The 50962-nt window shown below is 39.6% G+C and overlaps 1 protein-coding gene across 1 annotated transcript; it reads left to right on the plus strand.

Moving 5' to 3' along the window:
* Nucleotides 1–6588: 6588 nt before the first annotated feature.
* On the plus strand, nucleotides 6589–39152 carry SMPD3 (sphingomyelin phosphodiesterase 3, neutral membrane (neutral sphingomyelinase II)). The gene is made up of 7 exons (XM_009886419.1): nucleotides 6589–7926; nucleotides 19972–20047; nucleotides 27195–27350; nucleotides 30716–30805; nucleotides 31674–31737; nucleotides 37088–37250; nucleotides 38342–39152. Exons 1-7 carry the CDS (start codon nucleotides 6589–6591, stop codon nucleotides 38441–38443), a joined length of 1989 nt encoding a protein of 662 aa, XP_009884721.1. The 3' UTR covers nucleotides 38444–39152.
* The last annotated feature ends 11810 nt before the right edge of the window (nucleotides 39153–50962 follow it).

The following is a 50962-nucleotide window of genomic DNA, read 5'->3' on the forward strand; positions in this document are numbered from 1 at the left end:
TTTTTCTGCAGACACGTACTTAACTGCTGACATCACTGGTATTCAATGAGACTTGTAAATTCACGCTTCTTAATATTTTATTTTTTACGGATTAGTTCAATTAAGCTAGACATCTTGTTTATAATGGCTTCTTGCCTGATGGCAGCCTATGGGCATAAAAGAGACAAGCTGCAGAATAGCTAGGCAATGTTTGATGATCTTCTTTAGAACGAAGGAAGAACGTTTAGGGAGAAACTGGTAAATGAACGTTGCAATGGGAAGCCTGCAAAAACACTCCCCTCCTTCCCTTCTCCTTCTGACCAATCCTTAGTTTGAATGGGTGCTGCTTTTTTGGTCACTATCAATAATACAGCTAATTCAACTTCTCATATCATAGTGAACCCACATTTTTACTAAGTTTTTACTAAGATTTTCATAAGCTGTAAATTGTTACTGACTTAAGTGGAAGTGAAAATGAGCCAATAAGTGCTGCTTGAATTCCCTCACCCTACATCTTGAACTGCTTCATGGAATAAGTCCTATACAGAATGACAGGATTTCAGTGAAAACATCAGGCTGTGAAGTGACTGATGACAAGGGAACAAGAAAGCATCTCCATTAGAGCCACTGACACCTTGAGATTGGCTGCACCTCTGTAATTACAGTCATGTAATCAAGCAGGGAAAACAGTTCACGTGTATTTTGCCTTTTGGAGTAGTTTTTTTCCAGAAGGGTAGTTAGATGTTGAACTAGACTCTTAATTAAAAGGATGTATAAGAATAACACGGGAAGGAGACTGAATGAAGAAAGGAGAAATTTACAAAGTGTGTGTGGGAGCAAAATCAGATGACACTATGGGGGAAAGCAGAGATTAAGTTGTGGATTGTCTAATAAGCAAGCATGAGAGCCTGAGAGAGAGTTCTCTCAGATCTTCATTTCACCTATTCTTAGTTTCAAACACTATTTTTTGCTGTTTTGCATGGTGTAGTGGTAGCATTGTTGTAAGCTGTATTTCACTGCTTCAAATTGCAATGACAATAATGAAATAAAGCTAACAAAAAGCCAACACAGTCTAAATAAACTGCTTTTCTAGAATCTGGTTTTAGATGCATATTGCTACGACTTTCACTAACGACCAAGCAATTGTCAGGATTCAAGTAAAACTAGTTTTAATGAATGTTACGTGATATGTGAAGATACACAGAGTAACACTGCAAATCAGTTAGTCATGCAGTTTTGTTCTGTAGCTGTTCTTGCAGTGATTTATATGTATTTTAAAAATACAGTTGAGACATTAATAGAACATTTGAAGAAATCTGAGTTGCCTGAATTCAAAAGTATATTTTAGTTTTCTAAGAAAAAAGAAGTTAAAAGTTTTCTGACCGTTTCTAGACTGTCCGTGTAAACTTATTATTGCAACATTTGTTGTTCTTCTGTTTTTCTATCATTTGTTGACTTGTATTGCCCTTTATTTAGTTTGCAAGCTATGTTGGAGCTAGGAACATCTCTTTTGATCTATGATGTCTCTAGCGTACTTCTGGGCATAATTATAATCATAAAAATCTTTGAACCCTTTCCACCTGATGTCTTGTTATCACTAAAGTTGAGATGTTCTATACTGGCGCCATAAAAAAAAATTAAATAAAATCTTTTTTTAGCCTTCAAACACTTAGAAAATAATAAAAACAACTAAACAAGATTGCAGTTTACATCTTCGTAGCGCACAAAAATATCTGTTTCATTGCAATATCTTAAATTCTCCCTTAATCTCTCAAACCCCTATGAATAAAGCATTGGATTACCAAGTAATACCCTTCATCACAAGGAATTAGGCACTTTAGCTTTAGGCTGCATCTAAACCGTTGCATTAGGAGAGATGTTGCTAACGTCATGGTTTCCAAGTTGCAGTTGACTCACGTGGTGCCTTCCCTCACCCTTTAAGATCTTGCAGAGATAAAATGTGTCTCTCATGACTCTCTTCTTTCTCCCTTTTGGGTGGCTTTGAGGCACTAGCATGCATATGGGTTTGTAGCTAAGAGACAAGAGTAGGAAACAGTTCCTGTTCGTCTGCGTGCCAGTGAGTCTGTAACAGAGCTTTGGCAAATTGTGTGATTTCCTTCATCTATAAGATTAATAAATTAGGGTAATATTTTACTTGCAAGAAGAGTATTTTTAATTAGGGCCTTGGTGTGCCGATGTCTTCTATCTGCAGTATGCAAAAATTTAAAGGACATCCAGCTCATGATTCCCTTCTCCCTTTTCTCCAGCTATCATTTTAAAACTTGCTGTGGTAGCAGAGTTTTGATACTTCGGTATCATTAGTTGTAAGAATTCCATTAGAATTAATAGACTAAAATGGATGGAATGTATCTCTGTACTCAAGTCTCTATTGCCTCCCCACTTCAGCTGGCTAGCAATGAGGAATGCAGCTGGCACATGGTCAAAAACTGTCTAGCAAAATCCTGATTTTCAAAGGTACTACCCTTGTTTAAGGCAGAGGAAGTGTAGGAGTCACCAGTGTAGCCTTGAACCCTCATTCAGTCCTTAGTGTTTACAAAGAATTACATTCTTGCTAAATGTTATTAAAACAGACTTCAGTCTGAGGCGATTTACTTTGACACTTGCTGTGTAATCTTACCCTGTGAAAGGATTTCTGATTGCATTCATTCTTCTTCCTTTTTTACTAATACACATGATAGTATGTTGTATCTCCGGTAAGCATGAATTCCTTAGAATCAGTATGTCCCCATATTCTGAATAATTGCTTTTGTGAAGGATTTTAGTTGAGCATTTTATGGTTTGCTGAACAGCTGTTTATCTTGTAGATTATTGATGCTGCGGTCCATAACAGAAGCGGCATGAGTTATGTTGGATTGATTTTTTTTACTTCATCACATCATCGAGCAGGCGTTGACTACTCTATTTACAAAATTGTCACTTGAATTCACGTTTCCCTAGGAGTTGTAACACTCTGTCATCATATGCTTAAGAAAACACTTCTCTATAGAAGGCCTAATGAGACAAATTACTATAGATCCATTGTGGTTCTGCATTTTATTTTGGTGTTATTTTAAAATAGTAGAAGTCAAATTGACCTTATAGTCTCTAACACAACTGCAGCTTTCACCAGAAAGGTCATTAGCCTGAAAGTTGGAATGAAGCGTTTGCACTCACTTCACATACCCCAAACAACAGTGTTCTGTTTACCCTTGGCACTGTTGTAAACAAGAATGTTTCCGGTCCACTGAGTGATTATGTAAAGAGACAGGGCTTTTATAAAACATTTTAAGCATCCAATAGAACAGAGTCACTTCTTTACAGTTTTTTATCTAATGGTAATTACATAATTGGACAGGTTTTAAGTTATTTTTTTCCATCTGATATGTAGGTGCCAGAGTCTCTGTTGAACATTCTTACTAAAGAGTCCTAAAAATCATTCAGGAAAACAAATCTGCTAGGCTTCCCGCTATTATCAACATCCCAAAATGCCTTTGGCAATGAGTAAATGCCAAGCATTTATTTGGCACTTGACAAGTCACTCATTTATTTAAACTCAAACATGTTGCATAAGATTGTGAAAGTTATGCTAAGCTAATAATTAAAACCAACAAAAAAATAACCTCCCTTGATCCAACCTTTCAAATTTCCATCTAAATAGTACCATCAGGGCAAAAATACACAGGAGCATATATCCCATTAAACGTAATTGACTGCCTGGTGTTGGCAAAAGGTGGTGGCTGTGAGCAATTGCAGGGTTGTTACCCTTGCAGCAGGAAGGCTAGGTGTGTGCTGCTGCAGTACAACAGCTCCTTTTTCTTCTATCCTTCCCCTCACTTTTTATCTTTAGTCAGGTTTTGGTGGTCTTTTCCTGATAACAGCAGTATGTGCATATTTATTAAGCATTATTTGCTGTCGTGAACATTCTACAGAAGATCTGAGATACAGCTTTCCTTGCACACCCAGGACACAGTAGTTAAAAGCAGTTTTCTGTTGTGCTACTGCCATCCTTTTTAATGCATGTGCTTCCGGACTCTTCCTTCTCTATAGTATTTGGGTACTAATTACTTGGTTTTGCTTTTGAAGGACTTTATAATCTTGTCCCCACCCAACCTGATTTTTCTCATTCTGTTTTAAAATTTGACTCGTATCTCCAGTCAGTTTTTGTTACGAGCCCTTGTCACCATCTTATTAGATTTTTCAGACTAACACTTAACTTGCTTGGCCCAGGGTTGCCTTTCACTTCTAGGAAGAAATACCTGCAAAACTATCTCATCTTCATCTGTTCCTTTATTAAAATTCTTCTTTGCCATGGTGCCTACCAAAAATGCGTGGCTACAAATCTGATGTGCTATGACTACTCTTAGTCCTGCTGATCAAGAATCTAGTCTGAGGGAAGAATTTTCTTATTGTTAAAAAAAAAAAAAAAAAAAAAAAGTACGGTAAAAAGAGAGCTAATTAAGCCATGTATTTTAATGCCTTACTTATCTCTTCTGACCTGTCCGGTATACTCTGTGTTGGCAGTCTGGTGTTGCATGTGTACCACAATTAAAAATATGCTGACAGTAGGAACATACATCAGTTGTAAGGGCTTGGTTTGAAAAAACAGAAATCTAAAAGGTGAGAGAAAATTGAAGAATTGCATTTTATTCTAACTCCAAGGCGGCATTGTGTTGTAAAACTATATTTCTCTCTTCTATGTCCCATATCATATTAAATAGAAATGCCATTCTGTCTCCAGGTGCCCTTCAGAATGTTTAAAATACACATCCAACTACTGTTCCCTTAATTTTGGCTCCCTGAGAGCTCCAAATTTTAATTGAACTTATACCAATAAATATTCATATGTGACTTTTGTCTTTCCCAAGATGTCAAAAGTAAAGATGGTTTTTGAAGCATGGTCCAGTGTACATCCTCTCTTTTGCTTATTTGGTGAATAGTTTTTATCCAGTGCTGCTTATTATTATTTACATTCTAGGTTTGAAAATTGAAACATTCTAAATGGGAATTCTGCCTTCATCAGTCATCTAGCTTTGAGTCTCTTACTGCGTAACGTCACAGTTTCAGTTTACGCAGAGTGACATTGCATTCACCGGTGATACCATTCTCAAGGTTGATAAAGTTTGATAAAATATGAGTACTTGGTTTTTAAAAAATAATGTATATTTCATATTAGCAAAACCTGTGTTAACAACTTGCAGTAAGCTGAGGTTTTAAGATGACTTAAATTACTTAACAACAACAACAAAAAAGGAGTATGTAGGCTGTATGAATACTGCCAAGCTTTTTTGATGTGATCAGCCCTCTAACAATTTGATGTCTTTGGTTAATCAGGACATTTTCTAAATACCTCGGGTCAGAGTTCCTCAACTGGTAACAACACAACTTTTGAAAGACATCGTCTGTCTTCAGAGGAAAGACATGAAACTGTTTTTCTTATTTGATATATTCAATTAGTATTTTTTCCTTCAAAGCTGAAAACTGGATTTTTAAAATGTTAATTATGACTAATTTATATTTTGCTTAAGTATTCACTATATATAAAAAACCTTTAATAGCATATTGTATCAAGAGTTTTTCTGGGCTTTAGCTGAACGAAAGTGAACTGCAGCTTGAAATAAATAATAAGTATTAAATACCTAAATATTAAAGCAAAGTAGTTTGACTTAGTAGTTTTAATAAACTGAAAATTAAAAATTTGAAACCAGAGGCAACCATATGAAGAGTATTTTAATTGATTTAAATCAACCCATTTTGTTTTCAAGGGCAGCAAAGCAAATAATATTTTATAGCAAACAAACGTTTTCCACTCTTAAATACAAGGTGCCTTTGCCATTGTACCTCCATCACATCACTTTTTTTTTTTTTAAGGACTTTGGCAATTCAAGCAAATATAACTTCACTGATAAAATCCTAGATGTTATAGTCTTTTAGAGCAGCCTAGAGATAACTGCTAAACACCATTTGCAAGGTTCTGAAAACAGCTAATATGAATAAATATAAATATTAGCATGAATGGATTATAAAAGAAAAGAAACTCCAAACTATATTTTTCAATATAAGGCCTAAAATTCATAATGGAAATGTGTTTCATGATAACACTAGTCATGTGCATTAATTGGTCAATGTACTGGTTTCATTTGCAGAAATACCAGTCCCTTCTTGTTGGTGTTGCCCTGGATCCATAGTCTTTAACAGACTGTCAAAAATGCTAAATTAAACAAAAAGAGGGAAATAACGTAGACTGTAAGGCAAAATGGGTATGAGAAAATCCGCTTTAAACTTTTAATAACTGTTATATGTTCTGTGTCTTTTCTTTTTGCAGATTTCCTTTTTGCCTCCGGAGTGTTTCGTTATGGCAGCCTCCAGTGAACAATGACATCCTTTGACAAATACAGATGCCAAAAAGCCAGACAAAAACAGTGGCCTTGTTTCACTTTTACTCCAACACAGTGAAATGGTGCTCTTAAAGTTTTGTTACTGACTCTCACTGGAAAAAACCGAACTCCTGACTGGACCTTTTTTCCCCCGCCCTCTCCCAGTGTTCTTATGGATGCTTGACACAGTGACATCATGTAGTAGGCCCTGAGGTGTTGTCATAATTAAGTTGCAATGGTTTTATACACTTCCCCATTTCCCAACAGCTTTCTGTCAGTTCTGCATTCCTTTTCCTGGGGCCTCATTTTCCCATGTTACTGGTTAGCAGATAGGCTTGTGGCCTCTTTTGTCCCAACCACCTATGAAAAACGTCAAAGAGCAGATGATCCATGCTATTTTCATGCGCTCTGCATCATTATTACCACTCCCATCTACTTGGCACTGCTGGTAGCCTCTCTTCCTTTTGCTCTGATCGGCTTCTTGTTATGGTCCCCGCTCCAGTCAGCCAGAAGGCCGTATATCTACTCCAGACTAGAAGACAAGAACCACGCCAATGGAGCCACGCTGCTCACTGAATGGAAGGCTGCAGGGAATGGGAAAAGCTTCTGCTTTGGCAGTGCCAATGTTTGCCTGCTGCCAGATTCTCTGGCAAGATTTAATAATGTTTTCAATACACAGGCTAGGGCTAAAGAGATTGGCCGGAGGATCCGAAATGGGGCAAGCAGACCACAGATCAAAATATACATAGATTCTCCTACCAACACATCCATCAGTGCAGCAAGTTTTAGCAGCCTGGTCTCCCCCCAGGGTGGAGACAACACTAATCGTACTGTTAATGCTGGCATCAAAAGGACAACGTCAATGGAGTATAAAGGAGACAATTCTGGCTCAAACAACAGCGAGGAGTGTAGAGAAGATAAAGGTGTGGCTGGAGAGCCAAATGAGGGAGAAGAAAACACTTGCATTGTCCGCATAAATGGAGAGGACAATGGCCACATGTCAGACACAGAAACAGATGCCGTCAATGGCCAGGCTCATGCCAGTGGCCCAGCAGAGCCCTCACTGGAAGGTGACGCAGAGATCTCAAAAACACCTAACCATAAACAGAAAGAAGGAGATTCTGGGAGTTTAGACAGCTATTCTGCTTCACGAGAGTCCTTAGTCAAAGTCCGCGTTGGAGATGGTACAGTGGACCAAAGCACTGTCAACAACAAGCTCCTCTACAAAGCTTCAATCATGAAGAAGACTTCAGTGCGGAAAAAGAAACATACAGATGAGACCTTTGATCATGAGATCTCTGCTTTCTTCCCTGCCAACTTGGACTTTCTGTGTTTGCAGGAAGTGTTTGACAAAAGAGCTGCGGAGAAATTGAAAGAGCAGCTTCATCACTATTTTGAATACATTGTCTATGATGTTGGGGTCTATAGTTGCCATGGCTGCTGTAGCTTTAAGTTTGTGAACAGTGGTCTACTTTTTGCCAGCCGCTATCCTGTTATGGATGCTGCCTATCACTGTTACCCCAATGGAAGAGGAATGGACTCCTTGGCTTCCAAGGGAGCCTTGTTTCTCAAGGTAAGAGCCTTTTTGAAGCCATAAATATTGACTCTATATATGTACACAAGTTATAAAGTTACATTATTTTCTCTCAGTCATTTCTGTTAGAGTTCAAAGAGGCAATATTGAGATCTAGATTACCTGAGATAACCTATATATAGGTTTTGTGGCCTACATACTGCGTTAAAGTGATGGATGTGCGTGAAATAATGAGGGACTTCTGGAGGTAGAACTTGAGTATATTTTCAAGTGTCAAAATCTGAAGTTTTCATGTAATTTTAGTTTCTTTTTTACAGAAATCTCTTTAGTAAAATGCACAAATGCTAAGCTTCACAACACGAGTATAGTACAATGGGCATTACTGTTGGAAGCCATCTTATGCATGTTGTGTGTTTATGTGAGAATCAAAAGTCTAAATGCCAGCAGAATAAAACTGAAAGAATTGCAATGAAATGTATGGCTATCCCTCTCTCGGTTGCAAAAGAGTTGTTAAGGAGAGATACAAAGTAGAGTAAACAAAAAAAAATGCCTGGGACCCTGGGGAGCACAGAGGTTTTTCACATTATTAACACAGTTTACTTAAATTAAGTAATGCTGGTGAGAACAGGAAGCCTGGGGTTATACTTCTGTAAATCATGAAAAGCAGAAATAAAAGTCTGCGTGTAATGATTTGCTTTTCCAAGACTAGTGACTGTTCATGTGTAATTCTTGGGAGAATCTGGCTGTGCTCTTCATAAACTGGAAAGCGAGCTCTTCTAATTTGTGATTAATCAAGAACCAAAACTTTGAGCAGAGATCCAAATCTGTAGACCCAAACCTAGACAGATCTGAAGATCTCCTAGGATACTGGATTTCAGCTTTTGTCATTTAGGCACAGTTTGGAATGGGTTTCACTAACTAAAACCTGAACTTTTTTCTTCATGCGACCAAGACATTAGGTGCTCAAATTATATGTACTTTCTAGTGCATATGCTCACAACAAAAAATTTCATTTAAAAAAAATAATCATTTGCTCTCAACAAAAGCCATTAATAGCCATTAAAAAGATGGATTAATAAGGATCAGTGGGGTTTTTTGTACCTGCTGTTTGTAAACAAAGCAAAAATTTCCGGTATTGTGGCTTGTATGAAAATCCCAAATATTAATAATTTGCAGTCTGATAGTAGGCCAGTATTTCATATACATTTGACATAAACAAAAGACTATCTATATCTGAATACAGGTTTCCAAAAATTGGGTTTAAGCTTTCTATACTGTAGTTGTATGTTTATAAACAGCAAAAGTTTATTTTTTCACCATGAAGTGCTGCATGCAAAAAATGAACATACATGTTGTGCAGTATAAATATTACAAGGGTCACAAAGACTACCCTTCAACGTATGCATGTGTTAGGGATTAAGAGATTAAAATGAATCTGCTTTCAACTGCCCATTGCTGAGTCATTGATTTGCTACTCTGCCAGGCGCGCAATGTCTCCATTTCTCTTGCAGAAAATTAAGCCTCTCTTCAGAATTCCACTGGGATGATGAACTTAATTATGGATTTGAGCTGTTAAATAATGTTGAGCAGGGAATAGGGACCAATTATTATGAAGATTTGAAGACGACTACTTTCTTTTAAATATGACAGAATTCTGGCCCAGCTAAAATACCGTTTTTCCTCATGTCTGTGTCATTCTGACATACCTTATACCATTATACCTAAAATATTTTTCATTCTGAGTTAAGCCTGTCCTGATAGGAAATAACTTTCTGTCTTAATTGTACATTAAGTGATCACTGGTCATTTCTTTCTTTGACAAAAAAACAGTAGGAATGATCTATTTAATTTCAGCCTTGAAAGAAAGTTGGTTTGAAGGTTGTTTTTCTTGATGTATTGTTTAATCAGCAACTGAGTGCATGCAGACTCTGGAGACAAAAGCTACAGTAAGTAAAAGCCTGGCTTGTTTTTGAAGAATCAATCCATTAACATCAGAAGTCTTGACATCTTACGCTTTGCTACCTTGCTGCTATCCCAGTGTATCGGAATGGTGGTTGGAAGGTGGCATTCTAGCCAGTAGTCTGCCATTCAAAATGGACAGATTATACTTATTTTACATTTTTTTTAATACTTTTAAATAGCTATTTCACTTTTTTTTATAGATATTTCTTTTATTTTCTTTTGGGTCTTACAATATTTTGTATGTATCTGATCCTGCATCAGAGTTTATCTCAGTGTGGTTCCAAATATAGTAGGAGCGCCTGGCAGAACAAGTCTCCTAACTGCTTTCCATTCAGTAGTGGCAGGGAGTTAAGTGTCTCTGTCCTGCGCAGACTCTGTGGTTTTAAGTTCCTGACCCCTGTGGAAAGCACGGTGTGCCCATTTGTGAAGTAGAAAACACATCAGTCGAGTTTTGTTTTGGAAGTATACTTAGAAAGATTGTTCCCCTTGCATAGCTTCTGTCCCTGAAAAAAGGAGCAATTGCTCTGTATGTTGTTTAAAAAAAAAAAAAAAAAAAAGTTGTGAAAAGCGAGTGAGGGGAGAAGATTTGCATATTTTGAAGATATGGATAAAATCACTAAAAGTTTCCCCTCATTGGGAGGATGAAGCCTTTATTCAAATCTTTTCTGAGCCTCAGGAAAGACCCCACATCCAAAATCCGAAGAATGTTCAGAGACGGAAACTGATTCTCATTTAATGAGTATGGTTTGTCTCCTTACTATAAATATAACTCTTAAGGAGATAAATTAAAAGTCTCAGAACTAAACATTTAATGAAAGTTGCATTATTTTGAAAAAGGCAAAACTGTTTTGGGGGGAGTTGTGTTACAAAACAGATCCCTACTGCCAAGGTACAGTAAGCGTTTCACACGTTTTTTCCTTTCAGAATAGGTTCTGTGTCCAGTGAAGAGGAAATGATTTTCCACTGCCCGCCTCTTCCTGCCCTGCCTTCACCATCTAGATTGTAAAGTTCAGGTGGAGATTTGGAAGGATTTGAGAGATTTGCTTAGTCATACAGAATTATTTTACCTGAGAGACTTACACAGCTCAAGAGTTATTATTAGTAGCTAAATAACAATCAGCTCTTACGTACTGCTTTTCATTCATATGTCTCAATGCATAATAAAGAAAGGTCAGTATCTGCTTAATAGAAGGAGAAACTAAAGCACAGAAAGATAAAATGATTTTGATTGTGGCTTAACACCTGGGGTGTCACAACCAAGGAAAGAAGTTGGAAGTAAATCATGGCGGCTTTTAACACTCTTTTCATGCTACTGACTTCACGCTGCCTAACAGCTATTTGGAGACCTGTGCAAAGGAATTTTGCTAGCCTTGGGCTATTCTCTTCCTAAAGATGCCCCACACACACGATGCTGCTGCTGGTGTTTTCCGCACACATTACAGACTGTTTTTTCTATCAGTATAGGCTGATGCTTTCCAGGTCAGCCTCCATGAAGGCATGAGGATGACGTAGTGTGGGCAGCTATTGTGTAAAGCCCACTTTCAGCATAACTGGAGGACTAATTTATGTTCAGCACTTTGATCTTTTCAGACTCTAGCAGTGTTTCTGTCTCCAGTCTGGGGGTCTCATTGGGACATAAGAGGGACACAGTCACCGAAAAAATATCATATAAGAAGGGGGGAAATGTCACCTGCATCTAAGTGACAGTTTCATGTCTGAAGTGTTAAACCACTGTTCCTAGTTGCCACTAAAGACTCAGAGGAGAAGTTAGGAAATATATAAATCAGCCAACCCATTTTTGTACTTTGACAGTCTGGGCCCTTGGGAGACGCTGCAGTGACTCTCTGTTCTAGCACTGCATTTCACGTTAATTTAAAATGCCAAAAAAAAAGAACCCTTCAGTCTGCTTCATGGGTTTTATAACTCCAGTTGTCTCTTGCTGCTGCTCTGCTACGGATAGAGGAGGGAAATGGGACTGACACAGATGCCATCCTGTGCTGGTGATTCTAACTAAAGAGGTAGCTTGTCTGTGTCTGTGTATAACACAAAGCAGATTGCGGTGTTCTCAGTTACTCTGCAGCTGTTGGTTTGACACATACAAAATTCTGATTCACAGTGGTTTCGATGAATTTAAAGGAGAGTTTAAAAATACATGTCCCTTTCAGAAACTGGATTATGATTTTGCAGTCAAATCAAGTTCAAAAGGTATCAATGAGTGCTGAGCAGAAACTGCGTAATGCATCACCTGTTTCTAATTTACTAGAAAGTTTCAAAACATCAACATTCATCTTTAGATAGAAGGATTAGTATGTAGCCTTAGTTAAACTGTCTTTCAGGGATGCTGTGTTAAGTTTTGGACAGTAGTGTAATAAAACCAGAAAACAACCTTAATTTGACCTGATGAGTTACTGAATTTGAGAGCTTGTCCGTATTTTTTCAGATGTATCAATCTAATAAAAACTCTCACTTCTGCTGACAAATTTTGCCTCTCTCTTATCCTTAAATTAAAATAGCTGTAACTGTTACATAAATCTAAGCTGTACAAGAGATGTAAATGCATACTTGGGGTAGGGAAGTGAATGAAAGAGGTATTATTCTCAAAATGGCTGTTAACTGAGGAGAGGTCTTGGAGCGGTTTTCCTCCCACTGAGACTGGGAGATACGGCAGTAGATTGCATAGAAGGCTCTTCTCCCTATCGGTCTTAGTAGAAAATTATTCTGGGTTTTGGCATGTGCCAAAAGAGAGAATTTTAGCAAAAATAAGAATGCTTAAAACACAGTATGTGAACATAGAGCAAAAGCAAAACCGCAGTCTGCTGTGAGTAGTTTGAACAGCTAACAGTATTCTTAACAAAATCAAAAGGAAAAAATGTCTTGTGGTTTTAGCTAAATTTCTGAAAGAAGTTGTGTTTAATTAATATTATTTCCTAAGCTTATTAACAGATTTACTTTTCAAATTCTCTGAAAATTAATGCTGTTCTGAGGAAGTACAGTAATTGTGCCGAGAACATGTTATTATTCATTGCTTAAAGGAAACCTAGCAACCCTTGCTGTATGTGCAAAGCTGAACTTGTTTTCAAAAGAGCTGATATGGTGGTAACAGATGGTGGAAGGAGCAGCAGCTCTGACTGCAGAACTGCTTTGAAGCAGAGTTTGTACTCTTTGCTACTCTCGAGGTGCCTGCTTTGTCTGATAAAATCGGGGTTCCCTGAATTAACCTCTGTGATTCTCCTTTTTGATATTACTGATGCAGATATATCTTGCTTGGGTAATTTAAGCTGTCCTTACTGTCCTGTGCCAACTTGTGTGTGTTGTGGCTGAGAATGAGGGGAAACTTCTGCTACGCAGCTGCACAAGGTCCTAAGGGGAAGCTTTTTTACCTAAGGATTGCTCAGAACAGGGGAATGGCTGTTTTCTGACCCCAGTAAAAGATCATGTTGAGATTTCAGAGGTTAGATTTTCTTGTCCTTGATCAGCTGTCCAGTGTCAACAGTTATCCCAAGATGTATAGAAGAAACGTCTAGTGCTGCTCATGAATTTATTTAGATAACTAAAGCTGTGCCATTCAAGTCAGAAGGGTAACCTAAACATTTTCCACATGTTCAGTTTCTGCTATAAAATGTTAATGCAGGAATTGGATAGAGTCCAATAAACTGCTTGAGACTTTTTTTAAAAAAGAAAAGACCCTACCATAGCACTGTACCATGTTCCTTCACTTTGATGTAATGAGTGTTATTAATCATAGTCTTTTTCTCCTTCATTAATAGGGATAAATTAAAACTGTTGTGCACAATGAAATACAGGTTTGAGAGAATGAGTTATGGGCTTTATCCTCTTCAGAAGAGGCAGAGCCCTTCATGACACCAATTTACAGCCACTTTCCCTCACAGACAAGCTTAGTGAAGCTTTGCCAAATAACTAATTCTCTGAGTTCATGGAACAGTAATCATCACATGGTAGGTGGGGAAAAATGCGGCTAGAAAGAATTGCAGAGCACCAAACAGAACTTTGAGCTGACCTCTATAACATTTTAAACATCTTTAACGTATTTAATATGCTTTAATAATATATTTATTATACTAATTTTGTAATGTAACTAATGCATCTTCTGTAGGCTTCCACATATCCCTGAAGGCAGAGCTATCAAAGTACTAAAAATAAGATACATCTTTTTACACTATGTCTAAACTAACCAATAAACTACTACAAAGAACAAAAAGTACAGAAATAAAATACATTTTTCTTGGAAGTTGCCAGTAATGTACGTCATCTCTGTGGGACAGGAATGTTTGAATTGTCAATGTGAGTAGTTGCAAGTTTTCCTTGGCATCTGAGCAGTAACAGGAATGAGGGCTTGGGCACAGTCTGACTGGCTATCCCACTTAGTTCCTTGGTGCCGACCCTCTTGTTTGTCTTGGAAAATTGCTGAAATGGAAAAAAAATGTCCAGGAAGGGTTGATACAGTTTGGGAAATGATGGAAGTTGTACTTTTTTCCCATTTCTTTCATTTGTCTTCCTCAGTGTATTGTTTGCTCGTTATAGTTCCGCAGGATGTCCCAGTAGCTGCAGTAGGGTGGTACAAACAGTGCACTGTCACCAGCACATCTCGGAGCATCAAACCCGGGAGGTCTGAACCACACGTGTGTGTGGAGATATCACTACTTGTGCATATACAGTTACTTTATCTGCAGTAATTCACTTTGATCTCATGCTCCTGTATTTTTAATGACGCTTCCATTGAACTTAAACAATATTGGCCACATATGGTAAGATGAATGTTTCTGTGGGAGTAAGTCACTGTCGCATCTACTGTAAAATCTGTTTCTGTGCCCTGCTCTTATTCTCTGTCTGGGGTGTTTTATTTCTAAGATAAATAGTAACTCGAGGCCCCGATGACATTCTGTACAAATGCAGCGTCCATGCTTTTGTTTCTAAGGAGAGAGGGTTTTTTCCACAGAGCATGCAGGTGTGCTTTCCAGCCTGGCTAGTTTGTCTTCATAATATGAACATCATTAGCTTGGTTCTTGTCGTGACTGTAAATTTGTTTGCTGTAGAGCTACGTACTTTGGAGACGTACCCTCCTCAAAAGAATAACGTAGGAATCAGTACTACAGTTTACATGTATTCCAACAGCAAAATTGACACCTTCACGGTCAACTAAGGTGATGAAATGAATCTGTGGAGCTCTTTTCCCAGAAGTATGCCAAAATTTGAGCTCTCTTCTGGTTTGCACACCTGGATTTGCTTCCCATGAAGGAAGAGGTAATTGCATATGCTTGGACATGCATGGACACAAACCCTTCCTATTGGAGGGTATGCATTTAAGAACCTGTCTATTTATTTAGAAATTTTTTAATGGCTACCTCCTGGCAATGTGAAGCTTCTAGAAAATGTCACTAAAGGTTAAGTTCCCCTCTTAACAAACCTTTTGTTTTTGTCTACACATTATTGGTCAGTGTGTGAGAACCTAGTATGATTCTTTAATCGAGTCAGATTTCTCATGTAATTTTTAAGCATTAAAGCACTGAAATTTTTAAGCATTAAAGAACATTTCCTTCCAAGTAGCTGATGATTTATTAACACAGAGATGACATGTTTGAAGCTGTTTTTTAAGCTGGTATTGAAATCTCCCTGGTATTTAGGTAGCATTTCCCTGTTTTTTTGTTTAAGTATCTGTTGATGCTTTTCTTGACATCCAGATGTAACAGAACTGTTTTGCACTGCTGAGACAGACGTGTGTAAATATAATCTGTTAAAGACAAGATATTTGACATGTTTGCAGCTTTGTATACTTATTATACTGGAGTATGGTAAACATGATATGTACAAGATTTTCCAGTTATCTCAGAAAATTCCCGTGATAGCAAGTAATGTGATTGAATTTGAAGTTATTTCCTTCACTCTAGCTCTAAATTTTCAACTATTGCTACTCATTATGGTTTTTTCCTTGTCAACAAGAATCTTTCTGCTGTAGCCTTGTTAGCTTGATTTCTTTCATGAGCACTGTTTATTACCTGATACCAGTCTAACTGGAGAACATACTACTCCTCAGTCCATATAGGACAAGTTTTTGATACACAATTATGGGAATATACACAGTTTTGCATAGCACAGCACAGTATCAGCGTGGTCTCTCCAGCAAATTGTACTAATGCGCTATGGCATAGAGATGAAATCTTTCAATAAAAAGTACTTGATGTCAAGTACTTTTGTGTACTTGACACAAGTCAGTACTCTGACTGAAAATAAAAATTCAGAGCTGTCAGTTTTGTACTTACGGATTTAATTTACAGGCAGGGGACAAATGTAAATATGGAGCAGTAGAGGCTGGCATTTTGAATTCCAAACACAACCTTGGTAGGCCTTCTCCTCTATGGAAAAAAAGCCTCTTTCTCATCTTTCTTATCTTTCTCATCTGTAATGAGCTTTTTATGCTCCCCCTCCCCCCCAACAGCTAACAAAATGTAATGCTCAGTGGTGTAACAGGATCAGAAACTGCTCCTAACTTCCAAAGGTTTGACTAGTTTGATTACTTAACCTTTGCAGGTGTACTGAGAATTGGAATATATTTTGCATATTTCAGCGTAATATTGAAAAATATACTCTTTTTCTGACAAAATTATATAATTGGGACACTTTCTTAAACCACAGATATCTCTATGTAATATCAGAGTTTAACAGGGTATCACATAAACTTTTTCCTCTTGTAATAATTATCCTATTTTAAAACATTGGGATCTTATAAGTATATTTAGGTATTACCTTCTGTAGATTTCCATAGAAATAGAAGAGTGGTCCATGACACAACGAAGACTATACAATGATTTTTAGAAAGCAGTATCTGAAGTAGTTCCCTATAGAAGGGTAATTCAATGAGTGTGTTATTGATACAGAGCTACTAATATAGAACAGTTGAGGTAAATGTAAGTCGGGGTTATGGTGAAGGACCCACTCTGCTTATTTGCTTACATATATTTTTTTGTAAATGTGAATTTAGAAGATTATTCTGTATTAAGCAGCAAAAATTATGTTATATTTGTGAAGTGCTGACTTGGTTTGGTGGAAGTGGAACCTTTCTGCCAAGATCCACGTTGCAGGCTGAAATGAACGCTCCATGTTGCCTTCCTGCAGGACTGCCACGTAGCTGCTCAGCCCGAGTCACCACAATATAATAATATACCATTGAAAATGGAACAGTCTAAAAGTAGCTACGGCATTTGGCCACACAAATGAATGTTTTTATGCAGAATTACAAGGCTGGTAATATTCCAGAGGTCAAGTAGTTTTCCTGTCTGTACATCCCATAGTCCTTGTCCATCTGTCAAATACCAAATTAGACTGAATAATCAGATTTTCCTTACTATTTTCTTTCAGACCATATTTAATATACTAGTGCTTCTGATGTTTCAGGGAATTGACTAGGAAGCTGCAAGGATATTTATTTTCTTTTCTAGTAGTTGTCACAAATGTTTACCTCCGTTATGATTATACTCAAAGTGACTCTACTTGGTGGCGGTTTACATCAATACTGCCACTTCAAAAAAAAACCAAACAAAAAACCCAAAAGTCAAAAAAGTTGGAGGAAATGTGAACTCTGGGAGATGAGCTGCTTTGGATGTAGTTCCATGCTGGCACTTTCCAAAGAAATTTTTATTATGTTCATGTCTTCGGCTCTTGCTTTTGAGCTTTTTTAAAATTAGCAGAGCATTTACGAAAGCCCCTTTCCTTTTCCCCTCAGGGGTGTGTGCAGAGCAGCCCCTGTTCCTAGCAAGGGCAGAGCGCTGGGGCGCTGTCCCCGTGGGGTGGCATCCCTGAGGGCTGCGCTCACCCACCTGCCTTTAGCAGCAGTCAGTCTTTCTTCTAGGCTGTGGCTTGTCATTCTTTGAGAGCGAAAGATCCCAAGTCCATTTCAGTATAGATCTGTGCACACAGGGACACCATATGATAAGTATTTATTTATGACTAATGGAAATGACTGTGATCCTGTGCATAAATTGGTTGATGAGTACGAGGCCTTGTCAGGCACTCCATTAAGGCTGCACAGGAAATTCTAAAGCCAATTTCAGTTGACTTCTTTTTCTCAACTGGCTATAACTTATGTTTGGGTGTTCAGCTTTTAGACTTAAATCTTTTATGCTTTTTGGATAGAGACACTGAAAATTATTCCATCTGCTTTAGTCAATAAGAGGATTATAAGCAGCACATTCTTGCTGTAAGGCAGAAAACCTTACGTGCAGTATTTTGTTTTCGTTGTGGTTACAGTAGATGGCATTGAAAGATGTACGACATGCACTCTTTTTCTCTGCAGCAGGAGAGACTCCAAATTTGTAAACTAGTAGAGACTTTACAATATATACTTTTCAGTGTTGAGGAGAAAATCTGGTTTTGAGTTATTAAGTTTGGGAAATATAATTCATACACCGGCCTGCCCTAGATAGCAGAGGATATAAACTAATGGTTTCCCAGTCTTCTATTGGAATGGCAGATGTTGCAGAAAAAATTAGAATGCTCCTTTTAATTCACGTGTGACACTGTGATCTGTTCAGACCAAGGCAACCTGTGGGAGGAGAGAGGTCTGCATAGCGAAGCTTCTGCAGTAGTCACTGACAACCTTCCTGCAGACCAGCGTATCCTTTGAGACCCTGCTACAATCTTGTGAGTTTAGGAGAAGCCTCTGGCTTAGGGATAGATCCACCAGTGATTGCGTGTATTTGCCTTGTCTTCCTCTGCCTTCACCTTCCCTGAAGCAGGTTAACTGTATGGCAATAGCAGTAAGAACACCATCAATATCCGTTTGGAAAGCTTAATGGAGGACTGAACAGACTGAGGACAGAATAATGCCAGTTGTTTATTACGTACTCTTCTAGCTGGAACAAAAACTGAAAGTTAACAAGGCATTGTTGGGTACAAATGACTTCTAAATTCACTTACTGAAAAGCTGACTTTCCAGTTATAAAATGAATCAGATGGTTCTTGGATAGCTGAAGAACAAGAAAACCAACCAAGCTGACAAAATTGTGTCTGTATGAAATGGAGCTCTGCTTGTTATTTAGAGGTGTCAGATGAAATCCGAGTCTAGCCTTACGAAGCAGTCATCTGTGGGTTTGGTTTCTGAGCCCTGGGTACAACTTTCCTCTGTGGGCATTTTCTTTAGTATTCCATGCAATGTTGCCACATTGACTGTCAATAGGAAAACCACGTGCTCAAACTGGTTTCTTGCCTCAATCCAAATCTTGATCCTCATGTCACTGGGAATTTCGATTTGCAGCTGTGTAAGTCCTGAACTCCCAAAACCTTCAGTAGAGTTGAAAACCTAAACCAGAACTTGATTTTAATTTGGTTGTGTGTCCACCAGCAAATATATTTTTAAAAGATCATCATGTATGATATAGATGAGGAATTACACTACGTTCCAGCTTCCCTGGAAGCCCTACCTCTTCTATGTGTAAGAGCAGGGGCGCACGTTGTGTTTTCATCTGGTTGACAGACATGGGGGCTGCTGCTGTGAGCTGAAGAATGTAAACGCTTTGCTGAGACATAGCAAAAATCCTCAGCACCTTTGTAGAAGAATGTAAGAAATCCATCAAAATCCAAAACTTGCTGTGGAACGGAGAAAACATGGTCAAAACCAGTATTTATTTCACGTTTCATCCTTTCCCCCAGACTCCTCTGGCATTTTTTCCTTCTGCATTCTCGTCTTACACAGACAGCAAGCATGAGACTGCTGAGAGTATTATATGGCACTTCAGTGGTGGGCCTCAATTTTGCCTAGCAACAAGAGCTGGGATGCAAAAAGGTGGCAACACAGCTGGGACAGGGAACCAGTGGGACTGCAAAGAGCAGGACAAATTCAAATTTTTGCGTGTGTTGCAGATCAAAATTGAAACACTGAAGTAGTGGTAATCAGGAAGGAGTCAGTGTGCTAGCAGCGAGCGGGACCCCAGTAAGCCTCAGTGTGTCTCTTGTGGTTTTTGTATGTGGGTGCGTGTTTTAAAAATGGAGCTAGATGGAAAGAGTGGTGAAAAAGGCCAATACCATGTACAAAGGCTGCACAGCCGGGTTTGGAAGTGGAGTTATGAGCTCTTCCATTAATCATCTTTTTATTTCTTCCTTCCCTTCCAGGTGCAAGTGGGAAGTACACCTCAGGACCAAAGAATTGTGGGATACATTTCCTGCACTCACTTGCAAGCTATTGCAGGTACTGTCCTAATTTTCACTATTTTGAGGCTTGTGGTGGTATTCTTGTGCAGAAGTAGCAAGCACTGCTCCTCTGGTATTTCTGACAAAGTGCAGTATGCACTGCAAATAGCAGTGAAATAGCGAAGAAAGAAAGGTAGACAAGCATATCCCCAAACCTTGACATTTTCAGTCTCAGAGTAATTAAGTGTTATAGGACACAGACAAAAAATATCCCTTGAGAGCTTTTCTTCTCTTTGCTCCCTCTTAACTAAATACTGTTATTTTAGCAAATACATTACTATCATCATTACTCAACAGCAGTTAACAACCCATACCGTAAATATCAGCATATAAGCTAAAAATTCTTTGTACGTAACTAGGGTATTACCAGAAAAAACAAGTTGGGACAGTTTTTCCATCAGAAATCAGCAGGTGCAGTAAGTCCAAAATATCTGCATTTTGACCTGCAAATTTCATACATAAATGGCTAGAAAGTTAATACATTCATTGAAAAATTCTCTTGGCCATGTTTAAAAGCAGTTCCAGTGCTACATTTGCTACAGCATGGCACAGCATGCTCTGTGCCCTTTGTTTCATGAAACAGTGTTTTCTAAGGTTGTTAACAATAAATCAAATGCAAAAACTCTTAGCAGGGTGTGGAAGGTTTTTTTTTTTTTTTGAGTTTTCACTGAATTATCTTAAAAAAGAATGAGATGTTCTTTAATAGCAGATTTCTGTGTCCGTGAGAGGTGTGGACTCCACTGCTTCCCATAAGCAGACTGCAATTTCATGTAGCGCTGTCAGGCTGTGGTGGAGCCTGTTCCTCCTCAACCAACTTATGACCTTTTATGATTATTTTTTTTTAATGACAGTATCTCAACACTTAGCTCTCCTTTTAATATTAATATTCAGAACAAGACTGAGGTAGATGGGTGACCTTATCTCCATGTTACAACCCAAGTACAGAAAGCAAGGGAAAGAAAAGTTAGTAACTTCAGGTGGGTTTATTCCCCTTTAAGTGTTCTGACGCATACATTTTGGAATCAAGATGCTTCTCCATTTTAGCTGTTTGCCTGAACACTCACCAATTAAAATTGACAAATACTTGAAATTCTTGCAGATGTCTGTGGAAAATTTTCTATGAATCTCTCCTATCTTTTGCATCAAAACTATCAGTTCTATACTTACAGTAGGTGTAGTGATATAATAAAAGCCAAATCTACAAACCTTTACTTTGTGTAAGATCAGAATTTCATTTAGTCAGAGGGGCGGATATCCTTCCTTAGTTTTACTTGATGCAGCTTGTGCCCCCGAGAGCTGGAGAGCACCCATAGCCCTCCTAGCCTGCCTGAAGAGAGCATGTACGCTGCAGAGGTGAGACAGTAATGTATTACAAATGGCAGAACTTTGAACCTGTGCGCTACAGCATGTGTAGGTTAACCCAGTGAGGCAGCTGGCGTTCATTCCACTTTGTCAGTGCTGCAGTTGCAGAGAGACAGACTTGGGAACAAAACTGCCAGTCCCTGAAGTATATTAAAGAGGCTGGATAGTTCTAAAGAAGATTCATGAATTTTTCAGATACATTTTAACAATGTAACCTCCTTCTCTGGTTTTCTATTTTTAATTCTGGAATCATGGTAATGTGCTGTGAGATTGCTGTTGTGGAGCTGAGATTTGCTGCTCTTCTAGTTTAGGTTCTAAACCTCCATTTTTAGTCCTGTTCCTTTTTACTACCTAGGCATGTATTCTCAGTTGGTCTTTGATAACCACATTGTGAAATCCCTAAAATATTAAAGAGGAAGAGGGGGAAGGGAAGAAGAATGGGGAAATAATATTCTATTTTCAAAGTCAGCCTAAAGCTCCTTCAAGGGTAAAACACAACCTTTCATTTTCCTACTTACGTTCTTGCATCATATTTTTAGGCTTATCTGGTTCAAACTACATTCAAATAGAGCAGTCGATGATTTAAGAGTCTAACTGTCCTTTGATATATCATATTAGTTTATGTAATGCAATGGAAAACGAAAGTTTCTTAGTTTGGCAGAGCTGTGCTTTCTGATTTGTATCATCTGATTCATAACATTTCACACATTAAAAAAATTATCCAAAAACTACTTCAACGATGTAAAGATGTGGTATCTATAAAAACAAGCACTGTTTAAAAGGTTAGCCATTTAAATCATCTTGTCATACATGGCTGAGTGCAATTTGGCTTCCCTTCGAGGATACGTAAAGTTACATTTAACAGTCCTGATACTGACAAGAGTATAAAATTAAGGGATCCAACTGCTTACGGTCAGGGACAAACTACTAATGCTTTTTTCAAGAAATGGGCTGGCTCAACTCTGTTCTGAGCAATTACTGTTTTTTCAGACCTGACAGTCACCTCTTCCAATAAAACTTTAGAATTAGATGTAGCTTATCTTCTCAGTTCTCTACCTATTACTGAATGGTGCTATGAAGCAGCTCTTCATTCCCACTGTGGAAATAGCTGCATTTCAGTGACAAATGAAGGGATCCTTTAATGAGACTTGAATGTATTATTTTCCAAGGGGCTGTTAAGTTTACATGCTTCTTTTATATCTTTCAATTAGTCAGTGATTAATATTCTGCACAGGTTTTGCTGCCTAGAATCCACCCACCTTCCAAGTCCCTTTGAGTCACGCCTTTCAGACACCCGGCCAAGCCATCAAAACATAGTAAGCCTCAAGCTATTCCAGCCCAGGTCCAGATGATGTAGCGTGCTGAATGCTATCTCATAACCCCGTCAGCATCCCTGTTTGCCATTTAGTGTGAATCTAGTCATTACCAGTAGAGGTACTGGCAACTCACGCTTCTCTAGCACCAGTTTTAGGGTCCCCAAGCCTACACACAGCTTAAGCAGAACTTGCCTCAGGACTGAGAGACATCCCTCAGTGTCTGAAACTCTGACTCTGCAATCAGTAATAACATCAGTGCGAAGCATCCTGAGGCAGTGATTCCACACAGGTTTCTGAAATAGCAAAGCTGGCGTATCCACAGCGTGGCAGCCTTCCCTTCCCCCTGCCTCCTCTCAGGTGTGCCAACACAGCTCTGTGTTGCACTTATGTGGGGACCTGACCTGGCTGAAAAGTAACCCAGGAGAATACACGGGGATTTTTGTTGTATTGGTTTTTTGAGAGATTTGGTTTTACTTTGTTTTCCCAGCCTATCCTGGATTGTGTTATAAATGTAGGGGTCTGCTTAATCTGTCACACAGTCAGGTGTGACACAGCCTGTCTTGTGGCTAAACTGAAGTCTTTGGTTGTGACTTGGAAACATCTTTTCATTTCGATTAGGCTTTTGCTCATCTTCCCCAGATTCCCTGCCAATATATCCCACAGTGCTTAGCAGTGCTGGTTTTAAAAACCTCCACTGGATCTTTTAATTTCCTCTAGGAAATTGACTAGGCCTGTCAGCTGCTTTGTTGACCCACAACAGTGCTCCTTCTAGCATCTTTCAGAGTAAAACAAAGCAGTCTTCCTCAGTGTATAGTACCTAACTGAAGCCAGGATTTCACTTAAGCGTTTCCAAAGTGAATGGAAAGTGCAAGTATGATCATCCTATAATGAACAAAGGTGAAGTATTTATTTATGCTGGCTGAGATTTCCCACACTACCCTTTGATCCTTCCACAAAATTTGAAGCTGAAGGGAACTTGCAAAGAAGTTGGAAAAGCTGACGGCAGGAACCAGTCACAACACAATTATTTGCATTTTTCCAGGCCAGTTACTGAGGAAAAGAGTGTAGAGCTATTAGTACAAATCTCTATTCTCTGGTTAATCGCTGGTGGCAGTCAATCAGATCAGTGATTCCATCTGAACATTTAATTAGAGCTGAAGGCTGGAAGAAGTTGTTGAATGTTAGTGTTGGGAGTTACTACCTAGCTCACTTCTGTTAATATTTACTGATGCTATTTCACTTCAGCAGCAGTTTCAGCAATGTCTGCTCCCCTGATTGTGCTGGATGCAGGTTCGGCTTCTCCTCTACTCAGGTGTCTGAATACTTCAGTTATCTTCGCTCTTCATCTCCAAAGCTATTGATCATTGGGAGCTGGTCAGACTGAGTCTCTTTAGTCACTTTTGCATACAGATACATGCAGTACCTGCTGCGTAGCAGCCGTAAGCTGGATACCGTTAGTTTAATATTAATCTCTGAAAACAGTTATATTCAAGTCGCATTAGAGGATTCCATCTTTTGTCATGGAAATGTAGCTCACTTCATTGCTCAGCTCCAGGTAGTGTACTAAAGTGCAATTACTTCCATGACCTCTAGTGGGGATAATCAGAGATGCCACACTATCACAAGTTACACATTTTTTCTACTAAGAAATGAAAGTCACCTGTTTCTAGACTTCCAAGGCTATTTTTCTGTAGAGCCCTGAGGTGATCTGGTGTGTAGTGCTGCTACAAAGGCTCAGCATTCTTACCAAGGGAGATGTATGTCACTATGTAGTTAATGCTTTTTTAAAAATAGCAATGCATGTTACCAGACACCTTTCACAATATCCTCCTAAAATATTTTTGCCTGTCTTTTATTTTTCTCAAGAGTTTTCTGTTTTGGAGAATTTTGCCTTTGCACATTTCAGTTAAGTGGGTTTGCTACATTCTTCACGCTGGCCTGTGACAGGTTGCTGCCTGAGTTTTATGCCTGTATGGCAATAGCTGCATTATTTTACCACTCATCCTAGTGAAGCCATGCTAGATGGATAATTCACAGAAAACACAAAAAAAACCCCTGACAGTTCAGGGATGTAAAAGCTGGTGGCAGACAGTTAAGCTATTTAATCAGGACTTTGTGAGGAGCAAGATGTTACCACGTTCTTATCCACAAACACCATGCTTAAAAATTATGTGAGGAGGAAACAAAGGCCAGAAGAAAGGGAAGTGAGTAAATCCCTGATGGGGTCAGACTCGCCTCAGTGGAGCCCAGTGACAGGGCAAGAGGCAAACTGAAATGCAAGAAATGCCATTTAAACAAATGAAAATACTTTATTGCAAGGGTGACTTAAGCACTGGAACAGGTTACCCAGAGGTTATGGAGTCTCCAACCCTGGAGATAGTCAAAGCCTGACTGGACATGGTTCTGAGCACCCTGCTGTAGGTGTGACAGTGCTTGAGCAGGGGGGTTGGACTAGATGATCCCCAGACTCCCTTTCAAGCTCATGCTTTCTGTGAAACTGTAATTTCATCTGTATCTTTAGTTAAGCAGAATGCATATGTTAGTCACGCACACCTTTTGTGTTAGTGTCACCTGCTCCAGGCTGTGTTTATTCCACGTGACCTATTTCTTGTGCTTTTGTCTAGCTACGTCTTCACTGTAGGGCTTTCTTGTGCTGTTGTAGCAAGAGGTTTTCCCAAGAATACAGTGGTCTGGATTTGCATCCAGTCGTGTGATGAGGGTACTATGTGAACTTGAGGTACAAGTAACTAGAAGCTGTAGGTCAGGGAATAGATGCAGGAAGTACTTGTACCTGCTTTTATATTACAGCCCAACTGGTAAAGATTTGTTGGAAATAACATGAGTGGAAGAAAAAAATCAGACTATTTGCTGTTGGAATTACCAGTCTGAAGAGATGAGTCAGCATCAGAACCTACTTAAAGCTCGCTCTCGCTTTCCCTGGTCATGTTCTTTTTAATATTTAATTATTTAGGATCGTATCAAATCATGCCTGGTTGAACATTTCTGATTCAGTTTGTATTTAATTGTTTTTCTACCATACCACCCTCCTTGATGTTCTTGAAAATCCAACCCTTCACAGGTTAATAGTGGTAGGAAAGTGAAGTCTCGAGGCCTAAAGTTTGTCTGTATGCTAACGCAGTGACAGTGTGCTGCAGAGTTCACATTTTCAGTCTTTTGTAAAGCATGCTGGTGACAGCTGCAGTTGAGATGAGTGAGTAACATGCTGTGAGGACACAGACTTAAATATTCACCATCTCCATAGTGGCCACTGACAGCAGCTTTGAACATACACATAACTGAGGTTTCTGATTGTGTTGTACACCTTTTTAATAGCTAGCACAAAGTATTAAATTAGGTTAAAATAAAATTGTAGTCAGACTGTCATTTTGGGTTTGCTGCTTTTCCGTTTGATTGCGGCATTTGAAAACAAATCTTCTATTTTGAAGAAAAGTAATGTTCTGACTTGACATATTATAATTTCGCTTGTTTCAGATTTGAAATAACTGTTAACTATAGGTAGTGAAAACAAAAGAAAAAGAAAGGAAAGACAATATGCTAAACAATTATGTCTAGAATCTGTCTCTTCCTGCTCCTTTCCCCACATCAAGCTTTTGCTGTAATCCTTTCAAGAGAGCCAGTAATTATTTTTTTCATAGACTTCATGCACCTGATGTGCTTGAAATTGTGTGGTTAGTTGCTATAATTAAAGAGGTGCTTTGTGTGTCACAAACAAAAAATATTTGCCAACCAATCAATCGCAACCCTTTTATATCAATCCTATAAAATGGGGGCACATCCTCAGCACATGTAGCCTAGTGTAACTTCCCTGCAACTGATGAAAAGGATCCAGTTCTTTATTTCTGCAGTACTGCTTGCCCAAACCTGTAGCTACACGTACCTTTAAAAATATGAAAAAATGCTTCCAGTTTAGGTATTCTCACTTGAACACAAATAGAACCCTTCCTCGGATGGACTGCTACAGTATGACTGAGTTGAATTTACCACTGATGTATATTTACTAAAGTTGAATTTTTCATTTTTAAAAATTAGAAAGCAAAGCAAAGCAAAGCGGTTTACCCCAGAACACACTGTCTGAAGGAGGATTTTAACTCTGAACTCCTGATTATGAATGTAGCACATCAGATCATCCTCCTCCTGTGGCTAGAAACATCATTCTGGCTGGTTGTCTACAGCACAGATGCACCTTGTCTTCTTATTTCTTCAGACATGCCTCGTGTGATTGATTCCAGAAGGAGATATTTAAATCATCAAAAAGCATGGTTCCTAATGAACTTCATAATGGGCTAAGCACTATGTACTGCGTGTACTATTAGCCACACCATTTTTTAATCTTGCACCCTTTTTCTCAAGATGTCCAGCAGTAGCTTAGCAACTAACGTGGTTGCATAACATGCTAAAAGGAGGTCTTATTTCTCGGTTTGGTTATTTGTTGTTTGTTTGCTACAGGAGATACTACTGTTCGATGTGAGCAACTGGATATGCTTCAAGATTGGCTGTCTGAATTCAGAAAATCTACCTCCTCCTCCAGTACAGCCAATCCAGAGGAGCTGGTGGCTTTTGATGTAATCTGTGGAGATCTCAACTTCGATAACTGCTCCTCTGGTAAGACAAGGGTTTCCTTCTCCTGGTGTCTACCTAGTCCACAAAGGAATAGGAAAGTTCTTGATTCCTGCGTGTTACAGCAGTATACTAAGTTGTGACTGGCTTTTGCAAGGAAAGACTTAATTGCTACAGATACTTCTAAAAAAAGTACTAACCTTGAGATGAGCCAAGGAGAGCAGCTCACAATTACAAGCTCTGCCGAGTTATTAAGCATGATGTGTTCTAAAGCAGAAAGGGCAATAATTTGTGACTTGCAGTAGCAATAACAAGGGCAGATCTAGTGGTTTAGCTTTACTTGAATTAGGTAGTTGCCTACTGTCCTAGAATTTTAGTTCCTAATGAATGACACGTATGTAATGGGATTTTTGTGGAGAAAAAGTAGTAAATTCACGCAGTTAAAAATAATTTGATAGTGCATATACACAGGCACAGGAGATTAATCCTGCAGAGAGAACTAAACATTGCTGAATCAGTCTTGGAAAAAAATAACTGATGCTGTGTAGTTCTGGGGTTTTTTATTTTAATAATTTTTAAATATTTTTTGTCTATTTTTGGATGCTAAGGGTACTAGAAAAAGAACGCCACAAAACCAGGATTAACGGGTGGCGAGTTCAGAAAGATGGTAGCTTTTTCCAAACATAAATATTATGGTCTGTTAACAGTTAAATTGCCAACATAGAGTGCAGAGCACTGTTTGTGTATGCTCTCTGCCTTCCTGCTTAGTACAGCTCGGGCACCCAGCTGAGCTCCTTGCTGCCTTTATGTGATGGCAATCAACTCTGCTGGCTTGGAGCTGGCACATGGACCAGCGGTGCCCAGTGGCCAGCTTGCCGCAAGGCTGACGGCTGAAAGGCCTTTTGTGCGACTGGGCCAAAACTGAAGTGCTGAGGTAGAAAGAACCCAAGGCAGGTACAGTGAGGGGGGTCACCAGAAGGATTTAGTCTGTGCTGCGTTACCAGGGAGATGGACAGGGTGCAGGTGAGATCAGGCTGCAGCATTCAAAGTGGGATTCAGCAATTCAAATTAGAGATTTGTGGATTAACAGGTGAATTTGTGAACACCATCTAGTGTGAATTCTGTAGTCCTCATAACCAGCCTGAATAACTGAGGTTGAGCACAACAACTCTACCAAAAATCATTTTAAGAAAGAAAAAGCAAGCATTGTCTGATCTCAAAAATAACTGGTACTCTCTAATCTCAGGACTTGCATCAGACACTTATAATGGAAGATTTTAGCAAAGATGGAGAAACATCTAATTGGGTAGAAGAAGACCATCAACCCAAAACACAGTCCTTCTGTTGTTTGTTTCTAGCTTGTATATACAAAAAATAAACCACTCGCAACTCTATGATCCTAAGTAAACTCAGAATTGTCAGAGAAGGTGCTGGCAAGTGCTCTGACTGGTAGATGAATCCATTATGCACTGTGGAGGTGAACAGTAAGTGGTAATGGCTACAGAATACTGTAGTTGAACAAACAGGTATTAGGATAAAATGTAACAGTAGCAGTGGTAGTGCATTTCTAGGGAAGGAAGGAAGGAAGGAAGGAAGGAAGGAAGGAAGGAAGGAAGGAAGGAAGGAAGGAAGGAAGGAAGAAATGTGGTCAAAAACAGGTCTTCAGCTAGCCAAGCTGCTACACAGACAGGCTGCGGAGGCAGTTGCGGCAGTCCTGATAAAGGGAGACAGAAGCTGGGGGATAGAAATGGACACATCTGCTGGGATTTGCCTGTTTCACTGGCAGTATTATTAGATGGATGGAGTGGCCTGGAGGCAAAGATGTCCATCGAGGAAATAAACAATCTGCTGCATACCAAAGAGGTGACTGCCCAGTCAGATAGCAAATGGAAAACAAGTGGGGCTGTGCAGCATGAGCAAGAGAGAGGGGAATGAAGCTGTGAGGCAGAACATATGGTCAGTATACTCTACCTGAGAAGTTTTGGCACGCTAACCAAGATCTTGCACAAGTACAGAGTATAATTAATGCTATTGTGACCCATATTTTTAAAGAAAAAGTAAAAAACCCCGAAATTTGTAATGGCTGCATTGCAGCCACTGCTAAAGAAGACTGAAAAGTAGGTTATAAAAAAACATTTTTTGCTATCTCTGTAGCTTATTTACGTCCCCCTCCCCTTTAAAATTCACTCAAGCCCGGAAACTGAAATTAAGCTATTTCATTTTTTATTTTTAGATTGCTTTTTTTCCTTATGCACTAAGCAAGATTAATGCAATGTTTAAAGTTTTCTCCTCCATTTTTACATTACTCATTGTTTTAGGGATATTTGTTGGCATTGCAGAGAACTGAACATCTTGAAATTATTTTTTTTTAAACAATAATCAGCTTCCTGTAATTTTGTATATGATTTTCTGTATTCTTTCCCACTCCACAGACTGATACAGCAAGTAATTAATGTTTCGGTGAATATCAAGCTTCTATTCTTAGATGTATTGACAGTAGTTTTCAAAGATCTCCAGGTCCATGAGCGACCTTATGCTTATGACAAATTTTCTGCAACTCAGTTTTCCCCTCCAGCTTTACAGAACATTATGACAACATTCATACAGTGAATTCACACTTGGTGGGAACATTATTAGAAAGTTAGTTACTGTCAGGTTGCTTTGGACTGACTGGTGTAAAAGTCCATTATGTTTTTAAACCTAGCATAATGCAAAAAGCCTTCCAGTCAGATGGGTTAAGTTCGTCTCATCAGCTGTGACTTGTCACTATCAGTGCCACAGTTGCAAATTAATCACAACAAAATTTTAATCTATCTCAGATAGGTCATGCTGATTATGTTTAGAATGGCTTTAATGCTTTAGATAATGTCCCAAGCAAATTATCAATTGCCTGTCCTTTCTCTTATCTATTATGGAAAACATTCACTGAATTCCTCTGAAGTATGTAAAGCACAAGCTTTTCTTTTCAGACTTACCGAGATGTGTGTATATATATATATATATACACCCACAAAAAGCCTTTTACATTGTGAAGTCAGTGCAATTCTCCATTGTGTGATCTATCTCAAATTTTGTAGTGTTGTAAGCAATGTAATGACAATGGCAGGGTAAGGAAGTATGTTGGAAAACCTTCACTTCAGTTTACAGCTAGAAACTACTAAAAAACATCTTTCATAGAAAGATTTTGCAGGGAAGCACTGTTATTAGCAAGTGTTTGTTGGAATTTCTAATGAAGACAAGGTATTGCTGTGCAGTAAAGCTACTACTCAACTGGTTCCAATCCACCCTGTGTACGTGTACCAAGTAGGAAGGAGGACTTGCCTTTTCTGTTGTGGCAGAACACACAGTTGTCCACAGATTCACAACACGTAGCTGATGTGCCTTTTCTTGGGCTTGCTCTTTCTCTGCAGAGGACAAGCTGGAGCAACAGCATTCTCTGTTTACACACTACAAAGACCCGTGTCGAATTGGTCCTGGGGAGGATAAACCATGGGCAATCGGTAAGACCACCTCCAGTTGTCGGTGTATGAACATTTACTTGTCTGTCACTCACAGGACATCTGTAAAGCAGCAGGTAGTTCAGCTAATTAGCACTAAGAATTTGGTGGAGACCAAATATTTACAAGGCATACTTCTGTAATGTGCATTTTATAAACCTTAACAGGATCTTGTTGAATTATAATTAAGAATCAGAGAGCTCAAACTTCAGTCCATGTTCCAGAACCTATGCATCAAGCTACTTGAATGCCTTCCCACACCTATTCTACTTTTAAAGTAAACTCTAGATTACTTTGGACCAGGAAGCCAAATTACTGTTTCTGTACTTTCTGCATGCAGTGAAAGCCTGCAGCTTGCGATTAGAATGTACCATATGGTGTTGTATAAATACTGTAAGTGAGGATGTAACAAAGCAATTCAACAACACTACAAACTTGTAGGTTTCATCTTACAAAAGATTTCATGGAACCCTAAGATATTCCTACCTGGTGAAACAAACTCAGCTGAACTTGGTGAAGTTTTAGATTAGGAATTAGACTTTCTCTAGAGGAGCAATTATAACTGTGAAGATACTAAAGGTAAGAATGTGGAACTGTTTAATAGTGTGGTATTACTCTGTTGTAGCAGAAACGCACAAAAATCGGAGATACTGTGGCTGAGAGACTGGAAGGGCAGAAGCAACGGTTTGAAAGGTGGCAGGCAGTGGGGAGGTGTGGGTAGAGGAGAAGTGAACACAAAGTGCTCTGTCAGAGTGGTCCCCTCTCCCCCACATGGATGCTGTCCTCACACACCCTGTGCCCCCGGAAGCCTCCTGAGAGGCGAGTCACAGGAAGTATGCTGGGACAGTCACATCTCCCTTTCTGTTCACAGGTACCTTGTTGGATCCTGAAGGATTATATGATGAAGAAGTGTGCACTCCAGATAACCTACAGAAGTATGTAATTCCTAATGCTCCCATATGCTTTAGACAATTCCAAAAGCCAGTTCATTGCTTGCTATTTAACATTTCACAAATTGAGGGGTGTTTTATGGACTGTAAAAAAACCCAACCAAACATAATTTTTTACTCAGGGTACTTAGAGAAGCAGCCACTTTTCCTTCCCTTTTTTCCTCTTCTCCAAGTCTAACAGAATTGGCTTCAGTGGGTAAAAAGATGAAGGCAACTGCAGTCAGTGTTTTCATGTCTCTAGAGTTGGTCCTACCTGGACAGGCCCATAGGACAAGAAACTGCGAGCACTACTGGAAAGGGTACGTGGACAGCTTGTCTGAAAGTCTTTCTGCAGGCAGCCAGGTCCGTAGTCATGGCACTGTAAAGGACAGCAACAAAAGGAAATGTAGTTTTCCTTAAATAAAAAAAAACATACCCCAACCCAACAACTTATTACCCATTCTAGAAAGCTTGCAGAATTCGATACACCTAAAAAAGCAAGCTCACAAATATAGAGAGGAATTAAATAGCACATCAGAGATAACTAGGAATAAGGCTTAATATCAGTGACAGTAGTGTAGCATTACTTTTAAGGAGTGCTTGATATTAAGAAACACGTATCTTTGTTTTGAGCTAGTGGATTTAAGAGAAATACAAAAAAACCTTGATTTGCAGAAGTCTTAACATAAATTTCTTGAATACCTGTACTGTTTGTTAAATAATATGCCAGCGGAGAGAAATTACTAAGCTTTGTAGACTTTAGAGCAGCACTTAAAGAACGTGATAATCCTTTTTGCACCTGCTGTAGCTTGAAGGCTAGTTTAATGGATTAAATATGTTATTATCATGACTAACTATGAAACATGTTCTAGCTGTTCATTACCCAAATACACCAAACAGGTGAAGTTATTTGAATTAATGAGTGTGCAGATGCTTCAGTTAACATGCATAATGGAAATGGTACATTATGTAGGCACAGTTTATGTTGGCATTTTTACTTTTTCAGTACAGTACACTGCATGGTATAGTTGGACGCTTCACTGAATGTATTAGGTGAGGCTACCTCTTGTAGTCTTCTGTCAGTTTTGACAAAGAAATTCAATTCTAGACTTAAGGTCTGGGTTTAGTTTATACTCAAAATAAGGATTTGTTACAGCAAGTCATGCATTGCACATTCAAGACCCTGCAAAATTTCCAGGCATTTCTATTCATGTGTTGAAAACATGAACTTGGTACATGGGAAAGGGATTTCTGGAAAGCAAAAGTAAGGTAATTTGGCCCTATAATCAAGTTTGCAAATACAAATCTGTATATGGGTATAACATTCTATTTTATGGTTCCAAAAGCAGGCTTGGAGCTCTTTAAAAAAAAATGAAAGTAAAAAAACAAAAACAAACAAAAAAAATCCCCTGTGTTTTCAAGCAGCCTTTTGAGACAATCTGTCATCAAATTACTTTTGGGCTATTTTGTTTTGTTCCCTGAAGAGTTACGTGTATTCAGCAATGAAATTCCACTGACAAATACATGACTGATAGATAGGGAGCCATCAAATGATCAATAAATATTTAAAAGTATTACTTCTGCTACCTGTGTGTAGGTACAGCAGCTCAGTATGAGATAACTGGAAAATATTCTTAAGTGGTGATAACAGAATATATGCAAGACATTTTGCTTACTAAAAAATGGCTTTCAGTTTTCTGCAATACGCTAAAATTCTCTTAAACTGATGAAATGCCCCTCTATTAGACGAGAATTTCCACTGTCTTTTTATGCACATCTGCATGTGTACATTATGTAGATATGCTTATATATTACAGAAACCTTCACTTCATGAGAGGCCAAGAGAGCCTGCCCTCCCATCTCTGCAAGGGACCAGTAAACATAAAAGTTGCCAGTAAGTTCAGTAGAATTTAAAGCCATTAGTGGAATCTGTGCTCTGAGGACATTTAAATGTTAAATAGCACAGAAGCTGTGCAGCACTGTCTAGCTAACAAGTATCATTTATGTACACAGCAAAACAGGCTACAGCCTAAAATGGATTTGGTCTCAAATTTTTCAGCAATAAGCCTTGATCAAGCTTTACAGACATTTAAAACAGACATTCAAATTGGCAACGTAAGCTATCCAGGGAATTATTTCTTCATCAGCACTCTTCTCTAGTTTATAAATAAAATTAAGTAGTTCGCATTACTGAACTAATTAGGCCATAAAAGCAGCAGAACAACTAGTTCTTAAATATCTCTTTCATGTTAAGTACAGCATACGTAAAACATCAGACTAGAACATACTTGGTACAAATAATGAGCAAGACATTTATAATTATAGAACAATTAGTAAGCTAGATGTAGCGATCTGGGCCCTGCCACAGCACTGGAAGCTACATGAGCTTCTGCTCAGAAAGGCTTCACGAAATGCACACAAATAATCTCATTTCACAAAGATGATTGTCACCTTCAAGCAAAGCACTGGAATAAGCCCATTTTCATCTCTAACCCCTGAATAGAATCTGGCTCAGGAGAGCAGATTACAGCACAGCTAAGAAACAAGATTTAAATGCTAATTTTTCCAGTCTTCACTGCTGGACTGTGGCTCACAGTTCTGGGCAACAGGCTGCAACACCAGTGAGAAAAGCCTTCCTTGACTTGGGTGCTTCTCGCCTAAGTAAGAGATGGTCCCTTGAGCTTTATGAGGCAGGAGTAAGGTTGCTTTATGGCTCCCTTACATAGCCTGCTCTTCATGTTCTTTTGTTCACTGCAGCTATGGTCAGCACTGCAGACCAGCGATCAGCCAGAGAGCTGCGTGACATAATTTTCATACTTAAACTCTGGAGTTATTTGGAACTGAAATCTTGCAAGGAAAAAAGTAAAGTTCCGATTACTTTTTATCCTCCCTTTCTTTGTGTGCTATGAATTAAGACAATTATTCAGACAAAGCTCAAGTTTAGTTGTGCAACTCAGTCATAAATGTTAACAATTTAAGTGAATGTAACTAATTAACTGTTAGCACAGCATAGCCAGATGTCCAGTACTTGCCTCTACTTCCTGTAGAGACAAACAGCAAACCATTGCATAGAGCGGTACAAGTTTTAGTCAGTAGCAGATGCATGCACATTTACAATCCATTTTCCTCATGTATTTGAAATTAACATTTCCCTTCTGTGAGCAGTTGTGCAGGTTAAGTGAATACCCCATGCTCACAGACTTTTAAAAGGACATAATTGAAGCTAAAACAAATTCATCTTTTAAATTAATGCAAATAAGATATTTTTTTTTGCAGTAGTACTGCAGCGCTAATCAGCAGTTTCTTCTACTTTGTTACTTAATTAGCTTTGCCAAATATAAATACAATTTCTGAAAGAGGTCAGTCCCATCAAAGAGCTTGCTTTCTTGAACCTAGAAAAAGAATTTCAGGCAGTAGCTCTTTGTAGAATCAGCTTGCAAATGGGGTGCAGATAGTAAGCTAATTTAACGCAAGTTATTAGATAGTCTAAAACTGAATACTACATAAAAGGAAGCTTACTTTCATAAACTGGTTACAGTAAACTCAATAAGAACCTTCAATACTTCACTAAGTCCAAAGGAGGTTAAGAAAAGTTCTGATTAAATAACTATATGACCAGAATTTTATCACTGTTATCTTTTGAAGGCACATAAGAGTACTTCTGGTGTGTATCAACTGACCCAAACTTATAGATTATAACACTACTGAGACCTAATCAACTGTAGCAAGTGCTGTGTTCCCGCTGCCACCATTCACGTCCTTCCAAAGAGACAAAATTTGACAAAGAAAACATTTGAATCTCAAACATTGAAACACATCGCAAGAGTCTGGCGTTTGTCTCTTGTTTTTCCTTCATTCTGTACTCTCACATGCATGCATTAAAAAATTCCTAAACCCAACCCCATAAAACCCATCCAAAGTCAAGTCTAAAAACTGGGTGATCAAAAATATCTTATTTTTTTCCAAGGTGAAATTAAAGGCTTTGTACCTGCTAGGACCCAAGTTCATGGCTCAGTGTTTCTCCTGCGACAGTTGATGATGTTGCTTAATGGCGTAATCAACTCTTACAAGGGAAACCACAGAACCTTGAGCTCAGGTTTTGGCAGGTAAGTAAAGGAAAATGATCTTCAAGGAGGTGGTTTTGAAAGTAGTTTGTTTGTGTTTTGAGCCGGATAGCAAAACCACAACCTAATCTGCCCCTCTCTGCATGCATAGTTAACAGGCACAACTGCTGCGACCGTACTCAATACTCACTGTCTGCAGGATATCACACGCAGCCCCTGCTTTTGTATGCACAGTTGTGTCTGTTGCCTTCGGCGCTCCTTTGGAAGATCTTTTAAACAGAATACAAGAAGGCAAACCAAGTTTCCTTTTCAATACAATACAAGAGCAAAACAACACAGAATTACTGTAAAAGTAGCGACAGGGACTTTTGGGGGTTATCTGGTCCAAGGTCACTTTGAAAGCAGGGCTAACTTCAAAGTTAGATCAAGTTGCTTGGGGCCTTAATAGACTTCTATATAAAACCTACTGTTAAGGTTTAAGCACCCAAACTAAAAATTTTAGTGGAAGAGCTGCAGCTTAGTTGCCTGAACACAAGGCTGGTACCTAGAAAACCAATTCTTAATTTTGATTGCTTCTGTATATGATCTTGGGCTGGGTAATCTCCATGCAAGATGGGGGCAGTCCTAACATACCTGCTAAGTCAGTCCATCTCTATAGAGGAGTTTGAAGAGTGTCACATACACAAATCAAATAAATGAGGTTGTCATTACCAGTGAAGTAAGAGCTTGGGGTCCGAGACACAGTAGTCTGATCCTGAGGCTTGCTCAAAACCAGCTACCGCATGCCCAAATGTGTGCTCCTGAAAACCATTCCTCATCCGTACCCTGTCTGTAAAGGTGGTTGTCTTAATTTCAGAAGGAGTTGCTCTGATCAGAATGGAGAGGTTTGTATCAAAGTACTCGGCTTTCTTCTAAAGGAATCCATGAAAGTTTCCACCTCTGCTAGATTTGGCAACGCTGGAAATCAGTGGAGGGGCTGTGGGCTGCAATGTCCAACAGATAGCAGGCAGGCAGGGTCCTTCTCTCTGATGTTTGTTCTCCTACTACAAGGGTAGGTCCACCAGTATAGCACCAGCAATTCCAAACCCGCCATGAGGCTTTAAGAGCACTGTCAGCTGTTAGTACAGCCTCATATTGGAAAACACATTTGGAAGAAAATGCACTTTACAGTTTAACAGTCCTTTTGGACAGGCATTACCCTTATGGGGGACTGGGAGAGAATCTAGCCTAATGCACAAAGAGACAGAATGAGCAAACATTTAAAGCACTTGTTTTGTTTTTTAATGAAATAGAGTGCTGGAAAGTGAAGAAGGAAGGAAAGGATACTTAGTCTATCCCACCAGCAAGAACCACAGTTCCAGTCAAAAGGGGAGGAAGGCATCGCTGAAAGGAAACGGGAGGAGGATTGACTACATGCTCTACACAGAAGAAGGTCTCTACCTGGAATGGAAAGTGGTGAGTTTCAGAGCTGACAAAAAAGAACCATAATTCACACAACAAACTTCTCTGGATGGCACTACAGCCTGTTCTGCTTGGGGTCAAATTCATACTCCAAGGGAGAACCTGCTTCTTTGCTATTTTCTACTTCTGCTTGTGAGTACCCAGTTTGTAAGACTGTTACATAAACAAATTTAAGGTGAGTTTAGGGATTCTGGTAGCAACACTGGTAGATAAGCTGCTCTGAGTACCTGGCCCATAGGAAGGAAAAACTACATTGTTTTGAGTGAGCCTTAAGGTTGCTCCATCCTGCTTTCAAAAGCTGGGAAACAGGCAGTATTTCCAAAGAACTGTAATTTGGTCCTACAAAATGTTGCCAGAACAATGGCTGGAATTCAGAGACCAAGGAGCTGCGAGGAGCTGAGTTCCTGGTTGCCTTAAGGTCCCACAAAGCTTAACACCTCGATCTAATCAAGAAAGGCTTCCTTTTTAGCTGCATGCCATACCTAGGGCCGTACGGCCAGCCCCTCCTCCCAGGCTGCCTACTGCAGCACTACAGATAAGTCCATCTGGAACAACACAAATGCTACTGTAAACGGAAAGAAAAGGTACATCAGATTTCATCCAGACTAGTTCAACCGTATACTGTATAAATGCTTCCCCCCATCAACTGCACCACATTGACATGCCCTCTGCAGCAGATAGTTCACCATTAGCCCAGCCAAGCTGGTCCATACATAGAATCATAGAATGGTTTAGGTTGGAAAGGACCTTAAAGATCATCGAGTTCCAACTCCCTGCCAATAGTCAGGGACACCTCCCACTAGACCAGGATAGAATCATAAATCCAACATAAATCTCTAAGGAAGGATGACATTAGATGTGGGATACACACATGTTGCTTCCCTCACATTACTGAACCTGGATCTGAAATCCATTTTTCTTTTCTAACCTATTAGTACATACATGTACTATTAGTACATACATGTACTAATACAGTAGGTAGTTCAAAGTAAACTAAAGAGACGCATAAAAGCTGAGTCCTGGTGTGTGGTGTAACAGATCAGTTTTCCAATTCCTTCTTTCTTACTTCTGTTTTCCTTCTGCAGGAAGTCGAAGAGTTCAGCTTTATTACCCAGTTGGCAGGCTTGACAGACCACCTACCAGTAGCAATGCGTCTCATGGTGTCTACAGGAGAAGATGACCCTTAAAACTGACCAGCTTTGAGAGATTAGAAGAGGGAAATGTTAACGATATTAAGAAAATATCAGAGGATAAGAACGAACTATTCTGGTGCCACGTTAGGAAAGATGACCAGACCTGACCCGGGCTACTCCCAGAATGTACCAACAATGGTGGATATACAAAGGGAAGAAACGGAAAGGGTTGTGGCCAAAAGCCACTGTCACGAGTTGCTCAGGCAACAGGGCAGGCCTGTACTACAATGCTTTCACTGTGGACCGAACGGAACCAAGATGGAAGTCCTAATTCCTTCTGAACCAGTGCCATTCTTACTAAAACATGTTTTTATACTAATATATAGCACAATTTAGTTTGTAATTAGTCTGTGAGTTAGTGCTGCTCAATGGTTTTTGCATCATTTCTTTGTATAACTTAAGAAGCTAAAGCTTTTTTTCATTTTTTAGCCTGTTAAAAGTTGTAGTAGCGTGCTTGCATCAGTAGCATGCGCCCGCACTGCATGCCACTCTGAGATAAAATAGTCAGTAAGATACCATGGGGAATATCAGAATGGAAGTGAGTTCAAAAATCAGATACCAGCCAAAGCAAGGCATTCTGGGACTGGGAAACCCTTCTGTCATTACAGATAGACCTTAAAACAAACAAACAAAAACTATTCAATTTGCAGACTAATATCTTCCTGTCCGATTTAAGGAAACTTAAAAGATTTGGAATTAAGACCTTAAGAACACAGTTCTACCTTTAATCCAACTGTGTTTCCAACCGAAATTATGAAGTGTTTTGTCTGAATAATGACTCCAGAATCAGGCCTTTAGCTTTCTGAGGGCAACTTATTCCCTTAAGAAGAAACAGAGTTCCCCTGTAATGTCTTTTCTTTCTTTCCCATACGCGGGGCAGTTCTGAATTATGGTATGGGATGATATGTATGTTACAGTAGAGTGAATAGATTCCTGTAGTACCATTGGTAACACCAGAGCCAACATTCTGCCTTAGCTAGAGACAGTAAGTGGGAAATAGCTTGTAAAATGCATGCTGGATATAGAGTTTAAATAAATGTAAGTGACATTTTGGGAGAAAAAGCGTAGAACAGTGTATGACTGATAAGGCAGGATAACCTAACAATTTTCCAAAGGAATCAGTATACTTAAAGGGAAAGTGTAGCGTGGCTAACTACTAGAGAATAGACCTGAGACTCTATGTCTGCAAGACAATTCTCCGTTTTGCACTCGCAGACTGTAACAGGGGTCTTACCATCCAACGCCTATATTCTTTCCACTGCAGCTCTAAATTTGGGGCTCCCCTCTGCCATCTTATCCCCGTGACCTGACCTACCCAGCCTCTGTAACCTTAACAAAAATAATGAAAAGCTGAGAATCAGGTCCCTAATGAGACTTGGCATTTTTTAGGGATTTAAATTCAGAAGGGTTTGTGTTGTTGGGAGAACAATGAGACCCCTTGTGTTTTAACCGATGCTTAGTTTCTTCTGCCTACTTCCTGTTCAATTTTAGTGTTATTTCCTCTTACATTACAAATTCCCTGTGTTGAGAAGAGAAGTGTTAATCTAATACCTATACTTACTCCATTAAGTAAACTGTTTTAGTTATGCTGGCCACAAACTCCTGAAGATGCTCTTGGTTTGGTTTAGTTTACACCTGCTAGGAATCAGCTTGAGCTAAATCAGAATAGATTTAAATTAGAAACCCCAGTCTGCACAGCCTCTGGTACTGGCTTAATTATCTACAGTAAACAGAACTTTTACTTAGATCAGCCTGCTTTTGGAAGTAGAGAAACTCATAAAAGTACTGGACTAACAGTATTGGGTAATTCCAAGTAGGTAGTAGGCCACTTCTCATGCTCTCCCACTGCACCTGGTCTTGACACATTTTATGCCTCGTTTTTCAGTCCTGGTGTCCCTTCAGCAGAGACTGCCTCTTAAAAGTGTACTGTGCCAAACCATGGGCTAGTCCGCAAGTGTCACCCATGGGGACTCAACAATGGAACCAGACTCAATTCCCCTTTTTGATAAAATTAGGAATTCAAGTTTACAGCATCAGAGACTTTAGTGTACTATCCCAGTGCACCACCAGTTTCCCACTTTGTATGTTTCTCTTTATACAGAGGGTGCACGTATGTGCAATGTGTTTTTCTGGTTTCTTATCTCTCCACCCAATGCAGAAAGACTTGTACCTGAAATAATGCTTTTAATCCTATTTTCTACCTTGCTTGTATTTTACTAACCTTTTTAAAAAAACCAAACAGTATCACAGTAGCAATTTGTGTGCTGCCCAGCAGCTATTTCTCAGTAGTAAGATTAAATATAGGGTACAGTATTTTTAATAGCTTTCCTAACAATGTAAGTTACAATTTGATATCAACTTCACTGAGTATCAGTTGCAGGAACTGAATTTGACACTGTGTGGGATATAATCATAAAACTACTGCCAAACAATGTTACATTTACAGTAAAACTAACATGGTCTAAATTACTTTTAAATTCGTTCTGTGGCTTTGTGCTGACTCAAAACCAGGCACTTTTGTCAACTTTTTGAGATATGTTGAGAAATATTTTTTCAAATTTGAAGTAAATGGTTTTAGATTTTGATGTTCTTAGTTTCTCAGTGATCAAGAAATGGATAGTTGTAAAATGTTCTCTTTAAACAATACGCATACATTTAATCAGTCTAGGTAGTTCTTACTAATTTACTGTCTTAAAGATCTAACTTTGCAAGAGAGTACAGCATTGTGGCACCACTGTACAGATGCTCCTTGCTTTTTTGCATTGATCCTGTGCCTTCTGATGCCTTGGTACGCCTGCAGGAGTCAGAGAGCGTATGTACCAGTAAACCACAACCAACAGGCTTTCCTTTCCAGAAGAATAACCATCCTGGAGAAAAATGAGCTTTGTCTACACCATTGCTACCACAGTTCCATGTACTGTCTCACAGAGATACTGGCAGGATATCAATCATTATAAGCCTTAGACAGATAATATGTAATAGAGTACCTGCATTTACAAAAAAAAAAAAAAAAAAAAAAAAAAAGGGGGAGGGGGGCAGAACATGCCCAAGAAATCAAACCCTGCCTCGCATTTTCAGACGTCAATCCCACTTTGCTTAAGGATAGCATGACCCAATTTATTAGTAGGATGTTATTTATAAGAATTTTGAGTTAAGCTTACTCTGCTATGCTTACCCCACTTTGTACAGGAATTTCAGGTATCTTCAAGAAGTGGGTGATAACGCTATTCTTGGTTTAATAAGTGCTACTCAACAGGGACACTGTAGATGAAGTGTCATCTGTTTTTATAAAAGCTAGATAACATCTTCTGTTTCGCATATTCAATTTGCATTTTACAACAGCACTTCTAGAACAAGGGAAGAAAAGACACAAATGAGGACACCAAAAACTAAGAACTTCCAGAAGTTTCAAGGATGTCAGGTCGTTACAAATTTGGTACCTTTAGATCACTTCAAAAAACACAGCCTACAGAAAAGCAGTACGTAGCCTCTTGGGCACATTCAGATCCAGTTAATCTGTGCACTGTTTGTCTGAGGGTCTGTGGGATACATGATCCACCTGCTGTGCACCACAGCTCAGCCACTGAGGACCAGGGTAGCAACACCTTGTGTGCAGCTTAGTGCTACGTGCAAAAGTGCTTATGATAACTAATTCAAGTGGTGGCCAGCTAGGTTTATTCCATCACAAACTGGATGCTTAATAGAAGCTGTCTAAAGCAACCAAACAAACTGTACCACACACTGGTTCTAAGAGAAGCCTGCAGCCTGCCGAGGTGTGGCCTGCTGTAGAGGAACCCTTGAGAAAGCTGTCTGGTACAACAAGTTTACCTATCTTGTGCTCATACTGTGATGAGGTTTTGTCCCAGAAGCGCTCTCAGCTAGTCTAGCTAGACTCTTGGTCCTACTTGTTGGGTAAGACAGTAAGATTTAAAGAACTTACAATTCCAATAAAGAGGATTTTTATTGTTTTTAAATGGCCTTTGTTTGGTGGTCCAGATGAAGCAGATCTCACTGTCCCTAGTTTGGTCTCTGAGCTACCCTGGGCTCACACAGCAGCACATCAGTGTCAGCACATATCATCATCTCAGAAATGAAGCATTTTTACCTCCTCCTGGCACTGTAGGATGAGAACCGAAATACCATTCAAGCACTTTGAATAACTCCCAATTTTATCATCCATTACAATGAGGGTTAAATTGTTACTGAAGATCTCATTTTTCCATGCAGTCTTGTTTTAAATATAATCTTGATGCTTTTAAAGACTTGTATTATTGCTGAGGTTTAGAAATCCTGTAAGAATAACCTTTTTTATTTCAATGATTTTTCGGTATTGTATCCTTCTGGAACCTAATGTTTTTATATGGTAAGCACACACCTTCTGACATTTTGTTATAAATGTATTAAAAAAATAAAAATTTAAATATTTTCATTGGTTTCTTTGCCTGCAAGAAAACCACAATCTCAGACCTGATTAAAACAAGGTATTTTGAACAATAGGGAGGGGGTTTTGTCTTTTATTGGTGCTGAAAGGAATAACTGGTTGATGCAAACAAGATAATAAAATTTCAAGGCTCAAATGATTCTGTGGAGTCCACTTTTTCTGGTTCTGCGATGTGGAGTCTGATAGCACTAACAGAAATCTGACTCTAAGATGCAGTCCGGTGGGTGGGTTAAGTATGGTCTCACTGTGCTATGCCTGTCCTAGTGAATCTGCAGAAAATAAAGGGTGAAAGAAATGAATGCTTTTAACTCACCCTCTCCCTTGCCTCTACTACTCAGACATCCCCCTGCACAGACACAGCCCGCTCAGTTTTCAAGGTGTGCAACCTTCACATGAGCATTCACAGTGCCTGCTGCAGGCTGCAAATCTGAACCCCACGTCTTGTTCCAAGTCCACGCTTTAAGTACAAGGATATCCACTCCACATTGCATTCTGCTAGCATTTAATGTAAGACCACTTCACAAGAACCAATTTCTCATTATGCAGTTGTACATGTTGACATCCCAACAGTTATCTAGTCCCTGAACTAATGGAGAGCAGGTTTTTCTTTATACTGTCCAGTGAAAGGTAATTGAAAAACAGAACACCCCCTCCACGTACCCACACCCTTAAGAAATACAGTGATTTAAAAGAACAATGTGAGGGGAAAAGAATCCATTTTACTGGTTCAGTCTTTCTGAACAGTCTTCAAAGTCCTTTATAAAAGCCAGTAGGGCACCCCACCTCAAAAAAAATTCTTTTTCCCCACAAGCAGAAAGGAGGAAATCAGTGGAATGTAAGTGATCAACGAAAAGCACAGTGTGCATGTTTCTTGTCATTAAGTCAGGAAGGAACCACTCCATCTTGTGAGACAGGGTGTTAGAGATGGATCTCTGCAGCATTCTCCACTGCTGTACAGGTGATTTTTGTCTGCATTCTGATGCTACCACAGCATTGCACTTTCACAGACTTCCTTTTCCAGTGGCAGATTCCTTGCATGCGCCTCTCCAGCAATACATGATCTATTTCACCATAGTTTGCATTATTAGGGGAGTGGCTCAGAAGTGGGTATAGAACCACAAAGTAAAACACAATCATTTCTTGGCCAGTTTGCATCTTCCAGACATATAACTAAGAAGAACAAGTACAGAAAATTGTAACTTCTTCCCGCTCCCTCTGCCCCAGGAGTTGCACTGTAGTTTATTATGAACTTGTGCCCACAGCTGCCTTCGGTCAGCACTGTAACTGCAATGCCATCTGCCTCTTTGGCTACTGTACAGGTTCTCTTGGCAAAGGACCTATTAAAATACAAGCCTCCCTAACCTGCTGAAATTTCTGCTCAGAATGCTGCTGAAACTGTTATTCTTCTATCCCTTTTCTTTGACTATTTAATACTTTAATGTACCAGTTCTCTTTGTTGCAGCAGATTGAAGCTGCTTGTCTACATTTTCATGGCCTTTCCAAAGACATGCTCTCACCTTCTACCATTGTTTTTCACTAATCCACGTTTCCCATCTACCACTCCTAAATCTGTAAGCCCTTCATATTTTCTTCCATACTTTCCCTGACATTTAGGGAAGGCTCCAAGCAGCCACTTGTGAAATCAGTGAAGGGGGTTTGCTAGAAAAGACTGGCAGGAAAACAACAATCCTCTTTCTCATCTTTTACATAATAGCAGATTTAACAACTGCTCCTTACGACCATTAGATGTGAATGGGAAGAAATGTGCACTAATCTCAGCTAAGATTAGAAGAAAAGGGGAGGAGAAAAAAAAAAATAGCCGTGACAGTTACACATTGAGTCTGTGACAGTTACACATTCCCAAAAAAAAACCTTTATAGGTCTGACAAACATTTTGTACTATTGCAATTCATATGAGCTGCTGAGGTTGTGCTCAGCCCTGCACACGCTGCAGTGCCCACCACTGCCTCTCACACCCATAGTGGCTTTTCCAACCTGTGAACTCAACCAATCGCCTTCACCGTTTGTTATGTCCTTTCACCCTCCTCCCGTCTGACTCACAGACACTTTGGGGCAGAAGACTGTGCCACTGTCCTGTCTTTTATACAGCACCCAGCACTACATTGTCCAGGAAAATGGTTCCTAGGCACCAAGAACCAACTAAATGGTAAACAGCAATCAAAAGAGATTAACTGTAGTAGAAAAATGCTACAGCCTTCCTGTGTGCTTTAAAGGATGAGATAGTTGTATATATCACATAAAATAAAGGGACACTTTCCCCATGTTCCTATTAACGTGCTAGCGTTCCTGTCCACAAATTGCTAGAAAACAGCACCTGCTCACTCTGTTCTGCTGGAAATGTCCATAAGCTGATGCTTCACCTTCCCCCACTTCCCACATGGGCATCTCATACTCGCCAACACACGCCTGCACAGTTTGCACCGCTGCCAAGCCCTCTCTTTCCCTTTTGTAAGTAAACCTTTGATGTCTCCAAAGCCAAACCTGCCAGAACAACTTCAAACTGCTCCAAGTGCCACAGTACAGTTGTCAAGCCAGGGGTGTCAGAGTATCCTTTATCTGTATAAACACTGCAACAAAAGCCTAGAGCTTCTTAGATCAAGTAGTTTTCACTGCTATACTACATCCATCACAACAGTTTTTTTGAAAAGCTCTGCTAAAGCTCCTCAAGTCATAGCAGTGTGTCCAAAGCAGCCAGAAGCCTTAGAAGTCCCACTCCTATTTGCAAATGTTTGACTCTTCCAAATCCCAGCAACAAGATGCGTCAAGCCTGATGAGCTCAATAGAGACCTTAATGTGATCCCAAATGCTGTCATTAGTATACTGAATATTGATATCTCCGGCCACTTTCCACCCTGCTAAAATGGAATTTGCCTCACAGATACCCACATTAAACACTGTATTAGCTAGTAACTGATACAAATCCTTCTGTCTTAACAATACAAAATGGACAATGATGGCTAAGACACTGCAGTGATACACCAGAGAAACACAGCTGCCTGTAAAAAAGAGTAACATGTTTGTAAAGCAGGGGGACATACCCTACACATTTAACCTGTGAGCTGTGGTTCCACAAAAGCCTAGCAGAATGACTCACACAGAGTTCAGGATGCAACTGGGGTAAGAACTGCTCTATTCTGCAATACTTCTGTAATTTTAAGATTCTGGATGACGCAGTAAAAACGACCGAAAGGGTTTCGGATGCTGCACAGCATTGCATGCTAAAGTGCCTGCACAGGTGGCCTCCAAACACTTCAGTACTTGAAAGAAGCAATGTGGGAGTTCAGAACCAGAAATCACACAGTGGCAGTATATTCCAAACAGATCCCACTGCAAAGAACGAAGAGACGAGCATGATGAGGGGAAAATGATGTCTTCCCACATCAAATGTAATTAAGTACCTTTGTTCTCATTAAAGAGGTCATGAACTTCTAAATTAGCAGAAGACTGTCAGGTTGAATGCCCTGGCCCTGCTGCAATTTGAGTAACATCCTCACTGCCTTTTTGGATCTGACTAGGGGTCATTGTTACCTTCTCTGTGTTTGGCTGCCACAGGTTCTTAAATATATTTCAAATGCTAATCCAGAATTCTGAATACTCAGCAAAACTCAGCAAGATCTTTCTCCGAAATTAAAAATTTCTCCTGAAGTTAACTGCCACACTGTCATCAGCTTCAGCAAAGCCAACGCTGAATGTTTTATATTGCTTAGTAAGGACCTTCAGGATATCAAGGAACAAAAGGCAGTTCCAAGGTCTGCAATACACCAATTGAAAAAAAATATTCCTTGGCCTAGCATGGTGCCAAGCACTATGCTAAATATATTTCTAATGAAAGGTGTATCACACAAGTCAAACTAATTCTCAGTACGCAGCCTGGTCCATTATCTCAGCCCCAAAATAAGACTGTTATGAAACAGGTATTTAAACTCTATTTTCTGTTACTCCTTGGTTACATATAATTTCTCTTTTCCACATTTGCTGAGGAAGCTATTTATAGCCACAGCAAACTCAGACTTTTAACAAAACGTGTCTTGTATCCCACAATAAGCACATAAGAAGGACTTCATGCTGTAGCTACTTCATTAATGGCGTTCTTGGAACTCTGTGGCGCATATGAGCTGACGGTGCTTACAATGGTGAGATCTCTCTTACCCACAGCTGACCCCAAGTGTCCTTCCTTCCACTGCAAAAACCTCAGCCTCGCTGTTCCGCAGCTGGGTGTTCCAATGTTAGAGCAAATTAGAAGCTGTAAACGTAGCATTTATTACACACCACCAGAAAGAAACGCTGAGTCTGTTTAAATGCTGGGCAGTGGCTCTGTACCCAGTATAAAAGGTCCTTGTCCAGGCCTGGTTTCCCAGGGGCTGACAATTAGAAGGAGGTTTCTGACCACAATACCAGACAAGTTCAAAAACAGCTTCCAAATAACCACAGTGGAATGCAAAACAAACAAACAAACATTCCTCTCCGAAACCCCACTGCTTTTAAAACAGTGTTTGACGTACTTTTAAAGAGAGATTATATGCATGAGCCCTACTACAAGAAAGGGCTATACAGAGCAACCCAGAAGGTCCCACTCAGTCCTGTGTTTGATTTGAGGACAGGGGAAAAGTACAGAATTTCTTTTGCCTCTGGGTAATGATTATTTACAAGTGCAAGCATAATTATCTGTTTCGGACCTTCAGTTTAGTCTTTTAAAAACAATTTATATTTTTATTCACATTCTAAACAGGGACAGAACTGGCACTTACTAGCAGAAACCCTTCAATTATGAACAGCTCCCTGTCAAGGCTCTATGCAAGAAGACTGTGCTTAAAGCTCTCATCCAGCATGGGGAGGGCAGAGGGGAATGGAAAAAAAAGAAATGGAAGGAGGAGAAACTCAATCTGCAGACACACTAGGAAGACACAAGAACATCTAAAAAGGAAAAAAAAAAAAAAAACAGCAACAAAACGAAAGTTAAGAACATTAAGAAAGACTAAATGGCCCTTAGTTATTTGGGAAACATTCCACAGAACGCAAACTGCTGACTAGTTTTGTTTCTGAGAAGCATGGCTACACCTTGCCTTTACTTTTACAAATGCTTTTTTATTAAATATTATTTTAAATAGGATTATTTGATTAGCTGTTGCCCACCCAACCCAGGGAATGCAAATACAGACTGTCTCAAAAAGACAGACATAGCTCTCAGCTTTTAAGGGCAGGTGAAGAATGGAGCAGTGTATCTAGTTCCCAGTTAGAGGCAGACACACAAGTGGAATATTCTCCCCGTTAGCAACGGGATATGGGCAGCAGCATCCAAGAAAGCTGCAGGAAGCTGGCACTGAATACAAGGCATTGCATCGATCTGAACAGATGATCTCCTGTGAGAAAATACCTTTATTTATTCAGGCAGACTACACGGCTTAGCTGACTGGCACCGTGACAAATACAAAAATGGCAGCATTCTAAATGGGGACACGTTCTGCCATGAAGGGAGGTTTCAAAGAAAGAGAACGAGCTAAACAGCACTTAAAAGGGCCACAGAGCATCCTTACCACAAAACTCCTGTTGATACCTGATGACTGCCACTATGGAACAAGGAACATACTGCCAACCACATCTGTACATTAGCATATCTACAACAGATAACTAGAGCTTGACTCTCCATAATGTAACCCTGACATTACCCTGGTTTAGGAAGAACTGCTTAGATGATCTGAGGTGCTGGTGTCTCTTTTGGAATGGAAATGCTACTTATACTTCTACCCTGCCTTCTCATTCATATTATCTATAAACATCAATAAAAAACAGAGCCTGGCAGTGCAGTCATTGCGCTCAAATACAATAATGGACTGGCCTTGAAAAGCTTCCTGTCCGTGACAGGCACAAAAGAAAACCACACAGAAATTAAACGCTTTGTCAGTATATACACATGAAATCTGTGGAGCTGAGCACTTTGCTACAACAGACATAAAGCCTACCTTTTACTGAAATATGAAGACATAGTCTCTCCTAGATTTTTCTCTGCCTTCTTCCCTTTTTGGAGACTTTTTTTGATGTATATTGCAGGGTTTATGCCAAGATAATGCAAGAAAAGGTGAAAACATAATGTTTAACATGGAAATTGACCTTACAGTCCTGCTGTGCAACATAGAGGGAACTGCTAGGTTTTGCTGAGCACCAGTCAGCATTATGGAAAAAGACAAGGCTGCGGGGGTGAAAAAACTAAAACCCTGAAATTTAAAAAAAAATAATAAATGTATTTAATGCATGAAGGAAGAGAGATGCAACTTCCCTAACAGTTTCATGCAAAACAGAAACACATACTAAGCCATCACAACACAATATACCAGCAGAGTTTTCAACACAAGGTCATAACATATTAACCCCAAGCATCCTTCGGCACGCTATGCCCAGAGGCTCAGGATTAGTGCTCTCTAATGACACACAGACTGCATAAGATAACTTTGTAATCTTACCACACTTTCCCTATGCCTCATCAGTGTCTTCAGATAGTTTTGCTTTTATGCTTCCGTTCCAGATGCATAAACTCTAGATGAAACATTTTTGTAGGCAGAAACACCTTTTGCTGAAGAGAAGCACTAGTGCCTGCCTAATTCTGGGAGACCTCCTGGCTTGCTCTTCTGTTAGCCTCTGACACTTCTGCTTTGCTCTGAGGATCGACTGGCTGGTCAACAGGGCACAATGGAAGAGATGGCCATTGATTTTAAGCAAGGGTGAGGCTTTACAAGGAGCAATGCCAGCAGGGTCACTCAAGGGATCATCACTCAAACTCTGAACACCATGAAACTGCTAGATTTGGAGGCCAAAGACCATTTTAATCACTCAAATGAGAACACACTACCAGAGACACATAGTAGCAGAGACAGCTGTATATGTAGGCAAGTGAGGCTGATCAGTGTCACTTAACACAGGAGGTATGATAAAGCTGCTGCAATCGTTTGTTTTTAAAAAGGGGGGGATGTTTTAAAACAAACCAGGGATGACTAGGCTTTAACATAAAGAGCCCTCCCCTGAGTTTTCAGCCTTGCATTTAGAGACTACAACAGAATTAACACTGAATTCAACCCAAAACTAGACTCTGCAACTAGTATTTTCCTTTTATCCCCCATTGCCCTCTCCCCTCCCCTTAGGGCAAGGAAAGCTAATAAAGCTATTAAATGCTACCTGTAACACAGAAAGGTATCTTAAAGTGGGGCAGAACCCACAAAACACCCTTACACATTGTTTGCCCTTTTGTCAGTCAGCGTGGCTTGAAAAATAGCTGTTTAACCTAATTTTATTATTTGTAAATGCATATCTAGAAGAAAAACCAAAGTTCTACAGCACATTAAACCCGAAAGCAAACAAATAAACTAAGTCTTTTGTTTTGTACCTCTACAGAAAGAAGGTAAGCATGTTCAAAACATTTTTTCCTCTTCATAAGCTTTCCCCTAAATGAGCCATAGGACAGAGGCTCCACTCTCAGGAAACAGACTACAAGAAATATTATGGAGAACTTTAAACATCAGCTGAGGAAATAAGAGACCCTACATGCTACTGCTGTTTTAAAACACCAGGGGCGTGAACATTCAATACTAAAGCCACTGTCTTGGTCCTTAGCTTACTCACTACTTGGTACAATGTCCTACCATGCCAGGATACACACGTGGCAAAATAGCAAGCAAAATGATATGGTATGACTATCCTTTCCGTACCAGCTCATTACCCACGTGTACGCCTGGCTTCCTCGATGTGAAAGTCACACAGACATACGCAACACATGAGCTTGTGTTTCTTAAGCCCCAGTATTACTTCTAAAACAAAGCAGGCCCCTAAGCCGGCCAAAGTTTGTTTCCTCGTGCAAACTTGCGGACCAGAAGCAGGTGCTGACACAACCTATTTTATGTAGAAAACAACCAAAGCTCGCAGGGAGGTGCAGACCCGCCGTGGCAGCAAGGTCAACCACAGCCCGGCGGGAAGGGCCACCGCGGCGAGACGGGCGACGGCGGGCCCCACGACGGCAGCCCGCGCCGCGCTGACTGGAAACCGCCCGAGAGCTCGACGCCCAG

Source organism: Charadrius vociferus, unplaced genomic scaffold (genome assembly GCF_000708025.1).
Source record: "Charadrius vociferus isolate BGI_N301 unplaced genomic scaffold, ASM70802v2 scaffold400, whole genome shotgun sequence".
Classification (NCBI taxonomy): domain Eukaryota; kingdom Metazoa; phylum Chordata; class Aves; order Charadriiformes; family Charadriidae; genus Charadrius; species Charadrius vociferus.

Excerpts from the sequence above, each read along its gene's own strand:
- SMPD3 (XM_009886419.1), top strand. The coding sequence starts at position 6,589 with ATGGTTTTATACACTTCCCCATTTCCCAACAGCTTTCTGTCAGTTCTG. Across the intron at positions 27,351-30,715 it reads CTTCGATAACTGCTCCTCTG|AGGACAAGCTGGAGCAACAG; the intron begins GTAAGACAAGGG and ends CTTTCTCTGCAG. Across the intron at positions 37,251-38,341 it reads TCTACCTGGAATGGAAAGTG|GAAGTCGAAGAGTTCAGCTT; the intron begins GTGAGTTTCAGA and ends TTCCTTCTGCAG.